The sequence below is a fragment of the Camelina sativa genome, chromosome 16 (genome assembly GCF_030686135.1).
Source record: "Camelina sativa cultivar CO46 ecotype springtype chromosome 16, ASM3068613v1".
Taxonomy (NCBI): domain Eukaryota; kingdom Viridiplantae; phylum Streptophyta; class Magnoliopsida; order Brassicales; family Brassicaceae; genus Camelina; species Camelina sativa.
The window spans coordinates 10,989,011-11,061,099 of NC_141895.1; the positions used below are offsets into that span (position 1 = coordinate 10,989,011).

Genomic DNA, 72,089 nt, shown 5'->3' on the forward strand with positions numbered 1-72,089 from the left:
GTTCGCTATCACAGTGCATGGTGATCGGCTTTGTTGACTCGATTCCAAGGTCCTTGAGGAGACCCTTGAGCCACATCAGTTCCGTCGTAAGCTTCCTCATGGCTCTATATTCGGATTCGGCACTTGAGAGTGATACAACCTTTTGCTTCTTGCTCTTCCACGTGACTAGGTTACCACCAAGGAACGTGTAGTAGCCAGTTGTCGAGCGTCGGTCTTCACGATCTCTGGCATAGTCGCATCGCAGTAGCCTACTAGTTCGGAATTCTTATTGCGTCCCATCCAAATGCCTAGTCCCGGTGAACCTTTGATGTACTTGAGGATCCGGGTCAGCATGTTCCAGTGGTACACGGTAGGATTCTTCATATGCTGGCTCACCTTATTCACAGCAAAACAAATGTCAGGCTGGGTGATGGTTAAGTAGATAAGCTTATCTACTAGGCGCCGATAGAGGCTAACATCCTTGAATGGAGCGGTGTCAAGCTCCCCCTGTCCTCCGGCCTTGTAGTTCTCTTCAAGTGGCGTTGCCACTGCCTTAGATCCTAATTTTCCTGTCTCACTCAATAAGTCAAGCGCATATTTTCTTTGAGACAAAAATAGTCCTTCACTTGATCTATAAACTTCTATCCCAAGAAAGTATTTCAACTTCCCAAGATCTTTTATGTCAAAAACTGATTTCAAGAAGGTTTTAGTGTCTTGAATACCTACTGAAACAAGATTTTTATTGTGGTGTGTGTGATGATGTATGCAGTGGTGAGATATGAATGGAATGATGGATGGGTGTTTCAATTCCCCTTATGTTATTGCAGTACAAGAGGTATCAATCCTAAATGAGTGTTTGTGAACAATTAAGATATGCATATGAATCTAAGTTAAGACAAATGTAAAGATTGTTTGTCACTAACAATCCTAGGAAGAAAATGTAAAATGCAGAAAATAAACTACAAGAGCTAACAACTAGATGCAGATGAAACTGAATGATTGAAACAGTGATAAAGCAAGAACAGAAACAGAGACTACTACTAATGAACTAATGCAAGATAATTAATGAACTGAAAACTAAATGTATGCAACTGGAATGAAACAGGAATGAAACAAGACAAACACAAATCATAGACACAGAGTTCTGGGGATGAACTCGAGCAGCACTCGACCGAGTGTAGGTCGAGTGGGTGGTCGAGCTAGACTAGATGCAGAAACAGAGCAATGCAATAAAAACAGAGTAATGCTAAATCCAATCAAACAACAAGCAAGCAACAGGATTAAGACTAAGATTTCAATAAACAAAGAAGGTCCTGAGGATGGATTCATGGGATGGACTAATCATTGTGGTTATCTAACTTGGTCAACAAATCTCAAGCAAACTTTGAGCTAACCTCTAGACATATTAATCTAAGACAAGTTTCTCCCACTCTCATGGTCAAGAAACAATCAAACCTATGCAATTCTAGACTTGTTCTCACACAGTAAAGAATCTACACAAGCAGGCATTAAGCAATACATCTCAAACCAAACAAGACCTCTAATCTCTTAGCAAGCCTAATGGTAAGCTCTAGATCTAGCCTTATCTATGCTTCCTAAACATTGGTGTGATGCTAAGAAGCTTGAAATCAGACTCTACCCTCTCAGATATAGAATCAGCATTAAGATCATCTACCCTAGAAGAGATCTACAACAATCAAGCTTGACCAAGTCACACAAACCACAAGATCAATCCATCCTAACCCATCCTCAAGATCCTAAGGAAACTACTCACAACAATACATGGTGATCAAAGTCAAAAACCCAGAAAATATTGAAACTTGCATTATTAGAAAGATTAAACAAAGATCTTCAATATTGATGAAAGGATGAAACTCAAATTCTCAATATCTTGAAAGTTATAGAACCAACAAAATATAAGAATCTAGTCTTCTTTTTTAAGGAAGTACAAGATCTTAAAAATAAAAATGCAAAAGGAATAAAACTAAAAAAAGTAAAAACTAGGTTTAGGGAATATCTAAAAAGTTGCACACCTTGGTGGCTGCAGGTACAAGGCCTTATATAGGTGAGGAGGTGGAAGCCCTAAAAATAGAAAAAGTCAAAGTAGTCAACGGCTCGGTCAACTCGACCAGTGCTCGGTCGAGTCCATGGTCGAGCTGGCTTCTCTTGTGCACACTCCACTCGGTCGAGTCCATCTACCCACTCGGTCGAGTGCTTGGTCGAGTTGGACTCTGGACCTTGGTTCTTCAACCTTAACTCTCTTGCTTTCCCTTCAAGATTGCTTCACTTCTCCTCAGGATTGTTTCCATGCTCCTTAAGCTCCAAAATCACCTGTTTATGCATGAAAAGATGCAAATGCAATGCAACTAAACTCTAATGCATGATTAGTCCTAAAGCTACACAATAATGATGAAAATGGCTAGCAAAAGATGCAAAAGATGTGAATAAACTAAGGGAAAACATGGTAAAATATATGAACATCACCTACCGAGTCACTTCTAGTGATGATGATATCATCAACATACACTAGAATGACTACTATACCTTTGGTGCTTGGTAAGGTGAATAGAGTGTGATCAGCCTCAGACTTGCGAAAACCTTTGTCAAGGAGAGTGGTGCTTAGCTTATGGTACCATGCCCTTGGAGACTGTTCCAAGCCATAGATCGCTTTGTTGAGCTTTAAGACCTTCCCTGGACCAATGGTGTCTTCTAAGCCCGGTGGTGGCCGCATATACACTTCATCTTCAAGTTCTCCTTGCAAGAAGGCGTTCTTCACATCCATTTGCCAAAGTTCCCAATCGAGGTTGGTGGCGAGTGAGAGCACAACTTGAACAGTGTGAAGTTTAGCCACCGGAGCGAACGTATCAAGATAGTCCTCCCCATACGTTTGTGTAAAATCTCGAGCAACCAAACGTGCTTTATAGCGTTCGATCTCCCCATTGCTCTTATATTTGATAGTGAAGATATACCGAGAGGTTACAGCCTTCTTGCCCTTGGGTAAGTCGGATTCGTCCCATGTGTGGTTTTGAACCATGGCCATGTTCTCAGCATCGACTGCTTCTTGCCACACCTTCTGAAGCTTAGCCTCATCATACGTCCTTGGGATCCAATTTTCATCAATATGACCAAGAAAGACCTGATGATCCGTAGGAAAGTGGGCAAGGGAGCACACAGCTTGAATGAGATGAGCCACAACCATGTTATTGTAGTAAACCCGAGTGTTCTTCCAATTAGTGGGAGGATACTTGATGCGTTGGCTGCGCCTAAGCGGAACTATAGCCCCAGCCTCAGAGTCAGCGCTGTCTTGGGTGATTGGCTCTTGGGACTGAACTTCATCGATAGGTGGCGACTCGGCATTGGTGTCTGTAGGTGCCTCCTTGAGAAGATCAGGTGCAGTCGGTGGTGAAGCATCAAGATTAGGTGCAGTCGGTGGCTCAGGGTGTGCTGAGGATGTTGACTCAGCCGTTTCGTTGGTGACCCGATCATTTTCGATACCTAGCCTCTCAAGGATCACTCGGAGGTTGCGTGTCCGATCGGATGGTGAGGTCGAGAGGTGGCGAAGCTCGTCCTAGTTCTTCTCGGCATAAAACCCCTGTGTCTCCACGAACTTGACATCACGAGATACTAGAACTCTCCTTGTCTCTGGTTCATAGCACTTGTACCCTTTTTGTGTTGTGGAGTAGCCGATAAACATGCTTTTAGTACTCCAGCATCAAATTTGTCTCGTAGTTCACCTGGTCGCAACACATAGCACACACAACCAAAGACTCGTAAGTGATCAAAGGTAGGTTTCTCATTGTTCAATACCTCAAATGGGGATAAGTCGTTGAGAATCTTTGTTGGTGTGCGGTTGATAAGATAACAAGCAGCGAGTACGGCATCTCCCCAAAAACGTTTTGGAACCCTTGTGTGAAACATCATAGACCTTGCTACCTCCATGAGATGCCTGTTCTTCCTCTCAGCCACTCCATTTTGTTGTGGTGTGTATGGACAACTAGTTTGGTGAAGAATTCCATGTTTGGCTAGATATTGTTTAAAAGCATGACTTGTGTACTCTCCACCATTTTCTGATCTCAAAATTTTAATCTTGGCATGATAATGGTTAGTAACATAATTTTGAAAATTAGTAAAAGCCTCAAGAACTCTATCCTTAGAAGGAAGCAAAGTTAACCAAGTATATTTTGATTTTTCATCAATAAAAGTCACAAAATACTTTTGATTTTCTCTAGATAAGCAAGGAGATGTCCAAACATCAGAATGAACTAAATCAAAACATTTTTCATAAATAGTAATAGACTTGGGAAAAACAGCCTTGCAATGTTTACCAAGAATACAAGCCTCACACTCATCATTTTTAAAAGAAATTTTAGGAAACATTAAAGCTAAAGCTCTAGTGTGAGGATGTCCTAGCCTAGCATGTAAAATAGAGTCATTAGGTTCAACAACAACCGAATTAAAACATAATGCAGAAGAAGAAGATAAATTCAAGTCCTCAAGCACATAGAGATCATCCTTGGAACCTCCTTGGCCAAGAACCTTACTTGTCTCAATATCCTGAAAATGAACCTTGTTAGGACCAAATATTGCATAACAATTTAAATCAGTAGTGGCTCTCTTAACTGATAGTAAGTTAGATGTAAAATTTGGCATATAAAAGGCTTTAGTTTCTTTATCAAATAATTTTAAATTCCCAATGCCTTTAACTGGTACTTTCTCGCCATTAGCTATCACAACATTACCATTAGCCGGTTTAATATCACTAATTAGCCTAGAATCACTAATCATGTGATGAGATACACCAGAATCAACAATGAGAGGTTTAATTTCTTTTGAAGCAAGAAAGGTTTTACCGGAGGCCTCCTTGAGGGCTTTGATGAGGGCGTCAAGGTCGGATCTCCTGACCAGCTCGGAGGAGGCAGCAAGAGCAATTCCGTTCCCTCCGGTAGCTTGTTGAGTTGGCTCGGAAGTTGACGGTTCCCCCACGACAGCCGCTTGATGGGCTCTTGGTGGTCCTCCACGGTTTGGTCCTCCACGGTTTATGCGAAGGTGAGGGTGAAGGATCCAGCAGCGGCTCTTGAAATGGCCAACCTTCTTGCAATGTTCACATACCGGTGGGTTCTTGTCATCCGGTTTGTAGTAGCCTCGGTTTGCGGATGCCACTTCTGCTTTGTTGGCGGTCACTAGCTCCCCCTTGCCTCCAAATAGCCCCATGGAACCATGTTCCTTTTGAATTTGGTTGCAAACGTCGTCAAGGCTAGGGAGCTTGTCGGATCGCAAGATGTGCTTGATAAGGTCATTGTAGGAGGGGTTTAATGTCAAGAGTAGGCCAAACACCTTATCTTGTTCACGCCTCTCATTCAAGATTGCCGGATCTATTGTCGCCGGTCGAAGCATCTCTAGTTCGGCCCAAAGGGACCTAAACTTCCCAAAGTGCTTGGTAAACTCCATGTCTTCCTGGTTGAGATTGTTGATAGCTCTCTAAATTTCAGAAATCCGGTTCACATTGGTAACATTCCCAAAGACATTCTTGAGAGTGTCCCACAAGTCCTTTGCGGTCTCGCAGTAGGAGTAAGCTTTAAGGATAGGAGCATCTAAGGAGTTTTGAATAATGGCTAGAACTCCTTGATCTTCTTGAAACCACTTGTTTCTTTCATCCGCGACAAGATCCTTGCCGTCTTTGGTGGTCTCGCCACTTGGAGCTTCGCTCGTTTCAACATGGGACCAAAGTCCTCGGCCACATAGAGCTGTCTTCGTGGTTCTAGCCCACAGTAGGTAGTTCTCTCCCTTGAGAGTAACTGGAATAAACAGAGTTTTGGTGGTTTCCATGGAAAGATCGTTGGTTTAAGTGATTGTCCAACGGTTAAAAGAGAAAGAGGTTTTAAGAACAAAGATTTGAGAACAAAGAGAGATGATGCGGAAGATTATGATGGAGATGGAGTCAAGAAACAAGAACAATCTGCTCTGATACCATGTAAGAATTAAAGAAGAGTAATTAAGGTAACCAAAAGAGTGAGTGAGAGTGTGAAATCGTATGGAGAGTAAGGAGAGTGAGAAGAGTAAACGATTGTGAGAGAGAGTTCGAGAAAGAGATCTTTTCTCTTCTTACTAAAACAGAAACCTAGTTACAATCTAATTATAGACAACTTTACACAAGAATATTCTCCTAAGATACTCTACACAATTACAAAGAGAGATAGCGACATCTCCTAAACTACACATGTGACTTCTCCCACTTGTGCAACTCGTCCAACGGCTCCAAGGAGGAAGGTTCTCGAAGACTTGAGGACTTGTGACTGTTGGAGGCTTCCCCTTGATGGACCGGGCTTGATATTCTCGTTGGTTGTACGGACGGCCCACTTGGTCGATGGTACGGACGTCCGTACATTCGTACGGACGGTGGTGTGCTACTTCATACATAGAATTAGTAAAATGCATTGGAGTGTCAAGCATTCTGACCCTAGAAACAGTAACAAAGCTGTTTACTGCTTCAAATGAATGTTTTCTCGGTTTTACCTTGTTTCGGGACAAAATGGGTAAACGTGGTGTCTAAACACTCCAAATTAAACCTGAACTCTTATAATTAGTCAAATGCATTTGATTGTTACATATTTTGACCCTAGAAAGAGTAACATAGCTGTTTACTGCTTCAAATCAATGTTTTCTCTCAGTTTTAGCTTGTTTTCTCGATTTAAGCCTGTTTTGGGATAAAACGTGTTTAAGTGTTGTCTAAACACTCCAAATTCATCCTGAACTCTTACAATTAGTCATATGCATTGGAATGTCAAACATTCTGACCCTAGAAACAGTAGCAACGCTGTTTACTACTTAGAATCAATGTTTTCTCGGTTTTAGCTTGTTTTAGGACAAAATGGGTAAAAGTGGTGTCTAGACACTCCAAATTCAACCGAACTTTTATAATTAGTCAAATGCATTGGATTGTTCCATATTTTGACTCTAGAAAGAGTAACATAGCTGTTTACTGCTTCGAATCAATGTTTTCTCTCAGTTTTAGCCTGTTTTCTCGGTTTAAGCCAGTTCTGGAATACAACGGGTTTATGTGTAACTAAACAATCCAAATTCATCACAAACTCTTACAATTAGTCAAATGCATTGGAATGTCACACATTCTGACCCTACAAACTGTAACAACGCTGTTCACTGCTTAGAATCAACGTTTTCTTGGTTTTAGCCTTTTTGGGGACAAAATGGGTATAAGTGGTGGCTAAACAATCCAAATTCAACCCGAACTCTTGTAGTTAGTCAAATGCATTGTATTGTTACGTATTTCGACCCTAGAAACAGTAGCATAGCTGTTTACAGCTTCGAATCAATGTATTCTCGGTTTTAGCTTGTTTTAGGACAAAATGGGTAAAAGTGGTGTCTAGACACTCCAAATTCAACCTGAACTCTTATAATTAGTCAAATACATTGGATTTTTACATATTTTGACCCTAGAAAGAGTAACGTAGCTGTTTACTTCTTCGAATCAATGTTTTCTCTCGGTTTTAGCCTGTTTTCTCGGTTTAAGCCTGTTTTGAGTTAAAACGGGTTTAAGTGTTGTCTAAACACTCCAAATTCATCCCAAACTCTTACAAATAGTCAAATGCATTGGAATGTCAAACATGCTGACCCTAGAAACAGTAGCAACGCTGTTTACTGCTTAGAATCAATATTTTCTCGGTTTTAGCCGGTTTCGGGACAAAATGGGTAAAAGTGGTATCTAAACAGTCCAAATTCAACCAAACTCTTATAATTAGCCAAATGCATTGGATTGTTCCATATTTCGACCCTAGAAAGAGTAACATAGCTGTTTACTGCTTCGGATCAATGTTTTCTCTCAGTTTTAGCCTGTTTCCTCGGTTTAAGCTTGTTTTGGGATAAAACGGGTTTAAGTGTTGTCTAAACACTCCAAATTCATCCCAAACTCTTACAATTAGTCAAATGCATTGGAATGTCACACATTCTGACCCTAGAAACTGTAACAAAGCTGTTTACTGCTTTAAATGAATGTTTTCTTGGTTTTAGCCTGTTTCGGGACAAAATGGGTAAAAGTGGTATCTAAACACTCAAAATTCAACCCGAACTCTTATAATTAGTAAAATGCATTGGATTGTTGAACTCTCATAAGTACTCGAATAAATTGGATTGTTACATATTTTGACCCTATAAAGAGTAACATAGTTTTTTACTGCTTCAAATCAATGTTTTCTTTGGGTTTTAGCCTGTTTTCTCGATTTAAGCCTGTTTTGGGATAAAACGGGTTTAAGTGTTGTCTAAACACTCCAAATTCACCCTGAACTCTTAAAATTAGTCATATGCATTGGAATTTCAAACATTCTGACCCTAGAAACAGTAGCAACGCTGTTTACTGCTTAGAATCAATGTTTTCTCGGTTTTAGCTTGTTTCAGGACAAAATGGGTAAAAGTGGTATCTAAACACTCAATATTCAACCCGATCTCTTATAATTAGTCAAATGCATTGGATTGTTACATATTTTGACCCTAGAAAGAGTAACATAGCTGTTTACTGCTTCGAATCAATGTTTTCTCTCGGTTTTAGCTTGTTTTCTCGAGTTAAGTCTGGTTTGGGATAAAACGGGTTTAAGTGTTGTCGAAACACTCCAAATTCATCCCGAAATCTTACAAATAGTCAAATGCAATGGAATGTCACACATTATGACCCTAGAAACAGTAACAACCCTGTTTACTGCTTAGAATCAATGTTTTCTCGGTTTTAGCCTGTTTCGGGACAAAATGGGTAAAAGTGGTATCTAAACACTCAATATTCAATCCGAACTCTTATAATTAGTCAAATGCATTGGATTGTTACATATTTTGACCGTAGAAAGAGTAACATAGCTGTTTACTGCTTCGAATCAATGTTTTCTCTCGGTTTTAGCTTGTTTTCTCGATTTAAGTCTGTTTTGGGATAAAACGGGTTTAAGTGTTGTCTAAACACTCCAAATTCATCCCAAACTCTTACAATTAGTAAAATGCAATGGAATGTCACACATTATGACCCTAGAAACAGTAACAACCCTGTTTACTGCTTAGAATCAATGTTTTCTCGGTTTTAGCATGTTTCGGGACAAAATGGGTAAAAGTGGTATCTAAACACTCAAAATTCAACCCGAACTCTTATAATTAGTAAAATGCATTGGATTGTTACATATTTTGACCCTAGAAAGAGTAACATAGCTGTTTACTGCTTGGAATCAAGGTTTTCTCATTTTTAGCCTGTTTTCTCGGTTTATGCCTGTTTTGGGATAAAACGGGTTTAAGTGTTGTCTAAACACTCCAAATTCATCTCAAACTCTTACAATTAGTCAAATGTATTGAAATGTCAAAAATTCTGACCCTAGAAACAGTAACAAATCTGTTTACTGCTTAGAATCAACGTTTTCTCGGTTTTAGCCTCTTTCGGGACAAAATGGGTGAAAGTGGTATCTAAACACTCAAAATTCAACCGGAACTCTTATAAGTAGTAAAATGCATTGGATTATTACATATTTTGACCCTAGAAAGAGTAACATAGCTGTTTACTGCTTGGAATCAATGTTTTCTCTCAGTTTTAGCCTGTTTTCTCGGTTTAAGCTTGTTTTGGGATAAAACAGGTTTAAATGTTGTCTAAACACTCCAACTTCATCCCAAACTCTTACAATTAGTCAAATGCATTGGATTGTCACACATTCTGACCCTAGAAACTGTAACAAAGCTGTTTACTGCTTTAAATGAATGTTTTCTTGGTTTTAGCCTGTTTCGGGACAAAATGGGTAAAAATGGTGTCTAAACACTCCAAATTCAACCTGAACTCTCATAAGTACTCAAATACATTGGATTGTTACATATTTTGACCCTATAAAGACTAACATAGTTTTTTACTGCTTCAAATCAATGTTTTCTCTCGGTTTTAGCCTGTTTTCTCGATTTAAACCTGTTTTGGGATAAAACGGGTTTAAGTGTTGTCCAAACACTCCAGATTAACCCTAAACTCTTAAAATTAGTCATATGCATTGGAATTTCAAACATTCTGACCCTAGAAACAGTAGCAACGCTGTTTACTGCTTAGAATCAATGTTTTCTCGGTTTTAGCTTGTTTCGGGACAAAATGGGCAAAAGTGGTATCTAAACACTCAATATTCAACCCGATCACTTATAATTAGTCAAATGCATTGGATTGTTACATATTTTGACCCTAGAAAGAGTAACATAGCTGTTTACTGCTTCGAATCAATGTTTTCTCTCGGTTTTAGCTTGCTTTCTCGATTTAAGTCTGGTTTGGGATAAAACGGGTTTAAGTGTTGTCGAAACACTCCAAATTCATCCCGAAATCTTACAAATAGTCAAATGCATTGGAATGTCACACATTCTGACCCTAGAAACTGTAACAAAGCTGTTTACTGCTTTAAATGAATGTTTTCTCGGTTTTAGCCTGTTTCGGGACAAAATGGGTAAAAGTGGTGTCTAAACACTCCAAATTCAAGCTGAACTCTCATAAGTACTCGAATAAATTGGATTGTTACATATTTTGACCCTATAAAGAGTAACATAGTTTTTTACTGCTTCAAATCAATGTTTTCTCTGGGTTTTAGCCTGTTTTCTCGATTTAAGCCTGTTTTGGGATAAAACGGGTTTAAGTGTTGTCTAAACACTCCAAATTCACCCTGAACTCTTAAAATTAGTCATATGCATTGGAATTTCAAACATTCTGACCCTAGAAACAGTAACAACCCTGTTTACTGCTTAGAATCAATGTTTTCTCGGTTTTAGCCTGTTTCGGGACAAAATGGGTAAAAGTGGTATCTAAACACTCAATATTCAACCCGAACTCTTATAATTAGTCAAATGCATTGGATTGTTACATATTTTGACCCTAGAAAGAGTAACATCGCTGTTTACTGCTTCGAATCAATGTTTTCTCTCGGTTTTAGCTTGTTTTCTCGATTTAAGTCTGTTTTGAGATAAAACGGGTTTAAGTGTTGTCTAAACACTCCAAATTCATCCCAAACTCTTACAATTAGTCAAATGCAATGGAATGTCACACATTATGACCCTAGAAACAGTAACAACCCTGTTTACTGCTTAGAATCAATGTTTTCTCGGTTTTAGCATGTTTCGGGACAAAATGGGTAAAAGTGGTATCTAAACACTCAATATTCAACCCGAACTCTTATAATTAGTCAAATGCATTGGATTGTTACATATTTTGACCCTAGAAAGAGTAAGATAGCTGTTTACTGCTTCGAATCAATGTTTTCTCTCGGTTTTAGCTTGTTTTCTCGATTTAAGTCTGTTTTGGGATAAAACGGGTTTAAGTGTTGTCTAAACACTCCAAATTCATCCCAAACTCTTACAATTAGTCAAATGCAATGGAATGTCACACATTATGACCCTAGAAACAGTAACAACCCTGTTTACTGCTTAGAATCAATGTTTTCTCGGTTTTAGCATGTTTCGGGACAAAATGGGTAAAAGTGGTATCTAAACACTCAGTATTCAACCCGAACTCTTATAATTAGTCAAATGCATTGGATTGTTACATATTTTGACCCTAGAAAGAGTAAGATAGCTGTTTACTGCTTCGAATCAATGTTTTCTCTCGGTTTTAGCTTGTTTTCTCGATTTAAGTCTGTTTTGAGATAAAACGGGTTTAAGTGTTGTCTAAACACTCCAAATTCATCCCAAACTCTTACAATTAGTCAAATGCAATGGAATGTCACACATTATGACCCTAGAAACAGTAACAACCCTGTTTACTGCTTAGAATCAATGTTTTCTCGGTTTTAGCATGTTTCGGGACAAAATGGGTAAAAGTGGTATCTAAACACTCAGTATTCCACCCGAACTCTTATAATTAGTCAAATGCATTGGATTGTTACATATTTTGACCCTAGAAAGAGTAACATAGCTGTTTACTGCTTCGAATCAATGTTTTCTCTCGGTTTTAGCTTGTTTTCTCGGTTTAAGTCTGTTTTGGGATAAAACGGGTTTAAGTGTTGTCTAAACACTCCAAATTCATCTCAAACTCTTACAATTAGTCAAATGTATTGAAATTTCAAAAATTCTGACCCTAGAAACAGTAACAAAGCTGTTTACTGCTTAGAATCAACGTTTTCTCAGGTTTTAGCTTGTTTCGGGACAAAATGGGCAAAAGTGGTATCTAAACACTCAAAATTCAACCGGAACTCTTATAAGTAGTAAAATGCATTGGATTATTACATATTTTGACCCTAGAAAGAGTAACATAGCTGTTTACTGCTTGAAATCAATGTTTTCTCTCAGTTTTAGCCTGTTTTCTCGGTTTAAGCTTGTTTTGGGATAAAACAGGTTTAACTGTTGTCGAAACACTCCAAATTCATCCCGAAATCTTACAAATAGTCAAATGCATTTGAATGTCACACATTCTGACCCTAGAAACTGTAACAAAGCTGTTTACTGCTTTAAATGAATGTTTTCTCGGTTTTAGCCTGTTTCGGGACAAAATGGGTAAAAGTGGTGTCTAAACACTCCAAATTCAAGCTGAACTCTCATAAGTACTCGAATAAATTGGATTGTTACATATTTTGACCCTATAAAGAGTAACATAGTTTTTTACTGCTTCAAATCAATGTTTTCTCTGGGTTTTAGCCTGTTTTCTCGATTTAAGCCTGTTTTGGGATAAAACGGGTTTAAGTGTTGTCTAAACACTCCAAATTCACCCTGAACTCTTAAAATTAGTCATATGCATTGGAATTTCAAATATTCTGACCCTAGAAACAGTAACAACCCTCTTTACTGCTTAGAATCAATGTTTTCTCGGTTTTAGCCTGTTTCGGGACAAAATGGGTAAAAGTGGTATCTAAACACTCAATATTCAACCCAAACTCTTATAATTAGTCAAATGCATTGGATTGTTACATATTTTGACCCTAGAAAGAGTAACATAGCTGTTTACTGCTTCGAATCAATGTTTTCTCTCGGTTTTAGCTTGTTTTCTCGATTTAAGTCTGTTTTGAGATAAAACGGGTTTAAGTGTTGTCTAAACACTCCAAATTCATCCCAAACTCTTACAATTAGTCAAATGCAATGGAATGTCACACATTATGACCCTAGAAACAGTAACAACCCTGTTTACTGCTTAGAATCAATGTTTTCTCGGTTTTAGCATGTTTCGGGACAAAATGGGTAAAAGTGGTATCTAAACACTCAATATTCAACCCGAATTCTTATAATTAGTCAAATGCATTGGATTGTTACATATTTTGACCCTAGAAAGAGTAACATAGCTGTTTACTGCTTCGAATCAATGTTTTCTCTCGGTTTTAGCTTGTTTTCTCGATTTAAGTCTGTTTTGAGATAAAACGGGTTTAAGTGTTGTCTAAACACTCCAAATTCATCCCAAACTCTTACAATTAGTCAAATGCAATGGAATGTCACACATTATGACCCTAGAAACAGTAACAACCCTGTTTACTGCTTAGAATCAATGTTTTCTCGGTTTTAGCATGTTTCGGGACAAAATGGGTAAAAGTGGTATCTAAACACTCAATATTCAACCCGAACTCTTATAATTAGTCAAATGCATTGGATTGTTACATATTTTGACCCTAGAAAGAGTAAGATAGCTGTTTACTGCTTCGAATCAATGTTTTCTCTCGGTTTTAGCTTGTTTTCTCGATTTAAGTCTGTTTTGGGATAAAACGGGTTTAAGTGTTGTCTAAACACTCCAAATTCATCCCAAACTCTTACAATTAGTCAAATGCAATGGAATGTCACACATTATGACCCTAGAAACAGTAACAACCCTCTTTACTGCTTAGAATCAATGTTTTCTCGGTTTTAGCATGTTTCGGGACAAAATGGGTAAAAGTGGTATCTAAACACTCAGTATTCAACCCGAACTCTTATAATTAGTCAAATGCATTGGATTGTTACATATTTTGACCCTAGAAAGAGTAAGATAGCTGTTTACTGCTTCGAATCAATGTTTTCTCTCGGTTTTAGCTTGTTTTCTCGATTTAAGTCTGTTTTGGGATAAAACGGGTTTAAGTGTTGTCTAAACACTCCAAATTCATCCCAAACTCTTACAATTAGTCAAATGCAATGGAATGTCACACATTATGACCCTAGAAACAGTAACAACCCTGTTTACTGCTTAGAATCAATGTTTTCTCGGTTTTAGCATGTTTCGGGACAAAATGGGTAAAAGTTGTATCTAAACACTCAGTATTCAACCCGAACTCTTATAATTAGTCAAATGCATTGGATTGTTACATATTTTGACCCTAGAAAGAGTAACATAGCTGTTTACTGCTTCGAATCAATGTTTTCTCTCGGTTTTAGCTTGTTTTCTCGGTTTAAGTCTGTTTTGGGATAAAACGGGTTTAAGTGTTGTCTAAACACTCCAAATTCATCTCAAACTCTTACAATTAGTCAAATGTATTGAAATGTCAAAAATTCTGACCCTAGAAACAGTAACAAAGCTGTTTACTGCTTAGAATCAACGTTTTCTCAGGTTTTAGCTTGTTTCGGGACAAAATGGGCAAAAGTGGTATCTAAACACTCAAAATTCAACCGGAACTCTTATAAGTAGTAAAATGCATTGGATTATTACATATTTTGACCCTAGAAAGAGTAACATAGCTGTTTACTGCTTGAAATCAATGTTTTCTCTCAGTTTTAGCCTGTTTTCTCGGTTTAAGCTTGTTTTGGGATAAAACAGGTTTAACTGTTGTCGAAACACTCCAAATTCATCCCGAAATCTTACAAATAGTCAAATGCATTTGAATGTCACACATTCTGACCCTAGAAACTGTAACAAAGCTGTTTACTGCTTTAAATGAATGTTTTCTCGGTTTTAGCCTGTTTCGGGACAAAATGGGTAAAAGTGGTGTCTAAACACTCCAAATTCAAGCTGAACTCTCATAAGTACTCGAATAAATTGGATTGTTACATATTTTGACCCTATAAAGAGTAACATAGTTTTTTACTGCTTCAAATCAATGTTTTCTCTGGGTTTTAGCCTGTTTTGTCGATTTAAGCCTGTTTTGGGATAAAACGGGTTTAAGTGTTGTCTAAACACTCCAAATTCACCCTGAACTCTTAAAATTAGTCATATGCATTGGAATTTCAAATATTCTGACCCTAGAAACAGTAACAACCCTCTTTACTGCTTAGAATCAATGTTTTCTCGGCTTTAGCCTCTTTCGGGACAAAATGGGTAACAGTGGTATCTAAACACTCAATATTCAACCCGAACTCTTATAATTAATCAAATGCATTGGATTGTTACATATTTTGACTCTAGAAAGAGTAACATAGCTGTTTACTGCTTTGAATCAATGTTTTCTCTCGGTTTTAGCTTGTTTTCTCGATTTAAGTCTGTTTTGAGATAAAACGGGTTTAAGTGTTGTCTAAACACTCCAAATTCATCCCAAACTCTTACAATTAGTCAAATGCAATGGAATGTCACACATTATGACCCTAGAAACAGTAACAACCCTGTTTACTGCTTAGAATCAATGTTTTCTCGGTTTTAGCATGTTTCGGGACAAAATGGGTAAAAGTGGTATCTAAACACTCAATATTCAACCCGAACTCTTATAATTAGTAAAATGCATTGGATTGTTACATATTTTGACCCTAGAAAGAGTAACATAGCTGTTTACTGCTTTGAATCAATGTTTTCTCTCGGTTTTAGCTTGTTTTCTCGATTTAAGTCTGTTTTGGGATAAAACGGGTTTAAGTGTTGTCTAAACACTCCAAATTCATCCCAAACTCTTACAATTAGTCAAATGCAATGGAATGTCACACATTATGACCCTAGAAACAGTAACAACCCTGTTTACTGCTTAGAATCAATGTTTTCTCGGTTTTAGCATGTTTCGGGACAAAATGGGTAAAAGTGGTATCTAAACACACAGTATTCAACCCGAACTCTTATAATTAGTCAAATGCATTGGATTGTTACATATTTTGACCCTAGAAAGAGTAACATAGCTGTTTACTGCTTCGAATCAATGTTTTCTCTCGGTTTTAGCTTGTTTTCTCGATTTAAGTCTGTTTTGGGATAAAACGGGTTTAAGTGTTGTCTAAACACTCCAAATTCATCTCAAACTCTTACAATTAGTCAAATGTATTGAAATGTCAAAAATTCTGACCCTAGAAACAGTAACAAAGCTGTTTACTGCTTAGAATCAACGTTTTCTCAGGTTTTAGCTTGTTTCGGGACAAAATGGGCAAAAGTGGTATCTAAACACTCAAAATTCAACTGGAACTCTTATAAGTAGTAAAATGCATTGGATTATTACATATTTTGACCCTAGAAAGAGTAACATAGCTGTTTACTGCTTGAAATCAATGTTTTCTCTCAGTTTTAGCCTGTTTTCTCGGTTTAAGCTTGTTTTGGGATAAAACAGGTTTAACTGTTGTCGAAACACTCCAAATTCATCCCGAAATCTTACAAATAGTCAAATGCATTGGAATGTCACACATTCTGACCCTAGAAACTGTAACAAAGCTGTTTACTGCTTTAAATGAATGTTTTCTCGGTTTTAGCCTGTTTCGGGACAAAATGGGTAAAAGTGGTGTCTAAACACTCCAAATTCAAGCTGAACTCTCATAAGTACTCGAATAAATTGGATTGTTACATATTTTGACCCTATAAAGAGTAACATAGTTTTTTACTGCTTCAAATCAATGTTTTCTCTGGGGTTTAGCCTGTTTTCTCGATTTAAGCCTGTTTTGGGATAAAACGGGTTTAAGTGTTGTCTAAACACTCCAAATTCACCCTGAACTCTTAAAATTAGTCATATGCATTGGAATTTCAAACATTCTGACCCTAGAAACAGTAAAAAACCCTCTTTACTGCTTAGAATCAATGTTTTCTCGGTTTTAGCCTGTTTCGGGACAAAATGGGTAAAAGTGGTATCTAAACACTCAATATTCAACCCGAACTCTTATAATTAGTCAAATGCATTGGATTGTTACATATTTTGACCCTAGAAAGAGTAACATAGCTGTTTACTGCTTCGAATCAATGTTTTCTCTCGGTTTTAGCTTGTTTTCTCGATTTAAGTCTGTTTTGAGATAAAACGGGTTTAAGTGTTGTCTAAACACTCCAAATTCATCCCAAACTCTTACAATTAGTCAAATGCAATGGAATGTCACACATTATGACCCTAGAAACAGTAACAACCCTGTTTACTGCTTAGAATCAATGTTTTCTCGGTTTTAGCATGTTTCGGGACAAAATGGGTAAAAGTGGTATCTAAACACTCAATATTCAACCCGAACTCTTATAATTAGTCAAATGCATTGGATTGTTACATATTTTGACCCTAGAAAGAGTAACATAGCTGTTTACTGCTTCGAATCAATGTTTTCTCTCGGTTTTAGCTTGTTTTCTCGATTTAAGTCTGTTTTGGGATAAAACGGGTTTAAGTGTTGTCTAAACACTCCAAATTCATCCCAAACTCTTACAATTAGTCAAATGCAATGGAATGTCACACATTATGACCCTAGAAACAGTAACAACCCTGTTTACTGCTTAGAATCAATGTTTTCTCGGTTTTAGCATGTTTCGGGACAAAATGGGTAAAAGTGGTATCTAAACACTCAATATTCAACCCGAACTCTTATAATTAGTCAAATGCATTGGATTGTTACATATTTTGACCCTAGAAAGAGTAACATAGCTGTTTACTGCTTCGAATCAATGTTTTCTCTCGGTTTTAGCTTGTTTTCTCGATTTAAGTCTGTTTTGGGATAAAACGGGTTTAAGTGTTGTCTAAACACTCCAAATTCATCCCAAACTCTTACAATTAGTCAAATGCAATGGAATGTCACACATTATGACCCTAGAAACAGTAACAACCCTGTTTACTGCTTAGAATCAATGTTTTCTCGGTTTTAGCATGTTTCGGGACAAAATGGGTAAAAGTGGTATCTAAACACTCAAAATTCAACCGGAACTCTTATAAGTAGTCAAATGCATTGGATTGTTACATATTTTGACCCTAGAAAGAGTAACACAGCTGTTTACTGCTTCGAATCAATGTTTTCTCTCGGTTTTAGCTTGTTTTCTCGATTTAAGTCTGTTTTGGGATAAAACGGGTTTAAGTGTTGTCTAAACACTCCAAATTCATCCCAAACTCTTACAATTAGTCAAATGCAATGGAATGTCACACATTATGACCCTAGAAACAGTAACAACCCTGTTTACTGCTTAGAATCAATGTTTTCTCGGTTTTAGCATGTTTCGGGACAAAATGGGTAAAAGTGGTATCTAAACACTCAATATTCAACCCGAACTCTTATAATTAGTCAAATGCATTGGATTGTTACATATTTTGACCCTAGAAAGAGTAACATAGCTGTTTACTGCTTCGAATCAATGTTTTCTCTCGGTTTTAGCTTGTTTTCTCGATTTAAGTCTGTTTTGGGATAAAACGGGTTTAAGTGTTGTCTAAACACTCCAAATTCATCCCAAACTCTTACAATTAGTCAAATGCAATGGAATGTCACACATTATGACCCTAGAAACAGTAACAACCCTGTTTACTGCTTAGAATCAATGTTTTCTCGGTTTTAGCATGTTTCGGGACAAAATGGGTAAAAGTGGTATCTAAACACTCAGTATTCAACCCGAACTCTTATAATTAGTCAAATGCATTGGATTGTTACATATTTTGACCCTAGAAAGAGTAACATAGCTGTTTACTGCTTCGAATCAATGTTTTCTCTCGGTTTTAGCTTGTTTTCTCGATTTAAGTCTGTTTTGGGATAAAACGGGTTGAAGTGTTGTCTAAACACTCCAAATTCATCTCAAACTCTTACAATTAGTCAAATGTATTGAAATGTCAAAAATTCTGACCCTAGAAACAGTAACAAAGCTGTTTACTGCTTAGAATCAACGTTTTCTCAGGTTTTAGCTTGTTTCAGGACAAAATGGGCAAAAGTGGTATCTAAACACTCAAAATTCAACTGGAACTCTTATAAGTAGTAAAATGCATTGGATTATTACATATTTTGACCCTAGAAAGAGTAACATAGCTGTTTACTGCTTGAAATCAATGTTTTCTCTCAGTTTTAGCCTGTTTTCTCGGTTTAAGCTTGTTTTGGGATAAAACAGGTTTAACTGTTGTCGAAACACTCCAAATTCATCCCGAAATCTTACAAATAGTCAAATGCATTGGAATGTCACACATTCTGACCCTAGAAACTGTAACAAAGCTGTTTACTGCTTTAAATGAATGTTTTCTCGGTTTTAGCCTGTTTCGGGACAAAATGGGTAAAAGTGGTGTCTAAACACTCCAAATTCAAGCTGAACTCTCATAAGTACTCGAATAAATTGGATTGTTACATATTTTGACCCTATAAAGAGTAACATAGTTTTTTACTGCTTCAAATCAATGTTTTCTCTGGGGTTTAGCCTGTTTTCTCGATTTAAGCCTGTTTTGGGATAAAACGGGTTTAAGTGTTGTCTAAACACTCCAAATTCACCCTGAACTCTTAAAATTAGTCATATGCATTGGAATTTCAAACATTCTGACCCTAGAAACAGTAAAAAACCCTCTTTACTGCTTAGAATCAATGTTTTCTCGGTTTTAGCCTGTTTCGGGACAAAATGGGTAAAAGTGGTATCTAAACACTCAATATTCAACCCGAACTCTTATAATTAGTCAAATGCATTGGATTGTTACATATTTTGACCCTAGAAAGAGTAACATAGCTGTTTACTGCTTCGAATCAATGTTTTCTCTCGATTTTAGCTTGTTTTCTCGATTTAAGTCTGTTTTGAGATAAAACGGGTTTAAGTGTTGTCTAAACACTCCAAATTCATCCCAAACTCTTACAATTAGTCAAATGCAATGGAATGTCACACATTATGACCCTAGAAACAGTAACAACCCTGTTTACTGCTTAGAATCAATGTTTTCTTGGTTTTAGCATGTTTCAGGACAAAATGGGTAAAAGTGGTATCTAAACACTCAATATTCAACCCGAACTCTTATAATTAGTCAAATGCATTGGATTGTTACATATTTTGACCCTAGAAAGAGTAACATAGCTGTTTACTGCTTCGAATCAATGTTTTCTCTCGGTTTTAGCTTGTTTTCTCGATTTAAGTCTGTTTTGGGATAAAACGGGTTTAAGTGTTGTCTAAACACTCCAAATTCATCCCAAACTCTTACAATTAGTCAAATGCAATGGAATGTCACACATTATGACCCTAGAAACAGTAACAACCCTGTTTACTGCTTAGAATCAATGTTTTCTCGGTTTTAGCATGTTTCGGGACAAAATGGGTAAAAGTGGTATCTAAACACTCAATATTCAACCCGAACTCTTATAATTAGTCAAATGCATTGGATTGTTACATATTTTGACCCTAGAAAGAGTAACATAGCTGTTTACTGCTTCGAATCAATGTTTTCTCTCGGTTTTAGCTTGTTTTCTCGATTTAAGTCTGTTTTGGGATAAAACGGGTTTAAGTGTTGTCTAAACACTCCAAATTCATCCCAAACTCTTACAATTAGTCAAATGCAATGGAATGTCACACATTATGACCCTAGAAACAGTAACAACCCTGTTTACTGCTTAGAATCAATGTTTTCTCGGTTTTAGCATGTTTCGGGACAAAATGGGTAAAAGTGGTATCTAAACACTCAAAATTCAACCGGAACTCTTATAAGTAGTCAAATGCATTGGATTGTTACATATTTTGACCCTAGAAAGAGTAACACAGCTGTTTACTGCTTCGAATCAATGTTTTCTCTCGGTTTTAGCTTGTTTTCTCGATTTAAGTCTGTTTTGGGATAAAACGGGTTTAAGTGTTGTCTAAACACTCCAAATTCATCCCAAACTCTTACAATTAGTCAAATGCAATGGAATGTCACACATTATGACCCTAGAAACAGTAACAACCCTGTTTACTGCTTAGAATCAATGTTTTCTCGGTTTTAGCATGTTTCGGGACAAAATGGGTAAAAGTGGTATCTAAACACTCAATATTCAACCCGAACTCTTATAATTAGTCAAATGCATTGGATTGTTACATATTTTGACCCTAGAAAGAGTAACATAGCTGTTTACTGCTTCGAATCAATGTTTTCTCTCGGTTTTAGCTTGTTTTCTCGATTTAAGTCTGTTTTGGGATAAAACGGGTTTAAGTGTTGTCTAAACACTCCAAATTCATCCCAAACTCTTACAATTAGTCAAATGCAATGGAATGTCACACATTATGACCCTAGAAACAGTAACAACACTGTTTACTGCTTAGAATCAATGTTTTCTCGGTTTTAGCATGTTTCGGGACAAAATGGGGAAAAGTGGTATCTAAACACTCAAAATTCAACCCGAACTCTTATAATTAGTAAAATGCATTGGATTGTTACATATTTTGACCCTAGAAAGAGTAACATAGCTGTTTACTGCTTGGAATCAATGTTTTCTCAGTTTTAGCCTGTTTTCTCGGTTTATGCCTGTTTTGGGATAAAACGGGTTTAAGTGTTGTCTAAACACTCCAAATTCATCTCAAACTCTTACAATTAGTCAAATGTATTGAAATGTCAAACATTATGACCCTAGAAACAGTAACAACCCTGTTTACTGCTTAGAATCAATGTTTTCTCAGGTTTTAGCTTGTTTCAGGACAAAATGGGCAAAAGTGGTATCTAAACACTCAAAATTCAACCGGAACTCTTATAAGTAGTAAAATGCATTGGATTATTACATATTTTGACCCTAGAAAGAGTAACATAGCTGTTTACTGCTTGAAATCAATGTTTTCTCTCAGTTTTAGCCTGTTTTCTCGGTTTAAGCTTGTTTTGGGATAAAACAGGTTTAACTGTTGTCGAAACACTCCAAATTCATCCCGAAATCTTACAAATAGTCAAATGCATTGGAATGTCACAGATTCTGACCCTAGAAACTGTAACAAAGCTGTTTACTGCTTTAAATGAATGTTTTCTCGGTTTTAGCCTGTTTCGGGACAAAATGGGTAAAAGTGGTGTCTAAACACTCCAAATTCAAGCTGAACTCTCATAAGTACTCGAATAAATTGGATTGTTACATATTTTGACCCTATAAAGAGTAACATAGTTTTTTACTGCTTCAAATCAATGTTTTCTCTGGGTTTTAGCCTGTTTTCTCGATTGAAGCCTGTTTTGGGATAAAACGGGTTTAAGTGTTGTCTAAACACTCCAAATTCACCCTGAACTCTTAAAATTAGTCATATGCATTGGAATTTCAAACATTCTGACCCTAGAAACAGTAACAACCCTCTTTACTGCTTAGAATCAATGTTTTCTCGGTTTTAGCCTGTTTCGGGACAAAATGGGTAAAAGTGGTATCTAAACACTCAATATTCAACCCGAACTCTTATAATTAGTCAAATGCATTGGATTGTTACATATTTTGACCCTAGAAAGAGTAACATAGCTGTTTACTGCTTCGAATCAATGTTTTCTCTCAGTTTTAGCTTGTTTTCTCGATTTAAGTCTGTTTTGAGATAAAACGGGTTTAAGTGTTGTCTAAACACTCCAAATTCATCCCAAACTCTTACAATTAGTCAAATGCAATGGAATGTCACACATTATGACCCTAGAAACAGTAACAACCCTGTTTACTGCTTAGAATCAATGTTTTCTCGGTTTTAGCATGTTTCGGGACAAAATGGGTAAAAGTGGTATCTAAACACTCAATATTCAACCCGAACTCTTATAATTAGTCAAATGCATTGGATTGTTACATATTTTGACCCTAGAAAGAGTAACATAGCTGTTTACTGCTTCGAATCAATGTTTTCTCTCGGTTTTAGCTTGTTTTCTCGATTTAAGTCTGTTTTGGGATAAAACGGGTTTAAGTGTTGTCTAAACACTCCAAATTCATCCCAAACTCTTACAATTAGTCAAATGCAATGGAATGTCACACATTATGACCCTAGAAACAGTAACAACCCTGTTTACTGCTTAGAATCAATGTTTTCTCGGTTTTAGCATGTTTCGGGACAAAATGGGTAAAAGTGGTATCTAAACACTCAATATTCAACCCGAACTCTTATAATTAGTCAAATGCATTGGATTGTTACATATTTTGACCCTAGAAAGAGTAACATAGCTGTTTACTGCTTCGAATCAATGTTTTCTCTCGGTTTTAGCTTGTTTTCTCGATTTAAGTCTGTTTTGGGATAAAACGGGTTTAAGTGTTGTCTAAACACTCCAAATTCATCCCAAACTCTTACAATTAGTCAAATGCAATGGAATGTCACACATTATGACCCTAGAAACAGTAACAACCCTGTTTACTGCTTAGAATCAATGTTTTCTCGGTTTTAGCATGTTTCGGGACAAAATGGGGAAAAGTGGTATCTAAACACTCAAAATTCAACCCGAACTCTTATAATTAGTAAAATGCATTGGATTGTTACATATTTTGACCCTAGAAAGAGTAACATAGCTGTTTACTGCTTCGAATCAATGTTTTCTCTCGGTTTTAGCTTGTTTTCTCGATTTAAGTCTGTTTTGGGATAAAACGGGTTTAAGTGTTGTCTAAACACTCCAAATTCATCCCAAACTCTTACAATTAGTCAAATGCAATGGAATGTCACACATTATGACCCTAGAAACAGTAACAACCCTGTTTACTGCTTAGAATCAATGTTTTCTCGGTTTTAGCATGTTTCGGGACAAAATGGGTAAAAGTGGTATCTAAACACTCAAAATTCAACCCGAACTCTTATAATTAGTAAAATGCATTGGATTGTTACATATTTTGACCCTAGAAAGAGTAACATAGCTGTTTACTGCTTGGAATCAATGTTTTCTCAGTTTTAGCCTGTTTTCTCGGTTTATGCCTGTTTTGGGATAAAACGGGTTTAAGTGTTGTCTAAACACTCCAAATTCATCTCAAACTCTTACAATTAGTCAAATGTATTGAAATGTCAAAAATTCTGACCCTAGAAACAGTAACAAAGCTGTTTACTGCTTAGAATCAACGTTTTCTCAGGTTTTAGCCTCTTTCGGGACAAAATGGGTAAAAGTGGTATCTAAACACTCAAAATTCAACCGGAACTCTTATAAGTAGTAAAATGCATTGGATTATTACATATTTTGACCCTAGAAAGAGTAACATAGCTGTTTACTGCTTGAAATCAATGTTTTCTCTCTGTTTTAGCCTGTTTTCTCGGTTTAAGCTTGTTTTGGGATAAAACAGGTTTAACTGTTGTCGAAACACTCCAAATTCATCCCGAAATCTTACAAATAGTCAAATGCATTGGAATGTCACACATTCTGACCCTAGAAACTGTAACAAAGCTGTTTACTGCTTTAAATGAATGTTTTCTCGGTTTTAGCCTGTTTCGGGACAAAATGGGTAAAAGTGGTGTCTAAACACTCCAAATTCAAGCTGAACTCTCATAAGTACTCGAATAAATTGGATTGTTACATATTTTGACCCTATAAAGAGTAACATAGCTGTTTACTGCTTGGAATCAATGTTTTCTCAGTTTTAGCCTGTTTTCTCGATTTAAGCCTGTTTTGGGATAAAACGGGTTTAAGTGTTGTCTAAACACTCCAAATTCATCTCAAACTCTTACAATTAGTCAAATGTATTGAAATTTCAAAAATTCTGACCCTAGAAACAGTAACAACCCTGTTTACTGCTTAGAATCAACGTTTTCTCGGTTTTAGCCTCTTTCAAGACAAAATGGGTAAAAGTGGTGTCTAAACACTCCAAATTCAACCGGAACTCTTATAAGTAGTAATATGCATTGGACTATTACATATTTTGACCCTAGAAAGAGTAACATAGCTGTTTACTGCTTGGAATCAATGTTTTCTCTCGGTTTTAGCTTGTTTTCTCGATTTAAGTCTGTTTTGAGATAAAACGGGTTTAAGTGTTGTCTAAACACTCCAAATTCATCCCAAACTCTTACAATTAGTCAAATGCAATGGAATGTCACACATTATGACCCTAGAAACAGTAACAACCCTGTTTACTGCTTAGAATCAATGTTTTCTCGGTTTTAGCATGTTTCGGGACAAAATGGGTAAAAGTGGTATCTAAACACTCAATATTCAACCCGAACTCTTATAATTAGTCAAATGCATTGGATTGTTACATATTTTGACCCTAGAAAGAGTAACATAGCTGTTTACTGCTTCGAATCAATGTTTTCTCTCGGTTTTAGCTTGTTTTCTCGATTTAAGTCTGTTTTGGGATAAAACGGGTTTAAGTGTTGTCTAAACACTCCAAATTCATCCCAAACTCTTACAATTAGTCAAATGCAATGGAATGTCACACATTATGACCCTAGAAACAGTAACAACCCTGTTTACTGCTTAGAATCAATGTTTTCTCGGTTTTAGCATGTTTCGGGACAAAATGGGTAAAAGTGGTATCTAAACACTCAATATTCAACCCGAACTCTTATAATTAGTCAAATGCATTGGATTGTTACATATTTTGACCCTAGAAAGAGTAACATAGCTGTTTACTGCTTCGAATCAATGTTTTCTCTCGGTTTTAGCTTGTTTTCTCGATTTAAGTCTGTTTTGGGATAAAACGGGTTTAAGTGTTGTCTAAACACTCCAAATTCATCCCAAACTCTTACAATTAGTCAAATGCAATGGAATGTCACACATTATGACCCTAGAAACAGTAACAACCCTGTTTACTGCTTAGAATCAATGTTTTCTCGGTTTTAGCATGTTTCGGGACAAAATGGGTAAAAGTGGTATCTAAACACTCAGTATTCAACCCGAACTCTTATAATTAGTAAAATGCATTGGATTGTTACATATTTTGACCCTAGAAAGAGTAACATAGCTGTTTACTGCTTGGAATCAATGTTTTCTCAGTTTTAGCCTGTTTTCTCGGTTTATGCCTGTTTTGGGATAAAACGGGTTTAAGTGTTGTCTAAACACTCCAAATTCATCTCAAACTCTTACAATTAGTCAAATGTATTGAAATGTCAAAAATTCTGACCCTAGAAACAGTAACAAAGCTGTTTACTGCTTAGAATCAACGTTTTCTCAGGTTTTAGCCTCTTTCGGGACAAAATGGGTAAAAGTGGTATCTAAACACTCAAAATTCAACCGGAACTCTTATAAGTAGTAAAATGCATTGGATTATTACATATTTTGACCCTAGAAAGAGTAACATAGCTGTTTACTGCTTGAAATCAATGTTTTCTCTCTGTTTTAGCCTGTTTTCTCGGTTTAAGCTTGTTTTGGGATAAAACAGGTTTAACTGTTGTCGAAACACTCCAAATTCATCCCGAAATCTTACAAATAGTCAAATGCATTGGAATGTCACACATTCTGACCCTAGAAACTGTAACAAAGCTGTTTACTGCTTTAAATGAATGTTTTCTCGGTTTTAGCCTGTTTCGGGACAAAATGGGTAAAAGTGGTGTCTAAACACTCCAAATTCAAGCTGAACTCTCATAAGTACTCGAATAAATTGGATTGTTACATATTTTGACCCTATAAAGAGTAACATAGCTGTTTACTGCTTGGAATCAATGTTTTCTCAGTTTTAGCCTGTTTTCTCGATTTAAGCCTGTTTTGGGATAAAACGGGTTTAAGTGTTGTCTAAACACTCCAAATTCATCTCAAACTCTTACAATTAGTCAAATGTATTGAAATTTCAAAAATTCTGACCCTAGAAACAGTAACAACCCTGTTTACTGCTTAGAATCAACGTTTTCTCGGTTTTAGCCTCTTTCAAGACAAAATGGGTAAAAGTGGTGTCTAAACACTCCAAATTCAACCGGAACTCTTATAAGTAGTAATATGCATTGGACTATTACATATTTTGACCCTAGAAAGAGTAACATAGCTGTTTACTGCTTGGAATCAATGTTTTCTCTCGGTTTTAGCTTGTTTTCTCGATTTAAGTCTGTTTTGAGATAAAACGGGTTTAAGTGTTGTCTAAACACTCCAAATTCATCCCAAACTCTTACAATTAGTCAAATGCAATGGAATGTCACACATTATGACCCTAGAAACAGTAACAACCCTGTTTACTGCTTAGAATCAATGTTTTCTCGGTTTTAGCATGTTTCGGGACAAAATGGGTAAAAGTGGTATCTAAACACTCAATATTCAACCCGAACTCTTATAATTAGTCAAATGCATTGGATTGTTACATATTTTGACCCTAGAAAGAGTAACATAGCTGTTTACTGCTTCGAATCAATGTTTTCTCTCGGTTTTAGCTTGTTTTCTCGATTTAAGTCTGTTTTGGGATAAAACGGGTTTAAGTGTTGTCTAAACACTCCAAATTCATCCCAAACTCTTACAATTAGTCAAATGCAATGGAATGTCACACATTATGACCCTAGAAACAGTAACAACCCTGTTTACTGCTTAGAATCAATGTTTTCTCGGTTTTAGCATGTTTCGGGACAAAATGGGTAAAAGTGGTATCTAAACACTCAATATTCAACCCGAACTCTTATAATTAGTCAAATGCATTGGATTGTTACATATTTTGACCCTAGAAAGAGTAACATAGCTGTTTACTGCTTCGAATCAATGTTTTCTCTCGGTTTTAGCTTGTTTTCTCGATTTAAGTCTGTTTTGGGATAAAACGGGTTTAAGTGTTGTCTAAACACTCCAAATTCATCCCAAACTCTTACAATTAGTCAAATGCAATGGAATGTCACACATTATGACCCTAGAAACAGTAACAACCCTGTTTACTGCTTAGAATCAATGTTTTCTCGGTTTTAGCATGTTTCGGGACAAAATGGGTAAAAGTGGTATCTAAACACTCAGTATTCAACCCGAACTCTTATAATTAGTAAAATGCATTGGATTGTTACATATTTTGACCCTAGAAAGAGTAACATAGCTGTTTACTGCTTGGAATCAATGTTTTCTCAGTTTTAGCCTGTTTTCTCGGTTTATGCCTGTTTTGGGATAAAACGGGTTTAAGTGTTGTCTAAACACTCCAAATTCATCTCAAACTCTTACAATTAGTCAAATGTATTGAAATGTCAAAAATTATGACCCTAGAAACAGTAACAACCCTGTGTACTGCTTAGAATCAATGTTTTCTCAGGTTTTAGCTTGTTTCGGGACAAAATGGGCAAAAGTGGTATCTAAACACTCAAAATTCAACCGGAACTCTTATAAGTAGTAAAATGCATTGGATTATTACATATTTTGACCCTAGAAAGAGTAACATAGCTGTTTACTGCTTGAAATCAATTTTTTCTCTCAGTTTTAGCCTGTTTTCTCGGTTTAAGCTTGTTTTGGGATAAAACAGGTTTAACTGTTGTCGAAACACTCCAAATTCATCCCGAAATCTTACAAATAGTCAAATGCATTGGAATGTCACACATTCTGACCCTAGAAACTGTAACAAAGCTGTTTACTGCTTTAAATGAATGTTTTCTCGGTTTTAGCCTGTTTCGGGACAAAATGGGTAAAAGTGGTGTCTAAACACTCCAAATTCAAGCTGAACTCTCATAAGTACTCGAATAAATTGGATTGTTACATATTTTGACCCTATAAAGAGTAACATAGTTTTTTACTGCTTCAAATCAATGTTTTCTCTGGGTTTTAGCCTGTTTTCTCGATTTAAGCCTGTTTTGGGATAAAACGGGTCTAAGTGTTGTCTAAACACTCCAAATTCACCCTGAACTCTTAAAATTAGTCATATGCATTGGAATTTCAAACATTCTGACCCTAGAAACAGTAACAACCCTCTTTACTGCTTAGAATCAATGTTTTCTCGGTTTTAGCCTGTTTCGGGACAAAATGGGTAAAAGTGGTATCTAAACACTCAATATTCAACCCGAACTCTTATAATTAGTCAAATGCATTGGATTGTTACATATTTTGACCCTAGAAAGAGTAACATAGCTGTTTACTGCTTCGAATCAATGTTTTCTCTCGGTTTTAGCTTGTTTTCTCGATTTAAGTCTGTTTTGAGATAAAACGGGTTTAAGTGTTGTCTAAACACTCCAAATTCATCCCAAACTCTTACAATTAGTCAAATGCAATGGAATGTCACACATTATGACCCTAGAAACAGTAACAACCCTGTTTACTGCTTAGAATCAATGTTTTCTCGGTTTTAGCATGTTTCGGGACAAAATGGGTAAAAGTGGTATCTAAACACTCAATATTCAACCCGAACTCTTATAATTAGTCAAATGCATTGGATTGTTACATATTTTGACCCTAGAAAGAGTAACATAGCTGTTTACTGCTTCGAATCAATGTTTTCTCTCGGTTTTAGCTTGTTTTCTCGATTTAAGTCTGTTTTGGGATAAAACGGGTTTAAGTGTTGTCTAAACACTCCAAATTCATCCCAAACTCTTACAATTAGTCAAATGCAATGGAATGTCACACATTATGACCCTAGAAACAGTAACAACCCTGTTTACTGCTTAGAATCAATGTTTTCTCGGTTTTAGCATGTTTCGGGACAAAATGGGTAAAAGTGGTATCTAAACACTCAATATTCAACCCGAACTCTTATAATTAGTCAAATGCATTGGATTGTTACATATTTTGACCCTAGAAAGAGTAACATAGCTGTTTACTGCTTCGAATCAATGTTTTCTCTCGGTTTTAGCTTGTTTTCTCGATTTAAGTCTGTTTTGGGATAAAACGGGTTTAAGTGTTGTCTAAACACTCCAAATTCATCCCAAACTCTTACAATTAGTCAAATGCAATGGAATGTCACACATTATGACCCTAGAAACAGTAACAACCCTGTTTACTGCTTAGAATCAATGTTTTCTCGGTTTTAGCATGTTTCGGGACAAAATGGGGAAAAGTGGTATCTAAACACTCAAAATTCAACCCGAACTCTTATAATTAGTAAAATGCATTGGATTGTTACATATTTTGACCCTAGAAAGAGTAACATAGCTGTTTACTGCTTCGAATCAATGTTTTCTCTCGGTTTTAGCTTGTTTTCTCGATTTAAGTCTGTTTTGGGATAAAACGGGTTTAAGTGTTGTCTAAACACTCCAAATTCATCCCAAACTCTTACAATTAGTCAAATGCAATGGAATGTCACACATTATGACCCTAGAAACAGTAACAACCCTGTTTACTGCTTAGAATCAATGTTTTCTCGGTTTTAGCATGTTTCGGGACAAAATGGGTAAAAGTGGTATCTAAACACTCAAAATTCAACCCGAACTCTTATAATTAGTAAAATGCATTGGATTGTTACATATTTTGACCCTAGAAAGAGTAACATAGCTGTTTACTGCTTGGAATCAATGTTTTCTCAGTTTTAGCCTGTTTTCTCGGTTTATGCCTGTTTTGGGATAAAACGGGTTTAAGTGTTGTCTAAACACTCCAAATTCATCTCAAACTCTTACAATTAGTCAAATGTATTGAAATGTCAAAAATTCTGACCCTAGAAACAGTAACAAAGCTGTTTACTGCTTAGAATCAACGTTTTCTCAGGTTTTCGCCTCTTTCGGGACAAAATGGGTAAAAGTGGTATCTAAACACTCAAAATTCAACCGGAACTCTTATAAGTAGTAAAATGCATTGGATTATTACATATTTTGACCCTAGAAAGAGTAACATAGCTGTTTACTGCTTGAAATCAATGTTTTCTCTCAGTTTTAGCCTGTTTTCTCGGTTTAATCTTGTTTTGGGATAAAACAGGTTTAACTGTTGTCGAAACACTCCAAATTCATCCCGAAATCTTACAAATAGTCAAATGCATTGGAATGTCACACATTCTGACCCTAGAAACTGTAACAAAGCTGTTTACTGCTTTAAATGAATGTTTTCTCGGTTTTAGCCTGTTTCGGGACAAAATGGGTAAAAGTGGTGTCTAAACACTCCAAATTCAAGCTGAACTCTCATAAGTACTCGAATAAATTGGATTGTTACATATTTTGACCCTATAAAGAGTAACATAGCTGTTTACTGCTTGGAATCAATGTTTTCTCAGTTTTAGCCTGTTTTCTCGATTTAAGCCTGTTTTGGGATAAAACGGGTTTAAGTGTTGTCTAAACACTCCAAATTCATCTCAAACTCTTACAATTAGTCAAATGTATTGAAATTTCAAAAATTCTGACCCTAGAAACAGTAACAACCCTGTTTACTGCTTAGAATCAACGTTTTCTCGGTTTTAGCCTCTTTCAAGACAAAATGGGTAAAAGTGGTGTCTAAACACTCCAAATTCAACCGGAACTCTTATAAGTAGTAATATGCATTGGACTATTACATATTTTGACCCTAGAAAGAGTAACATAGCTGTTTACTGCTTGGAATCAATGTTTTCTCTCAGTTTTAGCCTGTTTTCTCGGTTTAAGCTTGTTTTGGGATAAAACAGGTTTAACTGTTGTCTAAACACTCCAAATTCATCCCAAACTCTTAAAATTAGTCAAATGCATTGGATTGTCACACATTCTGACCCTAGAAACTGTAACAAAGCTGTTTACTGCTTTAAATGAATGTTTTCTCGGTTTTAGCCTGTTTCGGGACAAAATGGGTAAAAGTGGTGTCTAAACACTCCAAATTCAACCTGAACTCTCATAAGTACTCAAATACATTGGATTGTTACAAATTTTGACCCTAGAAAGAGTAACATAGCTGTTTACTGCTTCGAATCAATGTTTTCTCCCGGTTTTAGACTGTTTTCTCGATTTAAGCCTGTTTTGGGATAAAACGGGTTTAAGTGTTGTCGAAACACTCCAAATTCATCCCGAAATCTTAAAATTAGTCATATGCATTGGAATTTCAAACATTCTGACCCTAGAAACAGTAGCAACGCTTTTTACTGCTTAGAATCAATGTTTTCTCGGTTTTAGCTTGTTTCGGGACAAAATGGGTAAAAGTGGTATCTAAACACTCAATATTCAACCCGATCTCTTATAATTAGTCAAATGCATTGGATTGTTACATATTTTGACCCTAGAATGAGTAACATAGCTGTTTACTGCTTGGAATCAATGTTTTCTCAGTTTTAGCCTGTTTTCTCGGTGTATGCCTGTTTTGGGATAAAACGGGTTTAAGTGTTGTCTAAACACTCCAAATTCATCTGAAACTCTTACAATTAGTCAAATGTATTGAAATGTCAAAAATTCTGACCCTAGAAACAGTAACAAAGCTGTTTACTGCTTAGAATCAACGTTTTCTCGGTTTTAGCCTCTTTCGGGACAAAATGGGTAAAAGTGGTATCTAAACACTCAAAATTCAACCGGAACTCTTATAAGTAGTAAAATGCATTGGATTATTACATATTTTGACCCTAGAATGAGTAAGATAGCTGTTTACTGCTTGGAATCAATGTTTTCTCAGTTTTAGCCTGTTTTCTCGGTTTATGCCTGTTTTGGGATAAAACGGGTTTAAGTGTTGTCTAAACACTCCAAATTCATCTCAAACTCTTACAATTAGTAAAATGTATTGAAATGTCAAAAATTCTGACCCTAGAAACAGTAACAAAGCTGTTTACTGCTTAGAATCAACGTTTTCTCGGTTTTAGCCTCTTTCGGGACAAAATGGGTAAAAGTGGTATCTAAACACTCAAAATTCAACCGGAACTCTTATAAGTAGTAAAATGCATTGGATTATTACATATTTTGACCCTAGAAAGAGTAACAGAGCTGTTTACTGCTTGGAATCAATGTTTTCTCTCAGTTTTAGCCTGTTTTCTCGGTTTAAGCTTGTTTTGGGATAAAACAGGTTTAACTGTTGTCTAAACACTCCAAATTCATCCCAAACTCTTACAATTAGTCAAATGCATTGGATTGTCACACATTCTGACCCTAGAAACTGTAACAAAGCTGTTTACTGCTTTAAATGAATGTTTTCTCGGTTTTAGTCTGTTTCGGGACAAAATGGGTAAAAGTGGTGTCTAAACACTCCAAATTCAACCTGAACTCTCATAAGTACTCAAATACATTGGATTGTTACATATTTTGACCCTATAAAGAGTAACATAGTTTTTTACTGCTTCAAATCAATGTTTTCTCTTTGGTGACCGCCTTCTTCCCTTTGGGTAGCTCGGCTTCATCCCATGTGTGGTTTTTCTCCATAGCTACTCTCTCCGCATGAACCGCATCACACCATACCTTGTGCTCCTTAACCTCATCATATGTTTGTGGGATCCAATGCTTATCAATTTGGCCAAGGAAGGCTTGGTGTTCCACCGGTATGTGAGCCAACGTGCACAACGCGTGAATCGGATGTGCTACGGCGGCATTGTTGTAGTACACACGCGTGTTTTGCCAGTTAGATGGGGGAAACTTGAGTCTTTGGCTGCGTATCAAGGGAATGACTTCCTCAATATCATCACCCTCGTATTCATTGATATGATGTTCATTTGTCTCGTCCGGATGAACCGCATCCTCAAGATTCTCCGAGTGAGTCGCTTCATGATGTAATGGAGCCATTGGCGTTGGGTGATTGTTAGACTTGCTGGAGCTGCTTTCTATAGTTGGCTCAGGCTCTCTTGGTGGGTTTAGCTCGGGTGAGATAGGGGCGTCCCGATCGTTCCTATCGTTTGTGACGCCTAGCCGTTCGAGTATGATCCGGAGGTTTGTTGCCCGATCGGATGGAGGGTTTGACAAGTCTCGTAGGTCGTCCCAGTTTTTCTTGTTGTAGTATCCTTGATACTCCAAGAACTTCACATCCCGAGATACTAAGACCCTTTTGGCTTCATGATCATAGCACTTATACCTTTTTGTGTTGTCGAATAGCCAATGAACATTGCCTTGGTGCTCTTGGCCTCAAGTTTGTCGCGTAATTCACCTGGTCTCAACACAAAGCAAGTACAACCAAATACTCTTAAGTGGTCAAACGTAGGTTTTTCTTTGTTTAATACCTCAAATGGAGAGATGTCTTGTAAAATCCTTGTGGGTATGCGATTGATGAGATAACACGCCGCAAGGACAGCATCACTCCAAAAACGTTTTGGGACATTAGTGTGAAACATCATGGACCGAGCCACTTCCATTAGGTGCCTGTTCTTCCTTTCCGCAACACCATTTTGTTGTGGAGTGTAAGGGCAACTGGTTTGATGAATTATGCCAAATTTGGTGAGATGTTGTTTAAAGGCATGACTTGTGTATTCTCCCCCATTATCTGATCTCAACATTTTAATCTTTGCATTATAATGGTTAGTCACATAATTTTGGAAACTAATAAATGCTTCAAGAACTCTATCCTTAGAAGGGAGCAAGGTTAGCCAAGTATACTTAGACTTTTCATCAATAAAAGTAACAAAATACTTTTGATTTTCTCTAGATAAGCATGGAGATGTCCATACATCAGAATGAACAAGATCAAAGCAATTTTCATAGATAGTCAAAGACTTAGAAAAAACCGATTTGCAATGTTTACCAAGGATACATGCTTCACATTCAGCATTTTTGAAAGAAATATTTGGAAACATAAGTTCTAGAGCTCGAAAGTGAGGGTGTCCTAGTCTAGCATGCCAAATAGGATCATTAGGTTTAACAATAACCGAATTAAAACAAGATGAAGAAGAAGAAGATAGGTTCAAATCCTCAAGCACATAGAGATCATCCTTAGAACCTCCTTGGCCAAGAACTTTACTTGTCTCAATATCCTGAAAATAAACCTTATTAGGACCAAATATTGCATAGCAATTTAAATCAGTGGTAGCTCTCTTAACTGATAGCAAGTTAGATGTGAAACTACGCATGTAAAAGGCCTTAGATACTTTATCAAACAATTTTAAGTTTCCTATTCCCTTAACCGGTACTTTTTCACCATTTGCAATAATCACATTCCCCAAGGCAGGTTCAATGTCACTAATCAGCTTAGGATCACTAATCATGTGATGAGATGCACCTGAATCTACTATAAGGGGTTTATCCGGTTTTAAGGCAAGAAATGAGTTACCGGAGGCCTCCTTGATGGCTTTGATGAAGGCGTCCAGCTCTGACCTCTTCACCAGCTCCGAGGATGAGGCTAGTGCAGTACCATTCCCTTCAATAACTCGGTGGTTTGTGTCAGTTGTTGCCACTTCCCCCACTATAGCCGCTTGGTGAGCCTTTGGACCTCCACGATTGGTCATGCCTCAGTTGACTCTAAGGTGGGGATGAAGGATCCAGCAGCGGCTCTTGAAGTGGCCGGGCTTCTTACAATGGTCACATACTAGAGGATTCTTGTCATCATGTCGGTAGTATCCTTTGTTTGCAGCCGCTGCCTCCACCTTATTTGCGGTTACAAGTTCACCTTTATTTCCAAATAGCCCCATGGAGCCATGCTCCTTTTGAATCTGGCTGCATACCTCATCTAGGCTAGGAAGCTTGTCTGACCTCAAGATATGTTTTATGAGATCATTGTAAGATGGATTCAGTGTGAGAAGGAGGCCGAACACCTTGTCTTGCTCGCGCCTCTCGTTCAAGATGGCCGGATCAAGCGTCGCCGGCCTAAGCATTTCAAGCTCAGCCCAAAGAGACCGAAACTTTCCAAAGTGTTTTGTGAACTCCATGTCTTCTTGGCTAAGATTGTTAATGGCCCTCTTGATCTCAAAGACTCGGTTCAAATTGGTGGTGTTACCGAACACATTTTGCAATGTGTCCCATAGATCCTTGGCCGTCTCACAATATGAATAGGCTTCGAGTATTGGAGCATCAAGAGAGTTTTGGATGATGGCAAGCACACTTTGGTCTTCTTGAAACCATTTGTCTTCACCACTTGTGACCGCTTCTTTGCCGTCTTTGGTAGGCTCTTCCTTGGGAGCCTCACTTGTGGTAATATGGGTCCAAAGCCCTCGGCCGCATAGTGCCGTCTTTGTGGTTCTTGCCCACAACAAGTAGTTCTCCCCTTTGAGAGTAACTGGAACAATCAAGGTCTTGGTGCCTTCCATGGAGTTTTGTCCACCGGTTTATAGTATTACCCAACGGTTAAAGAGAAGAGAGTTTTAGCGTTTGAAACCAACACAAGAGGAACAATAAAGCGGAAGTTTGTGATGAGTGTGTAACTAGGAACAATGAGGCTCTGATACCATGTAAGTTTAGACACAAAAGAGAATGAGGAGATCGAGTGTGTAGAACAAGTGAGTTTGTGTTTAGTTAAGTGAGTAAACGAGAGGGAGAGAGAGAGAGAGTGTAAGCGAGAAAGTGTAGAAGAAGAAAAGACCTTCTTACTTGATTTAGTTCATGGTTACAATCTAAATATAGTCATATACAAAGAGAATATTCTACTAAGATGCTATGCACAAATACACACACTGAAAGTGACATCTCCTTAATAGCACATGTGATTCTTCCTTTGACTTCCCACTTGCACATCCACTTGCGCAATGCCGCCAACGGCTAAATGGGAAGGTTCTCGAAGTCTTGTGACCGTTGGAGGCTGTCTTCAATGGGTTGGACTTGCAAGGCCCCTAAATGGTACGGACGACCCAATGGGTTAGTTGTACGGACGTACGGATGTACGGTTGTACGGACAGTGGTGTGTGTGTTCATAATTTTGACCCTAGAAAGAGTAACATAGCTGTTTACTGCTTCGAATCAATGTTTTCTCTCGGTTTTAGCTTGTTTTCTCGATTTAAGTCTGTTTTGGGATAAAACGGGTTTAAGTGTTGTCTAAACACTCCAAATTCATCCCGAAATCTTACAATTAGTCAAATGCAATGGAATGTCACACATTCTGACCCTAGAAACAGTTTCAACCCTGTTTACTGCTTAGAATCAATGTTTTCTCGGTTTTAGCCTGTTTCGGGACAAAATGGGTAAAAGTGGTATCTAAACACTCAACATTCAACCCGAACTCTTATAATTAGTAAAATGCATTGGATTGTTACATATTTTGACCCTAGAAAGAGTAACATAGCTCTTTACTACTTGGAATCAATGTTTTCTCTCAGTTTTAGCCTGTTTTCTCGGTTTAAGCCTGTTTTGGGAAAAAACGGGTTTATGTGTTGTCTAAACACTCCAAATTCATCCCAAACTCTTACAATTAGTCAAATGTATTGGAATGTCAAAAATTCTGACCCTAGAAACAGTAACAAAGCTGTTTACTGCTTAGAATCAACGTTTTCTCGGTTTTAGCCTCTTTCGGGACAAAATGGGTAAAAGTGGTATCTAAACACTCAAAATTCAACCGGAACTCTTATAATTAGTAAAATGAATTGGATTGTTACATATTTTGACCCTAGAAAGAGTAACATAGCTTTTTACTTCTTGGAATCAATGTTTTCTCTCAGTTTTAGCCTGTTTTCTCGGTTTAATCTTTTTTGGGATAAAACGGGTTTAAGTGTTGGATAAACACTCCAAATTCATCTCAAACTCTTACAATTAGTCAAATGCATTGGAATGTCACACATTCTGACCCTAAAAACTGTAACAAAGCTGTTTACTGCTTTAAATGAATGTTTTCTCGGTTTTAGCCTGTTTCGGGACAAAATGGGTAAAAGTGGTGTCTAAACACTCCAAATTCAACCTGATCTCTTATAAGTAGTCAAATACATTGGATTGTTACATATTTTGACCCTAGAAAGAGTAACATAGTTGTTTACTGCTTGGAATCAATGTCTAAACACTCCAAATTATTCCAAACTCTTACAATTAGTCAAATGCATTGGAATGTCACACATTCTGACCATAGAAACTGTAACAACGCTATTCACTGCTTACAATCAATTTTCTCGGTTTTAGCCTTTTTGGGGACAAAATGGGTATAAGTGGTGGCTAAGCAATCCAAATGTTAGAATTAGCGAAAGACTTGAGAGTTTAGAAGAATAGAGTCGAGAGAGAGAGATTAGAGATTAGGTGAACAAAGAGAATAAGAAGAAGAAGAATAGGTTCCACTAGAATAGAATAGTACAAATGCTGTCTTACAACCTTTAAATAGACAATAGAAGTAGGGCAACCTTCCTAAGACAAGAATAGAAACAAGTGATAGTGACATTAGGAGAGAGGTGTATGCGACCAAGGTGATAGTGACCCATCCGTTGGCTTAAGAGAACATGTGACTTCTTCCTCTTCTCACTCCAACGGCTAGAATAGATGATTCTAGACCTCTTGTATGGGCCGAGCACACACACACTACTCTTGTCTCATCATTCGGCCCATGTGACATTGAGTTCAGTCCGGTGTCTGTACGGTACGGTCCGGTGTCCGTACGGTCACTTTGATCTATACTCCCCCTCAAGCTTAGCCAAATGCACCGGCTAAGCTTGGAACCCGTGAAGCAGCACCTCAATAAAAAAACCTTGACTTAGAAAACCTCATGGGACAAAACTAAGTCAAGGGAAAAAGAGTGTGCTGTCCACGGATTAGAGAAGGTGATCAAGGTCTTGTGATGTCTACAAGCCCAAGTTTGTTATGGATATGGTCACAAACCTTAGGACTTGCAGACTTGGTGAATATATCAGCCAGTTGATCTTGACTCCGAGTATGACACGGTAATACCACACCTTCCTCAATCTTCTCCCGAACCTTGTGGCAATCGCTTTCACTGTGTTTAGTTCTCTCATGGAAAACAGAATTGGTGGCTATGTGGATTGCAGCCTCATTATCACAATGCATAGTGATCGGTTGCTTTGAGTCAATACCAAGATCTTTGAGCAGCCCCTTTAACCAAGTCAACTCGTTTGTTAGCTTCCGCATTACTCAGCCTCCGCGCTTGAACAAGATACCACCTTTTGCTTCTTAGACTTCCATGTAACTAGATTTCCACCAACGAAAGTACAATATCCAGTGGTTGACCTCCTATCCAAGGTATCTCCATTGTAGTCCGCATCACAGTAGCCCACTATCTCAGTGTTATCATTCTTGTCCATTGAAACAAGATTTATATTGTGGTGTGTGTGATGATGTATGCAGTGGTGAGATATGAATGGAATGATGGATGGGTGTTTCAATTCCCCTTATGCTATTGCAGTACAAGAGGTATCAATCCTAAATGAGTGTTTGTGAACAATTAAGATATGCATATGAATTTAAGACAAATGTAAAGATTGTTTGTCACTAACAATCCTAGGAAGAAAATGTAAAATGCAGAAAATAAACTACAAGAGCTAACAACTAGATGCAGATGAAACTGAATGATTGAAACAGTGATAAAGCAAGAACAGAAACAGAGACTACTACTAATGAACTAATGCAAGATAATTAATGAACTGAAAACTAAATGTATGCAACTGGAATGAAACAGGAATGAAACAAGACAAACACAAATCATAGACACAGAGTTCTGGGGATGAACTCGAGCAGCACTCGACCGAGTGTAGGTCGAGTGGGTGGTCGAGCTAGACTAGATGCAGAAACAGAGCAATGCAATAAAAACAGAGTAATGCTAAATCTAATCAAACAACAAGCAAGCAACAGGATTAAGACTAAGATTTCAATAAACAAAGAAGGTCCTGAGGATGGATTCATGGGATGGACTAATCATTGTGGTTATCTAACTTGGTCAACAAATCTCAAGCAAACTTTGAGCTAACCTCTAGACATATTAATCTAAGACAAGTTTCTCCCACTCTCATGGTCAAGAAACAATCAAACCTATGCAATTCTAGACTTGTTCTCACACAGTAAAGAATCTACACAAGCAGGCATTAAGCAATACATCTCAAACCAAACAAGACCTGTAATCTCTTAGCAAGCCTAATGGTAAGCTCTAGATCTAGCTTTATCTATGCTTCCTAAACATTGGTGTGATGCTAAGAAGCTTGAAATCAGACTCTACCCTCTCAGATATAGAATCAGCATTAAGATCATCTACCCTAGAAGAGATCTACAACAATCAAGCTTGACCAAGTCACACAAACCACAAGATCAATCCATCCTAACCCATCCTCAAGATCCTAAGGAAACTACTCACAACAATACATGGTGATCAAAGTCAAAAACCCAGAAAATATTGAAACTTGCATTATTAGAAAGATTAAACAAAGATCTTCAATATTGATGAAAGGATGAAACTCAAATTCTCAATATCTTGAAAGTTATAGAACCAACAAAATATAAGAATCTAGTCTTTTTTTTTAAGGAAGTACAAAATCTTAAAAATAAAAATGCAAAAGGAATAAAACTAAAAAAGGTAAAAACTAGGTTTAGGGAATATCTAAAAAGTTGCACACTTTGGTGGCTGCAGGTACAAGGCCTTAAATAGGTGAGGAGGTGGAAGCCCTAAAAATAGAAAAAGTCAAAGTAGTCAACGGCTCGGTCAACTCGACCAGTGCTCGTTCGAGTCCATGGTCGAGCTGGCTTCTCTCGTGCACACTCCACTCGGTCGAGTCCATCTACCCACTCGGTCGAGTGCTTGGTCGAGTTGGACTCTGGACCTTGGTTCTTCAGCCTTAACTCTCTTGCTTTCCCTTCAAGATTGCTTCACTTCTCCTCAGGATTGTTTCCATGCTCCTTAAGCTCCAAAATCACCTGTTTATGCATGAAAAGATGCAAATGCAATGCAACTAAACTCTAATGCATGATTAGTCCTAAAGCTACACAATAATGATGAAAATGGCTAGCAAAAGATGCAAAAGATGTGAATAAACTAAGGGAAAACATGGTTAAATATATGAACATCAACACCCCCAAACTTAGTCTTTGCTTGCCCTCAAGCAAATAAACAAGACATAAGAAGGTAGATGAGGTTTGAAAGTGGGATCTCAGCTCCTAAAGCTTGCAAATAGACTATCTAGAGTCAATGTCCAAGTTACTAGTACTATGATGCAAGTTGAATGAGCTATACTTAAAGACTTTAGACAAGCATATCACAACCTTCACTGATTTGAGCCTTAGACATCCACATGCATTCAAATCAACCATTTCCTTTAACATTCATTAATCAAGAACATGAATCAATTCTATGCAATGCTTAAACTCATTTGGCTTGGCAGTAAAAGGTTTAGAGACAATGATGGTCTCTTTTTAGAGTAGGGCTTATCAATATCAAGGTTCTCTCATAAAAAATGGATTGAGCTTTAGAAGAATGCTAAAGGTAAGAACACTTAGACACATACAAGAATAAAGCCTTGTCTACCCAAAGGTACCCAAAGTGTTTATCCTATCAATCTAAACCCAAATGATCCTAGTGCTACCCTTTAACTTCTTCTTTTCTCTTTCACCCTTTTCTCTTTTGGTTTTAAAGTCTTAGGAGAGGTTTCTTAATTGATCTTTCTAGTGGAATGGGAATTTTTTTCTTATTGCTATGGTTCTCTTTTCTTCTTATTCTTAAGACATATAAGCTTTTTGCTAAACTTTACTTTGCTTTCTTTTCTTTTCTTTAACTAGAACCATCTTAGATAACCTTATTCTTCCCATTCTTTCACTAGACTTTAAATTTACTTAAACACATTTCCCTCCTAAAGACTCTAACCTTTTCTTTCTCTTTTTCCTCTTTTCTTCTCATGACAGCCAAGTCCCAAACCCAACAAGTGAACCACCTAGTCCTATCTAGTTTGAAAAATGCAAACTAGAACTACACAAGGTTTTACTCTTGTCAGTTCAAACCTAACACTTTCTACCAAGCTCAATCCCAAAAATAGGCCTCACACACACAAGAATAAACATGGCTTGAAAGAAGGTTTGGTTAGGGGTAGGGAAACTGATTTAAAAGTGAAATCAGCTACTTGGATCAACAAGAGTGGCAAAAGGAGTAAGATGATCCAAATAAGTATATGGTATTCATGAGTTTAAAGCAATGCATACATTGATAATTAACAGTCAATATTAGGTTCTTGTAGATAGGAAATGGCATCAAATCACAACATGCTTCAATTTAGACCAAATGCAATTCAGGAATTCAAGGCTTGGTTCAATCTTATGCTTCTAACCACTCAACTAGCATCAAAGTACTATTAACTTGGGCATTGATCCTAGTCTAGTGAATAAACAAGTTAACAAGGGAATACTCATCATAGATCCCTAATGCAAATACTATACAATCCTACATGAAACATGCTAAACAAGATCCTAATGTGCAGTGCAAACTACATGAACACTCTTTTTTTTATAAAGATTTTTGCAAAAATTTTCAAATTTTTAGGGTTTTTCTATGCCTTAGATGCTATGCAAGTATTAACATGATTATGCTAAAAATTTGAAATAAGAAAACAAAACACAATATCAAATGCTATCTCAAACCCTCCCCCAAACTTAAATCACACAGTCCCTTGTGTGAAAGAAATTTGCTTGAGGATTCAAGACTTAAAACAAAACACAACATATGAAATGCTATGGTATATACAATGGTAAGGTGATAATGTTACCTCAAGGATTGGAGAAGAAGCTGTCCACATCCTCCAGCATACTATCAAAGGTGTAGCTGGGATCCTGCTGGTGACTGGAGGAAGGTGATTGGGGCAGCTCGACAATGCCAATCGACCGTGACTCGGTCGAGTGCATGTCCGAGTGGGGGGGTCGAGCTGGACCGCGAGTCTCCATATCTTGAGTCTGGTACTGCTGGTACTGATGGTATTGTGCTGGATCCATAAAGTATTGGGGTGGTATGGGGGGGGGGGTAACCTGGATAGCCTGGATAAGCAGCTGGAGGTGGGAAGCCAAATGGTGGTCTAGGCTGGAACTCGGTCGAGTGGCTCCAAGGTGCTCGGTCGAGTGGGTGCTCGAGTGACCCGGTCGAGTTCCTCGAAAACTGTTGTTCTCGGGTACTTGAGCTCCTCTTCCTCTGATTTGGCTTATACATTGAAGCCCTAGCTGGTTCCACAGGGTTTGCAACTCTTGAAAGTGCTCTAGTTGAGCCACTTCTCCTCAAAGGGCTTGATGGAGTTGGTGAAGAGTTTCCACTCTTCAAGTCAGCAACTTCCTTCTTCAGGCCTCTAATGGACTTAGCCATGTTGGTCACCTTCTTCTTGAGCTTGTCAAACCTCTTCCCATGCCATTTGTTCCACTTTTGCAGCAATGTCAACCTCTTGCTATGCTCTCTCACTCCTCTACTATCCCTTGGATTGGGCTCATAGTTCTCAAAGTAGAACTGCTCCTCTCCATCACCCATCTCTACATCTCCAACTGAATCAACTCTAGGCTGTACTACTCCATCAAATAAGTACTCATCAGCTGGCCAAAAATCAATGTTGGCTCCTTCTTGAATGGTAGTGAGCTCTTTGTTTGGTAGGATCACTTGTTTCTTCCCAACTGTTGGCAGCTCAAAGTTAAAGATATGGTTTCCTTGATGCATCTCCTTGGCTAGGATGAGTGTAGAGGTTAGGTAGCTGGAATCAATCCATCTTGGTGAGACCCCTTCTCCTCTAAGTGGAATGTTAGCAGCTTGAAGAATTGGAGTAATGATGCCTCCAATGGTAAGTGCTCCTCTTGAACCCTTGTTCTCAAGCTTGCCTACCCAACTTCTCAAATATATCATATGGTCTATCAGCACCATTGCAAGATCAGTCTCCACAGTGCTACCAAGGATGATGGTTCCATTCCTTGCTTGAAAAAGAACTCCATTGAGAGCCAAGTCAATCATCTTTAGCTCTCCCTCATTGATGTTTCCAGTTTCCTTCCTAGCAAAGAAGGTGTTGGCAAGAGCTTTGTGGTAGTACCTCAAGACTGGGCTCCTAATCCTTGAGCTCTTGGAGTTGGAGGATGAGTAGAGCTTGTTATCCCCAATGGTTTCCCACACAGCATACAGTTCTTCTCTTGGCACAATCAAGCTCCTATTGCTTCCAACCTCAAAACCAAACACATCAGCCAGCTTCTTCATTGAGAGCTCATGCTTCTTCCCTTTGATTGTGAAAGAAATGTGACCAGCTCCTACTACAGCATCCTTCCTCACATATGTGTGCAGCTTGACAGTGGCTAGAAACTCACAGCTTTCCTCTCTATACCCCTCCATACAAAGCCCCATGAACTTGGTAAGGCTGCTCTTCTCAAAGAGACACTCCACATCTTCATCAATGGCAAGCTTCTCCATGGTATCCTTATGTGGATATATGGTTCCCAAGAACTCCATCCTCATGAAAGCATCATAAAGCTGCTTCTTTGACAATCCACAAGACTCAGCTTCTCCATCATCCATTAGTTCTTCTTCCTCACTTTCTTCTTCCTCACTCTCACTTTCACTCCCTTCTTGTTCAACCTCAACAGCTGGCCTCTTTCCTTTGGCCCTTGCTCTCCTCATAAACTCATTGAGTGTTGGCTCCCTTTCCTCCTCTGATTCAGTTCTCTCAGGATCTTCCTCAACAGCTGGGTTTCTGGAACTCGCACGCTGGCTTGGTCGATCACTCGGACGGCCACTCGGTCGAGTAGATGCTCGAGTGGGACGTCGAGTGGACCTTCCAGCATCTTCTCTTGATTCTAAATCAACATCATGACAACCCTTAGAGATTGCAGCTGCTTGCTTGGACTTCTTAGTGATCTTGGAAGACATTTTTGAACAAAAACTGAGAGGAATAAACTCAAAGCTTAAAGTTAATAGGTTAGTGACCCAAAAACTAGAAAGAACTAAGCTTTGAGCAAAAGATGAACTTGAGAGAGACTTTTAAAGCTTGAATTTAGATATTTTGAGCAAATGAGAGAGTGTGAGAGGTGTGATCTCGTGCTAGGAGTATATAAAGAAGCTAAGGGGACAAGGAGACAAGGGTGGAGCGTCCATACCATTCAAATTTGAAATGGGAATCTTTGACCTGCTTTTTGGCTACCACTCGACCCCACACTCGACCAGCACGTGGTCGAGCTCCTTGACCAATTTGAAGTTTCAAAAATTTTCTTCCTTTTCTCCCTCCACTCGATCGTTCTAGAAGCTTTGGAAACCAAATGGGCCTTAATCCTTACCCAGCTCGATCGAGTACTTCTCGTGGCCTGGTCGAGTGGGCTTGCGAACCTCTTGCCCAAGTCCAAATCTCTTCTTACCCAACTACATTCTTAATAAAAAGCCTGTCCAACAAAAACATAAAAGAAAACACATCAAAACTACTAACAAATTAAACCATATATACAAAGGATACCTTAGGGACTTCCTCCCTAGTGAGCTTGTTTAAAGTCACTAAGCTCGACTTTGATTTCCTTCTTAGACTTGATCTAGATACCAAGGAGGTGATGAAATCCTCCCTGGAACTTCTTGGTCACTGTGAAGTTGATCCTTGATCACCTCACCCTTAGCACACAAACCATGTTTCTTCTTGATTTTGAGCCTTGGTCTTGCTTTCCTCAAAGACCTCTTGTTCAGCTTTACTTGAAGATCCTCAACCATACTAGTCAACTCTTGAACTGACCTCTTAAGCTTTTCCACAGAATCCTCTTGAAGTGGGAGCTCAGCTTTTGGAGTTGCCTTATCACTTAACCCTTCTTGACCACCTTTGTCCTTGATAGTAAAAGGCTGGTCATCAATGGTGGGAAGGTTGGTTGGATTGTAGATATTGAACTTCATAACTACATCTTCAGCAATGTTCAAGGTCACAAGACCTTCCTTGACATCAATAACTGCTCCAACAGTAGCTAAGAATGGCCTCCCTAGTAAGATTGGATCTTCAGGCTCCTTGTCCATCTCTATCACCACAAAGTCAGTGTGGATCCTTGCTCTTCCTATCTTGATTGGGACATTCTCTAACCTCCCAACTACCTCTCTATTTGTCCCATCAGCTAGGCACACATGGAGTTTAGTAGATTTGAAGTCAGTTCTCCCAAGCTTTTGAGCTATGGAATATGGCATGACACTTGTTGAAGCTCCCAAATCACAAAGGCATTGATTGTAGTGGAGGTAACTGATTGTGCAAGGCAAGTAGAATGGCCCTGGATCCTTAAGCTTTATTGGAATGATCACTCCTCCAAGGTTCTCAAGATCCTTCTCATCTTGAGCTTCAGCCTTCTTCTTTGACAAATCAAGCAAAAAATCTTTGTAGAGAGGATATGGATCATACTGTTCCAAGGCAGGTCCTCTCTCCTCTTCTTGGTAAGCAATGGTGATCTCTTGTATGGCCAACACTTCCTCAACAACAGATTCTTCAATCACAACCACTTCCTTCAAATCCTTCTCTTCCTCTTGTTGCTTAGCCATAATCTCCTTTCTCTCAATGATTTCCCTAAGCTCCTTAATCTTTTGTGCTTTGAAACGTCCTGGGAATGGAAGAGGAGGCTTGTAGGCAGGAGGAATGTACTTGGCAGGTTTGTCAGCCTCGGACTGTCCAGCTCGATCGACCACTCGAGCACGCACTCGATCGAGTGGCTGCTCGAGTCCATGGTCGAGCTCAGGTGCGAGCTCCAATTGCTTGTTACAAACATCACTTGGGGCTTCAGTAACTAATGAATTCCCCCAAACTTGAACTGCACTGTCCTCAGTGGCTTCTGCCTCATGAACTTGAATGGCTTTGGCTGTGAACTCCCTTGGATTTTGGACAGCTTTTCCAGGGAGTTGGTTGGGTTTTGGAGCTGAAGAAGAGGCTATGTTACTCTCCATGTACTTAACTCTGGAATTCGGACCCTCAAACTTCATATTCAGATCATTGTATTGAGATGTGAGCCTTTGGTTTAGCTCAGCAAACTGTTTGGCGTCCTCTATCTTCCCTTGTGTTTGACCAATCAACAGCTGTTGTACCATGGCTCTAAGGTCTTGTTCCTGGTCTTGGTTAGTCTGAAACCCTGGTGGGGGACACAACTGGGGCTGGAACACCTGTTGCTATTGTTTGGGGACATAGTTTTGGTGTTGTTGAGGCTGTTGAGGAGGGTAGACTTGATCATGTGGGTTGGCCACATTTGTGCTCCTATAGGACAGATTATTGTTCCTAAACCCTCCTTAGTTATAACCCTTGAAACCTCCTTGGTTTTGCATATAGCATAACTCAGCAAACTCATTCTCTCCCTCTTGAACTGGAGGCTCCTCTTCACTAACAAAGTGAATAGACTTTTGCTGACTGAGCAAGATCCTATCAAGCTTTTCATTCACCATTTTCAGATCCTTCTTGTACTTGTCTTCTTGATCAGTTGATGATGACCTTATGGTTCTGTCATAGTCCTCATTGTAGTTCCCATCAGACTGTGCAAGGTTCTCTACTTACTCCCAGCCTTCTTCCACATTCTTATTGAGGAAGTTTCCATTGGAGGCTGTATCAAGAAGCATTCTGAACTTGGGAAGCACTCCTCTATACAATGTGATCAACAAAGACTCCACACTGAAACCATGATGAGGACACTGAGTTTGGTACCCTTTGAACCTCTCCCAAGCTTCACAAAAGCTTTCATTACTCCTTTGAGCAAATCCAGAGATCTCATTCCTTAGTCTTGCTGTCCTAGCATTGGAGAAAAACTTGGCCAAGAAAGCCTTCTTGCATGCATCCCAAGTAGTGATTGCACCAGTAGGGAGAGTCCTTTCCCATAAATGAGCCTTGTCCCCAAGTGAGAAAGGGAACAACCTCAGCTTGAAACCATCTTCACTTACTCCATTGATCTTGGTAAGACCACAGATTCTGTCAAACTCATCAAGATGATCTAGTGGATCCTCCATAGGCAATCCATGAAATTTATTGGCCTGAATCATTGAGATCAATCCACTCTTGATCTCAAAGTTGTTGTTGGCAACAGTTGGTGGCACAATGCCAGCTCTTTGGTTGTGAGTGTTGGGTGCATCTCCAGCACCAATGTTCCTTGGTCTCTGAACCTGATCCTGTTGATCCATAGCTACTATAACCTCTTGTTGTTGCTGAACAACTCTCCTTTGCTTAGCTCCTAAACTCTTGGTCTTGTTGTTGATGTTGTCAATAGGCCTAAGAAGATTGTCCTTTCCTTTAGACCTTGTGTGCATTAACAGACACAAACGATTTTTGCTAGGCAAGCGACTGAGCACAGGCTCAAGTAGGAGGTCAAGTCGACTGGAAAATGATGGTTATAGAGATCCGGCTTCTGGCTCGAGCAGGTGCTCGATCACGACTCGGTCGAGTGGTGGTCGAGTGACTGGTCGAGTGGTACCTGAAATGGAACTTCAACCCAGAAACAGAAGATTCGAGTACAGCAACCTCACAAGCGTATAAAAGAACTTAATCTTAGACTAATATGGATCCTAAATGTCGCAAAAACACACTCAAATGGGCAACGGCGCCAAATTGAAACAAGATTTATATTGTGGTGTGTGTGATGATGTATGCAGTGGTGAGATATGAATGGAATGATGGATGGGTGTTTCAATTCCCCTTATGCTATTGCAGTACAAGAGGTATCAATCCTAAATGAGTGTTTGTGAACAATTAAGATATGCATATGAATCTAAGTTAAGACAAATGTAAAGATTGTTTGTCACTAACAATCCTAGGAAGAAAATGTAAAATGCAGAAAATAAACTACAAGAGCTAACAACTAGATGCAGATGAAACTGAATGATTGAAACAGTGATAAAGCAAGAACAGAAACAGAGACTACTACTAATGAACTAATGCAAGATAATTAATGAACTGAAAACTAAATGTATGCAACTGGAATGAAACAGGAATGAAACAAGACAAACACAAATCATAGACACAGAGTTCTGGGGATGAACTCGAGCAGCACTCGACCGAGTGTAGGTCGAGTGGGTGGTCGAGCTAGACTAGATGCAGAAACAGAGCAATGCAATAAAAACAGAGTAATGCTAAATCCAATCAAACAACAAGCAAGCAACAGGATTAAGACTAAGATTTCAATAAACAAAGAAGGTCCTGAGGATGGATTCATGGGATGGACTAATCATTGTGGTTATCTAACTTGGTCAACAAATCTCAAGCAAACTTTGAGCTAACCTCTAGACATATTAATCTAAGACAAGTTTCTCCCACTCTCATGGTCAAGAAACAATCAAACCTATGCAATTCTAGACTTGTTCTCACATAGTAAAGAATCTACACAAGCAGGCATTAAGCAATACATCTCAAACCAAACAAGACCTCTAATCTCTTAGCAAGCCTAATGGTAAGCTCTAGATCTAGCCTTATATATGCTTCCTAAACATTGGTGTGATGCTAAGAAGCTTGAAATCAGACTCTACCCTCTCAGATATAGAATCAGCATTAAGATCATCTACCCTAGAAGAGATCTACAACAATCAAGCTTGACCAAGTCACACAAACCACAAGATCAATCCATCCTAACCCATCCTCAAGATCCTAAGGAAACTACTCACAACAATACATGGTGATCAAAGTCAAAAACCCAGAAAATATTGAAACTTGCATTATTAGAAAGATTAAACAAAGATCTTCAATATTGATGAAAGGATGAAACTCAAATTCTCAATATCTTGAAAGTTATAGAACCAACAAAATATAAGAATCTAGTCTTCTTTTTTAAGGAAGTACAAAATCTTAAAAATAAAAATGCAAAAGGAATAAAACTAAAAAAGGTAAAAACTAGGTTTAGGGAATATCTAAAAAGTTTCACACTTTGGTGGCTGCAGGTACAAGGCCTTATATAGGTGAGGAGGTGGAAGCCCTAAAAATAGAAAAAGTCAAAGTAGTCAACGGCTCGGTCAACTCGACCAGTGCTCGGTCGAGTCCATGGTCGAGCTGGCTTCTCTCGTGCACACTCCACTCGGTCGAGTCCATCTACCCACTCGGTCGAGTGCTTGGTCGAGTTGGACTCTGGACCTTGGTTCTTCAGCCTTAACTCTCTTGCTTTCCCTTCAAGATTGCTTCACTTCTCCTCAGGATTGTTTCCATGCTCCTTAAGCTCCAAAATCACCTGTTTATGCATGAAAAGATGCAAATGCAATGCAACTAAACTCTAATGCATGATTAGTCCTAAAGCTACACAATAATGATGAAAATGGCTAGCAAAAGATGCAAAAGATGTGAATAAACTAAGGGAAAACATGGTAAAATATATGAACATCACCCATCCAGATGCCTTGACCCGGACTACCCTTGAGATAGCTGAGAATCCGCTCGACCATGCTCCATTGATACTTGGTTGGAGCCTTCATGTGTTGACTGACCTGATTCACAGCATAACATATGTCAGGGCGTGTGATGGTAAGATATATCAACTTACCTACAAGCCGGCGGTAGCGTGTGACGTCCGGGAACGGCTCATCCATGGGTGCCCGTGGTTGGCCTTCTTGTGCCCGAATGCTCTCCCCCTTTCGCTTGAGCTGGTAGTCCTCATCAAGTGGTGTAGGAGCCGGAGACACACCAAGCTTGCCCGTTTCAGCCAACAAATCAAGGGTATATTTGCGTTGAGAGAGGAAGAGCCCTTCCGGAGATCGACAGATTTCAATGCCAAGGAAGTATTTGAGTTCCCCTAAGTCCTTAATATCAAAGGCAGATTTGAGGGACTGTTTCGTGTCTTCAATACCAGCCTTATCATCGCCAGTCACAATGATGTCGTCGACATAAATAAGCACCACCACAAGGCCAAGAGATGTTTGAAGTGTAAAAAGAGTGTGATCGGCCTCCGATCGGTGAAAACCCTGAGTCTTGAGGGTGGAGCTCAGTTTGTGATACCAGGCACGCGGGGACTGTTTGAGTCCATAGATGGCCTTACGAAGCCGCAAGACTTTCCCGGGAGCGACCAAGTCTTCAAGGCCCGGAGGAGGCGTCATATAAACTTCTTCGTCTAATTCGCCTTGAAGAAACGCGTTCTTGACATCCATCTGCCATAAATCCCATGAGAGGTTGACGGCAAGGGAAAGCACAACCCGAACCGTGTGGAGTTTGGCTACCGGTGCAAACGTCTCCGTGTAGTCGGCACCATACATTTAGGTGAAGCCGCGTACGACCAGCCGAGCTTTGTGTCGTTCAATGGCGTCGGTGCTTAGGAACTTGATGGTGAAAAACCATTTGGAGCTCACGGCCTTTTTGCCTTTGGGAAGGTCGGCTTCGTCCCACGTGTGGTTCCGGATCATGGCACCAGTTTCGTTGTTGACAGCCTCTAACCATTCCTTGTGGTTCTTAGCCTCGTCATAGCTTTGAGGGACCCAGTGAGCATCAACTTGGCCAAAGAAAGCTTGGTGATCAGTTGGGAGCAGCTCAAGTGAACAGACAACCTGGATAGGGTGGGCAACGGCTTGGCTGTTGTAGTAGACGCGCTTATCTCTCCAAGTGGACGGATGAGATTTAACACGGTCACTCCTTCATAGGGCCGGCTGCATAGGTAGTACGACACCAGAGGGCTCAATACTGCCTCCGTCCGTAGTGGCCCCATCCGAGTGACCCTCGGTACCGGCCAAGGGTTCTGCGGTAGGCGGCATGGGGGCAGGGGCACCATGGCCGCTGGCTATGGGTGGGCTTGGCTCAGGGATAATGTGGTCTGAGAGGGAGTCATCCTCAGGGACAACATCATGATCCTGCCTTCCTTCGGTAGGTGGCGGACGGGGCGCGGACCGGATAGGACCTGTTGGTGGAGACGGTTGACCAAGATGATTGAGAAGAAACTTTAAGCTGGAGGCCCGGTCATTTGGTGAATGTGAGAGATCCTTAAGGCTGTCCCAGTCCTTAGTATCAAAGTAGCCAATATTCTCCATGAACCGAACATCTCGAGAAACATATAACCGGCTTGTGGCTGGATCATAGCACTTGTACCCCTTTTGAGTCGTTGAATAACCGATGAACATACACTTTGTGCTTTTCGCATCCAGTTTACTTCGTTGCTCCCCAGGTACTAACACAAAACACACACAACCAAAAATGCGTAAGTGATCGAGAGATGGTTTAAATTTGTATAATACCTCGAACGGTGACAGATCATTTAGAACTTTCGTTGGTATCCGGTTGATCAAGTAACATGCAGTCATCACAGCATCCCCCCAATATCTCTTTGTAACATGTGAGTGGAACATCATTGATCGAGCAACTTCCATGAGGTGTCGGTTCTTCCTTTCGGCCACACCGTTTTGTTGAGGTGTATAGGGACAACTAGTTTGTTGGAGAATACCATGCCTAGATAGATGTTCTTTGAACTTGTGACTTGTGTATTCCCCACCATTATCCGACCTTAGCATCTTAATTTTAGCATTGAAGTGATTAGTAACATAATTTTGAAAATTAACAAAGGCATCAAACACCCTATCTTTAGATGGTAATAATGTGACCCAAGTGTATTTCGATTTTTGATCAATAAATGTCACAAAATACTTGTTATTATCCCCAGATAGGCATGGTGATGTCCATACATCCGAATGAACTAAATCAAAGCAATGCTCATAAATAGTAGTTGACTTTGGAAAAATAGACTTGCAATGTTTTCCAAGGATACAAGACTCACAACTTGAGTTATCAAAAGAAACACTAGGAAACATTAAACCAAGTGCACGAGAATGTGGATGACCTAGCCTAGCATGCCACATACTATCCGAATTAACAACAAAACAAGACTTATTAGAGGTAGATAAGATCGGTGAGGTTTTCTCTAGGACATAGAGATCTCCACTCCCTTGTCCTTCTCCAAGAACTTTCCCAGTCTCAATATCCTGAAAATGAACACTATTAGGACCGAAGATAGCATAGCAATTCAAATCATTAGTGGCCCTCTTAACCGATAAAAGATTAGAAGTGAAGGTAGGCATAAAGAAAGCTTTTGAGTATTTATCAAACAATTTCAAATCCCCTATTACTTTCACAGGTATTTGTTCACCATTAGTGATAATAACACTTCCTAAAGCCGGTTTTATGTTGTTAATTAGACTAGGGTTACTAATCATGTGGTGAGAAGCACCCGAGTCAACAACAAGAGACCTACTTGGTTTAGAAGCAAGAAACGAGTTACCGGATTCTTTGAGTGAGGCAATGGAACGAATAAGGGCCTCTATATCAGACTTCCTCACCACCTCCCCATAGGACGCAGTCATGGCTGTCTCTTCTCCTTGCCTTGATGGCCCGGCCCCTTTTTCACCTACCGCTTCCTTGGAGAGATTTGCTTTGAACTTTGCTGGTTTAAGATGGGGGTGAAGTATCCAGCATTTGTCCTTCATGTGACCCTTCTTCTTGCAGTGGTCACACACCCAGACCTTCCTATCTTCCTGCTTGTACACGCCCTTATTTGCTGAAACATGGTTTATATTGTGGTGTGTGTGATGATGTATGCAGTGGTGAGATATGAATGGAATGATGGATGGGTGTTTCAATTCCCCTTATGCTATTGCAGTACAAGAGGTATCAATCCTAAATGAGTGTTTGTGAACAATTAAGATATGCATATGAATCTAAGTTAAGACAAATGTAAAGATTGTTTGTCACTAACAATCCTAGGAAGAAAATGTAAAATGCAGAAAATAAACTACAAGAGCTAATAACTAGATGCAGATGAAACTGAATGATTGAAACAGTGATAAAGCAAGAACAGAAACAAAGACTACTACTAATGAACTAATGCAAGATAATTAATGAACTGAAAACTAAATGTATGCAACTGGAATGAAACAGGAATGAAACAAGACAAACACAAATCATAGACACAGAGTTCTGGGGATGAACTCGAGCAGCAATCACGGACGTACGGACGTACGGTTGTACGGACAGTGGTGTGTGTGTTCTTACTCCCCCCCAAGCTTGATCATGAGCATTGATCAAGCTTGGACTCATGCACACCCACCTCATTAAAAACCTTAGTATAGAAAACCACTTGGGAAAAACTATACTCAAGGGAAAAAGAGTGTAGGTGTCATGTGTAGATACTCATGGCCGAGTGAGATCTTTGAGGCCAAGTTTGGAGTGAATGTACTCACATACTTGTGGGCTGGCTGCCTTGGTAAGGATATCAGCTAGTTGTTCTTTGCTGTTGGTGTGACATGGGAGAGTGACACCAAGCTGAATCTGTTCTCGCACCTTGTGACAATCGACCTCAATGTGTTTTGTCCTCTCGTGAAACACTGAGTTTGTGGCTATGTGAATAGCAGCTTCATTGTCACAGTGCATTGTGATAGGTTTTGATGACTCAACTCCAAGATCCTTCAATAATGCTTTCAGCCACATCAATTCGGTAGTTAGCTTCCTCATGGCCCTATACTCTGTTTCAGCACTTGACAGGGATACCACCTTTTGTTTCTTGCTTTTCCATGTGACAAGATTGCCTCCTAGGAATGTGCAATATCCGGTGGTTGATCTACGGTCTTCGCGGTCGCCGGCGTAATCAGCATCACAATATCCTACTTGTTCCGTGTTCTCATTGTGTCCCATCCAGATTCCTTGTCCAGGCGCACCTTTGATGTATTTGAGGATCCGGTTCACCATGTTCCAATGATGGACAGTTGGGTTTTGCATATGCTGGCTAGCCTGGTTCACAGCAAAACAAATGTCAGGTCGAGTAATAGTAAGGTATATAAGCTTACCTACTAGCCGTCGATATCGTGTGACATCTTCAAATGGAGCCGCCTCAAGCTCCCCCTTTCCTCCTGCTTTATAGTTTTCTTCAAGTGGTGTTGTCACAGCCTTTGAACCAAGTTTTCCTGCTTCAGCTAAGAGATCAAGTGCATATTTTCTTTGTGATAAGAATAATCCCTCATTAGTCCTACATACCTCTATCCCAAGGAAATACTTAAGTTCTCCAAGGTCTTTAATATCAAATACTGATTTCAGGAAATCTTTGGTGTCTTGAATCCCTACCTTGTCACTTCCAGATATGATGATATCATCAACATATACTAGAATGACTATAATACCTTTATCACTTGGTAGTGTGAAGAGGGTGTGATCAGCTTCTGATTTGCGGAAGCCTCTCCCAAGCAATGTAGTGCTTAGTTTGTGGTACTATGCTCTTGGAGATTGTTTTAAACCATATATGGCCTTGTTGAGCTTAAAGACTTTCCCAGGTCCAATGGTGTCTTCTAGGCCGGGTGGTGGCCTCATGTACACCTCATCCTCTAGTTCACCTTGTAAGAACGCATTCTTAACGTCCATTTGCCAAAGCTCCCAATCCAAGTTGGTGGCCAAGGATAGAACTACTCGAATTGTGTGTAGTTTGGCCACCGGAGCAAACGTATCAAGATAGTCCTCCCCATACGTTTGTGTAAACCCACGTGCGACGAGGCGGGCCTTATGGCGTTCAATCTCCCCATCACTCCTGTATTTAATGGTGAAGATCCATCGTGAGGTGACCGCCTTCTTCCCTTTGGGTAGCTCGGCTTCATCCCATGTGTGGTTTTTCTCCATAGCTACTCTCTCCGCATGAACCGCATCACACCATACCTTGTGCTCCTTAGCCTCATCATATGTTTGTGGGATCCAATGCTTATCAATTTGGCCAAGGAAGGCTTGGTGTACCACCGGTAAGTGAGCCAACGTGTACACAGCTTGAATCGGATGTGCTACGGCGGCATTGTTGTAGTACACACGCGTGTTTTGCCAGTTAGATGGGGGAAACTTGAGTCTTTGGCTGCGTCTCAAGGGAATGACTTCCTCAATATCATCACCCTCCTATTCATTGACATGGTGTTCATTCGTCTCGTCCGGATGAACCGCATCCTCAAGATTCTCCGAGTGAGTCGCTTCATGATGTAATGGAGCCATTGGCGTTGGGTGATTGTTAGACTTGCTGGAGCTGCTTTCTATAGTTGGCTCAAGCTCTCTTGGTGGGTTTGGCTTGGGTGAGATAGGGGCGTCCCGATCGTTCCTATCGTTTGTGACGCCTAGCCGTTCGAGTATGATCCGGAGGTTTGTTGCCCGATCGGATAGAGGGTTTGACAAGTCCCGTAGGTCGTCCCAGTTTTTCTTGTTGTAGTATCCTTGATACTCCAAGAACTTTACATCCCGAGATACTAAGACCCTTTTGGCTTCATGATCATAGCACTTATACCCTTTTTGTGTTGTCGAATAGCCAATGAACATTGCCTTGGTGCTCTTGGCCTCAAGTTTGTCGCGTAATTCACCTGGTCTCAACACAAAGCAAGTACAACCAAATACTCTTAAATGGTCAAACGTAGGTTTTTCTTTGTTTAATACCTCAAATGGAGAGACGTCTTGTAAAATCCTTGTGGGTATGCGATTGATGAGATAACACGCCGCAAGGACATCATCACTCCAAAAATGTTTTGGGACATTAGTGTGAAACATCATGGACCGAGCCACTTCCATTAGGTGCCTGTTCTTCCTTTCCGCAACACCATTTTGTTGTGGAGTGTAAGGGCAACAGGTTTGATGAATTATGCCAAATTTGGTGAGATGTTGTTTAAAGGCATGGCTTGTGTATTCTCCCCCATTATCTGATCTCAACATTTTAATCTTTGCATTATAATGGTTAGTCACATAATTTTGGAAACTAATAAATGCTTCAAGAACTCTATCCTTATAAGGGAGCAAGGTTAGCCAAGTATACTTAGACTTTTCATCAATAAAAGTAACAAAATACTTTTGATTTTCTCTAGATAAGCATGGAGATGTCCATACATCAGAATGAACAAGATCAAAGCAAATTTCATAGATAGTCAAAGACTTAGAAAAAACCGATTTGCAATGTTTACCAAGGATACATGCTTCACATTCAGCATTTTTGAAAGAAATATTTGGAAACATAAGTTCTAGAGCTCGAAAGTGAGGGTGTCCTAGTCTAGCATGCCAAATAGGATCATTAGGTTTAACAATAACCGAATTAAAACAAGATGAAGAAGAAGAAGATAGGTTCAAATCCTCAAGCACATAGAGATCATCCTTAGAACCTCCTTGGCCAAGAACTTTACTTGTCTCAATATCCTGAAAATAAACCTTATTAGGACCAAATATTGCATAGCAATTTAAATCAGTGGTAGCTCTCTTAACTGATAGCAAGTTAGATGTGAAACTAGGCATGTAAAAGGCCTTAGATACTTTATCAAACAATTTTAAGTTTCCTATTCCCTTAACCGGTACTTTTTCACCATTTGCAATAATCACATTCCCCAAGGCAGGTTCAATGTCACTAATCAGCTTAGGATCACTAATCATGTGATGAGATGCACCTGAATCTACTATAAGGGGTTTATCCGGTTTTAAGGCAAGAAATGAGTTACCGGAGGCCTCCTTGATGGCTTTGATGAGGGCGTCCAGGTCTGACCTCTTCACCAGCTCCGAGGATGAGGCTAGTGCAGTACCATTCCCTTCAATAACTCGGTGGTTTGTGTCAGTTGTTGCCACTTCCCCCACTATAGCCGCTTGGTGAGCCTTTGGACCTCCACGATTGGTCATGCCTCGGTTGACTCTAAGGTGGGGATGAAGGATCCAGCAGCGGCTCTTGAAGTGGCCGGGCTTCTTACAATGGTCACATACTGGAGGATTCTTGTCATCATGTCGGTAGTATCCTTTGTTTGCAGCCGCTGCCTCCACCTTATTTGCGGTTACAAGTTCACCTTTATTTCCAAATAGCCCCATGGAGCCATGCTCCTTTTGAATCTGGCTGCATACCTCATCTAGGCTAGGAAGCTTGTCTGACCTCAAGATATGTTTTATGAGATCATTGTAAGATGGATTCAGTGTGAGAAGGAGGCCGAACACCTTGTCTTGCTCGCGCCTCTCGTTCAAGATGGCCGGATCAAGCGTCGCCGGCCTAAGCATTTCAAGCTCAGCCCAAAGAGACGAAACTTTCCAAAGTGTTTTGTGAACTCCATGTCTTCTTGGCTAAGATTGTTAATGGCCCTCTTGATCTCAAAGACTCGGTTCAAATTGGTGGTGTTACCGAACACATTTTGCAATGTGTCCCATAGATCCTTGGCCGTCTCACAATATGAATAGGCTTCGAGTATTGGAGCATCAAGAGACTTTTGGATGATGGCAAGCACACGTTGGTCTTCTTGAAACCATTTGTCTTCACCACTTGTGACCGCTTCTTTGCCGTCTTTGGTAGGCTCTTCCTTGGGAGCCTCACTTGTGGTAATATGGGTCCAAAGCCCTCGGCCGCATAGTGCCGTCTTTGTAGTTCTTGCCCACAACAAGTAGTTCTCCCCTTTGAGAGTAACTGGAACAATCAAGGTCTTGGTGCCTTCCATGGAGTTTTGTCCACCGGTTTATAGTATTACCCAACGGTTAAAGAGAAGAGAGTTTTAGCGTTTGAAACCAACACAAGAGGAACAATAAAGCGGAAGTTTGTGATGAGTGTGTAACTAGGAACAATGAGGCTCTGATACCATGTAAGTTTAGACACAAAAGAGAATGAGGAGATCGAGTGTGTAGAACAAGTGAGTTTGTGTTTAGTTAAGTGAGTAAACGAAAGGGAGAGAGAGAGAGTGTAAGCGAGAAAGTGTAGAAGAAGAAAAGACCTACTTACTTGATTTAGTTCATGGTTACAATCTAAATATAGTCATATACAAAGAGAATATTCTACTAAGATGCTATGCACAAATACACACACTGAAAGTGACATCTCCTTAATAGCACATGTGATTCTTCCTTTGACTTCCCACTTGCACATCCACTTGCACAATGCCGCCAACGGCTAAATGGGAAGGTTCTCGAAGTCTTGTGACCGTTGGAGGCTGTCTTCAATGGGTTGGACTTGCAAGGCCCCTAAATGGTACGGACGGCCCAATGGGTTAGTTGTACGGACGTACGGACGTACGGACGTACGGTTGTACGGACAGTAGTGTGTGTGTTCATAATTTTGACCCTAGAAAGAGTAACATAGTTGTTAACTTCTTCAAATCAATGTTTTCTCTCAGTTTTAGCCTGTTTTCTCGATTTAAGTGTTTAAGTGTTGTCTAAACACTCCAAATTCATCCCAAACTCTTACAATTAGTCAAATGCATTGGAATGTCAAACATTCTGACCCTAGAAACAGTAGCAATGCTGTTTACTGCTTAGAATCAATGTTTTCTTGGTTTTAGCCGGTTTCGGGACAAAATGGGTGAAAGTGGTATCTAAACAGTCCAAATTCAACCAAACTCTTATAATTAGTCAAATACATTGGATTGTTCCATATTTTGACCCTAGAAAGAGTAACATATCTGTTTACTGCTTGGAATCAATGTTTTCTATCAGTTTTAGCCTGTTTTCTTGGTTTAAGCCTGTTTTGTGATAAAACAAATTTAAGTGTTGTCTAAACACTCCAAATTCATCCCGAACTCTTACAATTAGTCAAACGTATTGGAATGTCAAACATTATGACCCTAGAAACAGTAACAACCCTGTTTACTGCTTAGAATCAATGTTTTCTCGGTTTTAGCATGTTTCGGGACAAAATGGGTAAAAGTGGTATCTAAACACTCAAAATTCAACCCGAACTCTTATAATTAGTAAAATGCATTGGATTATTACATATTTTGACCCTAGAAAGAGTAACATAGCTGTTTACTGCTTGGAATCAAAGTTTTTTCTCGGTTTTAGCCTGTTTTCTTGGTTCTAGCCTGTTTCGGGACAAAATGGGTAAAAGTGTTGTCTAAACACTCCAAATTTATCCCAAACTCTTACAATTAGTCAAATGCATTGGATTGTCACACATTCTGACCCTAGAAAAAGTAACAAAGCTGTTTACTGCTTCAAATGATTGTTTTCTCGGTTTTATCTTGTTTCGGGACAAAATGGGTAAACGTGGTGTCTAAACACACTAAATTAAACCTGAACTCTTATAATTAGTCAAATACATTGGGTTGTTACATATTTTGACCCTAGAAAGAGTAACATAGCTGTTTACTGCTTCAAATAAATGTTTTCTCTCGGTTTTAGCCTGTTTTCTCGGTTTAAGCCTGTTTTGGGATAAAACGGGTTTAAGTGTTGTCTAAACACTCCAAATTCATCCCAAACTCTTACAATTAGTCATATGTATTGGAATGTCAAACATTCTGACCCTAGAAACAGTAGCAATGCTGTTTACTGCTTAGAATCAATGTTTTCTCGGTTTTAGCCGGTTTCGGGACAAAATGGGTAAAAGTGGTATCTAAACAGTCCAAATTCAACCGAACTCTTATAATTAGTCAAATGCATTGGATTGTTCTATATTTTGACACTAGAAAGAGTAACATAACTGTTTACTTCTTCAACTCAATGTTTTCTCTCAGTTTTAGCCTGTTTTCTCGATTTAAGCCTGTTTTGGGATAAAACGGGTTTAAGTGTTGTCTAAACACTCCAAATTCATCCTGAACTCTTACAATTAGTCATATGCATTGGAATGTCAAACATTCTGACCCTAGAAACAGTAGCAACGCTGGTTACTGCTTAGAATAAATGTTTTCTTGGTTTTAGCCGGTTTCGGGACAAAATGGGTAAAAGTGGTATCTAAACAGTCCAAATTCAACCGAACTCTTATAATTAGTCAAATGCATTGGATTGTTCTATATTTTGACCCTAGAAAGAGTAACATAACTGTTTACTGCTTCGAATCAATGTTTTCTCTCAGTTTTAGCTTGTTTTCTCGGTTTAAGCCAGTTCTGGGATACAACGGGTTTCTGTGTAACTAAACAATCCAAATTCATCACAAACTCTTACAATTAGTCAAATGCATTGGCATGTCACACATTCTGACCTACAAACTGTAACAACGCTGTTCACTGCTTAGAATCAACGTTTTCTTGGTTTTAGCCTTTTTGGGGACAAAATGGGTATAAGTGGTGGCTAAACAATCCAAATTCAACCCGAACTCTTGTAGTTAGTCAAATGCGTTGTATTGTTACTTATTTCGACCCTAGAAACAGTAGCATAGCTGTTTACAGCTTCAAATCAATGTTTTCTCGGTTTTAGCTTGTTTTAGGACAAAATGGGTAAAAGTGGTGTCTAGAAACTCCAAATTCAACCTGAACTCTTATAATTAGTCAAATACATTGGATTTTTACATATTTTGACCCTAGAAAGAGTAAAGTAGCTGTTTACTGCTTCGAATCAATGTTTTCTCTCGGTGTTAGCCTGTTTTCTCGGTTTAAGCCTGTTTTGAGATAAAACGGGTTTAAGTGTTGTCTAAACAATCCAAATTCATCCCAAACTCTTATAATTAGTCAAATGCATTGGAATGTCACACATTCTGACCCTAGAAACAGTAACAATGCTGTTTACAGCTTCGAATCAATGTTTTCTCGGTTTTAGCTTGTTTTAGGACAAAATGGGTAAAATTGTTGTCTAAACACTTCTAATTCAATCCGAACTCTTATAATTAGTCAAATGCATTGGGTTGTTACATATTTTGACCCTAGAAAGAGTAACATAGCTGTTTACTGCTTCGAATCAATGTTTTCTCTCAGTTTTAGCCTGTTTCCTAGGTTTAAGCTTGTTTTGGGATAAAACGGGTTTAAGTGTTGTCTAAACACTCCAAATTCATCCCAAACTCTTACAATTAGTCAAATGCAATGGAATGTCACACATTATGACCCTAGAAACAGTAACAACCCTGTTTACTGCTTAGAATCAATGTTTTCTCGGTTTTAGCATGTTTCGGGACAAAATGGGTAAAAGTGGTATCTAAACACTCAAAATTCAACCCGAACTCTTATAATTAGTAAAATGCATTGGATTATTACATATTTTGACCCTAGAAAGAGTAACATAGCTGTTTACTGCTTGGAATCAAAGTTTTCTCTCAGTTTTAGCCTGTTTCCTAGGTTTAAGCTTGTTTTGGGATAAAACAGGTTTAACTGTTGTCTAAACACTCCAAATTCATCCCAAACTCTTACAATTAGTCAAATGCATTGGATTGTCACACATTCTGACCCTAGAAACTGTAACAAAGCTGTTTACTGCTCTAAATGAATCTTTTCTCGGTTATAGCCTTTTTCGGGACAAAATGGGTAAAAGTGGTGTCTAAACACTCCAAATTCAACCTGAACTCTTATAAGTACTAAAATGCATTGGATTGTTACATATTTTGACCCTTGAAAGAGTAACATAGCTGTTTCTGCTTGGAATCAATGTTTTCTCTCGGTTTTAGCTTGTTTTCTCGATTTAAGTCTGTTTTGGGATAAAACGGGTTTAAGTGTTGTCTAAACACTCCAAATTCATCCCAAAATCTTACAATTAGTCAAATGCAATGGAATGTCACACATTATGACCCTAGAAACAGTAACAATGTTGTTTACAGCTTCGAATCAATGTTTTCTCGGTTTTAGCTTGTTTTAGGACAAAATGGGTAAAATTGTTGTCTAAACACTTCTAATTCAATCCGAACTCTTATAATTAGTCAAATGCATTGGTTTGTTGCATATTTTGACCCTAGAAAGAGTAACATAGTTGTTTAATGCTTGGAATCAATGTTTTCTCTCAGTTTTAGCCTGTTTTCTTGGTTTAAGCCTGTTTTGTGATAAAACAGGTTTAAGTGTTGTCTAAACACTCCAAATTCATCCCGAACTCTTACAATTAGTCAAATGTATTGGAATGTCAAATATTCTGATCCTAGAAACAGTAACATAGCTGTTTACTGCTTCAAATGAATGTTTTCTCGGTTTTAGCCTGTTTCGGGACAAAATGGGTAAAAGTGGTGTCTAAACACTCCAAATTCAGCCTGAACTCTTATAAGTAGTCAAATACATTGGATTGTTACATATTTTGACCCTAGAAAGAGTAACATAGTTGTTTACTTCTTCAAATCAATGTTTTCTCTCAGTTTTAGCCTGTTTTCTCGATTTAAGCCTGTTTTGGGATAAAACGGGTTTAAGTGTTGTCTAAACACTCCAAATTCATCCTGAACTCTTACAATTAGTCATATGCATTGGAATGTCAAACATTCTGACCCTAGAAACAGTAGCAACGCTGGTTACTGCTTAGAATCAATGTTTTCTTGGTTTTAGCCGGTTTCGGGACAAAATGGGTAAAAGTGGTATCTAAACAGTCCAAATTCAACCGAACTCTTATAATTAGTCAAATGCATTGGATAGTTCCATATTTTGACCCTAGAAAGAGTAACATAGCTGTTTACTGCTTCGAATCAATGTTTTCTCTCAGTTTTAGCCTGTTTCCTAGGTTTAAGCTTGTTTTGGGATAAAACAGGTTTAACTGTTGTCTAAACACTCCAAATTCATTCCAAACTCTTACAATTAGTCAAATGCATTGGATTGTCACACATTCTGACCCTAGAAACTGTAACAAAGCTGTTTACTGCTCTAAATGAATCTTTTCTCGGTTATAGCCTTTTTCGGGACAAAATGGGTAAAAGTGGTGTCTAAACACTCCAAATTCAACCTGAACTCTTATAAGTACTAAAATGCATTGGATTGTTACATATTTTGACCCTTGAAAGAGTAACATAGCTGTTTCTGCTTGGAATCAATGTTTTCTCTCGGTTTTAGCTTGTTTTCTCGATTTAAGTCTGTTTTGGGATAAAACGGGTTTAAGTGTTGTCTAAACACTCCAAATTCATCCCAAACTCTTACAATTAGTCATATGCATTGGAATGTCAAACATTCTGACCCTAGAAACAGTAACAATGTTGTTTACAGCTTCGAATCAATGTTTTCTCGGTTTTAGCTTGTTTTAGGACAAAATGGGTAAAAGTGGTGTCTAGAAACTCCAAATTCAACCTAAACTCTTATAATTAGTCAAATACATTGGATTTTTACATATTTTGACCCTAGAAAGAGTAACGTATCAGTTTACTGCTTCGAATCAATGTTTTCTCTCGGTGTTAGCCTGTTTTCTCGGTTTAAGCCTGTTTTGAGATAAAACGGGTTTAAGTGTTGTCTAAACACTCCAAATTCATCCCAAACTCTTACAATTAGTCATATGCATTGGAATGTCAAACATGCTGACCCTAGAAACAGTAGCAACGCTGTTTACTGCTTAGAATCAATGTTTTCTCGGTTTTAGCCGGTTTCGGGACAAAATGGGTAAAAGTGGTGTCTAAACACTCCAAATTCAACCTGAACTCTTATAAGTACTAAAATGCATTGGATTGTTACATATTTTGACCCTTGAAAGAGTAACATAGCTGTTTCTGCTTGGAATCAATGTTTTCTCTCGGTTTTAGCTTGTTTTCTCGATTTAAGTCTGTTTTGGGATAAAACGGGTTTAAGTGTTGTCTAAACACTCCAAATTCATCCCAAAATCTTACAATTAGTCAAATGCAATGGAATGTCACACATTATGACCCTAGAAACAGTAACAATGTTGTTTACAGCTTCGAATCAATGTTTTCTCGGTTTTAGCTTGTTTTAGGACAAAATGGGTAAAATTGTTGTCTAAATACTTCTAATTCAATCCGAACTCTTATAATTAGTCAAATGCATTGGTTTGTTGCATATTTTGACCCTAGAAAGAGTAACATAGTTGTTTACTGCTTGGAATCAATGTTTTCTCTCAGTTTTAGCCTGTTTTCTTGGTTTAAGCCTCTTTTGTGATAAAACAAGTTTAAGTGTTGTCTAAACACTCCAAATTCATCCCGAACTCTTACAATTAGTCAAACGTATTGGAATGTCAAACATTATGACCCTAGAAACAGTAACAACCCTGTTTACTGCTTAGAATCAATGTTTTCTCGGTTTTAGCATGTTTCGGGACAAAATGGGTAAAAGTGGTATCTAAACACTCAAAATTCAACCCGAACTCTTATAATTAGTAAAATGCATTGGATTATTACATATTTTGACCCTAGAAAGAGTAACATAGCTGTTTACTGCTTGGAATCAAAGTTTTCTCTCAGTGTTAGCCTGTTTTCTCGGTTTAAGCCTGTTTTGAGATAAAACGGGTTTAAGTGTTGTCTAAACACTCCAAATTCATCCCAAACTCTTACAATTAGTCATATGCATTGGAATGTCAAACATTCTGACCCTAGAAACAGTAGCAACGCTGGTTACTGCTTAGAATCAATGTTTTCTTGGTTTTAGCCGGTTTCGGGACAAAATGGGTAAAAGTGGTATCTAAACAGTCCAAATTCAACCGAACTCTTATAATTAGTCAAATGCATTGGATTGTTCCATATTTTGACCCTAGAAAGAGTAACATAGCTGTTTACTGCTTCGAATCAATGTTTTCTCTCAGTTTTAGCCTGTTTTCTCGGTTTAAGCCTGTTTTGGGATAAAACGGGTTTAAGCGTTGTCTAAACACTCCAAATTCATCCCAAACTCTTACAATTAGTCATATGCATTGGAATGTCAAACATGCTGACCCTAGAAACAGTAGCAAAGCTGTTTACTGCTTAGAATCAACGTTTTCTTGGTTTTAGCCTTTTTGGGGACAAAATGGGTATAAGTGGTGGCTAAACAATCCAAATTCAACCCGAACTCTTGTAGTTAGTCAAATGCGTTGTATTGTTACTTATTTCGACCCTAGAAACAGTAGCATAGCTGTTTACAGCTTCGAATCAATGTTTTCTCGGTTTTAGCTTGTTTTAGGACAAAATGGGTAAAAGTGGTGTCTAGACACTCCAAATTCAACCTGAACTCTTATAATTAGTCAAATACATTGGATTTTTACATATTTTGACCCTAGAAAGAGTAACGTAGCTGTTTACTGCTTCGAATCAATGTTTTCTCTCGGTTTTAGCCTGTTTTCTTGGTTTAAGCCTGTTTTGAGATAAAACGGGTTTAAGTGTTGTCTAAACAATCCAAATTCATCCCAAACTCTTATAATTAGTCAAATGCATTGGAATGTCACACATTCTGACCCTAGAAACAGTAACAATGCTGTTTACAGCTTCGAATCAATGTTTTCTCGGTTTTAGCTTGTTTTAGGACAAAATGGGTAAAATTGTTGTCTAAACACTTCTAATTCAATCCGAACTCTTATAATTAGTCAAATGCATTGGGTTGTTACATATTTTGACCCTAGATAGAGTAACATAGCTGTTTACTGCTTCGAATCAATGTTTTCTCTCAGTTTTAGCCTGTTTCCTAGGTTTAAGCTTGTTTTGGGATAAAACGGGTTTAAGTGTTGTCTAAACACTCCAAATTCATCCCAAAGTCTTACAATTAGTCAAATGCATTGGAATGTCACACATTCTGACCCTAGAAACTGTAACAAAGCTGTTTACTGCTTTAAATGAATGTTTTCTCGGTTTTAGCCTGTTTCGGGACAAAATGGGTAAAAGTGGTGTCTAAACACTCCAAATTCAGCCTGAACTCTTAGAAATACTCAAATACATTGGATTTTTACATATTTTGACCCTAGAAAGAGTAACATAGTTGTTAACTTCTTCAAATCAATGTTTTCTCTCAGTTTTAGCCTGTTTTCTCGATTTAAGCCTGTTTTGGGATAAAACGGGTTTAAGTGTTGTCTAAACACTCCAAATTCATCCCAAACTCTTACAATTAGTCAAATGCATTGGAATGTCAAACATTCTGACCCTAGAAACAGTAGCAATGCTGTTTACTGCTTAGAATCAATGTTTTCTCGGTTTTAGCCGGTTTCAGGACAAAATGGGTAAAAGTGGTATCTAAACAGTCCAAATTCAACCAAACTCTTATAATTAGTCAAATGCATTGGATTGTTCCATATTTTGACCCTAGAAAGAGTGCTGTTTACTGCTTCGAATCAATGTTTTCTCTCAGTTTTAGCTTGTTTTCTCGGTTTAAGCCTGTTTTGGGATAAAACGGGTTTAAGTGTTGTCTAAACACTCCAAATTCATCCCAAACTCTTACAATTAGTCATATGCATTGGAATGTCAAACATGCTGACCCTAGAAACAGTAGCAACGCTGTTTACTGCTTAGAATCAATGTTTTCTCGGTTTTAGCCGGTTTTGGGACAAAATGGGTAAAAGTGGTATCTAAACAGTCCAAATTCAACCGAACTCTTATAATTAGTCAAATGCATTGGATAGTTCCATATTTTGACCCTAGAAAGAGTAACATAGCTGTTTACTGCTTCGAATCAATGTTTTCTCTCAGTTTTAGCCTGTTTCCTAGGTTTAAGCTTGTTTTGGGATAAAACGGGTTTAAGTGTTGTCTAAACACTCCAAATTCATCCCAAAGTCTTACAATTAGTCAAATGCATTGGAATGTCACACATTCTGACCCTAGAAACTGTAACAAATCTGTTTACTGCTTTAAATGAATGTTTTCTCGGTTTTAGCCTGTTTCGGGACAAAATGGGTAAAAGTGGTGTCTAAACACTCCAAATTCAGCCTGAACTCTTAGAAGTACTCAAATACATTGGATTGTTACATATTTTGACCCTAGAAAGAGTAACATAGTTGTTAACTTCTTCAAATCAATGTTTTCTCTCAGTTTTAGCCTGTTTTCTCGATTTAAGCCTGTTTTGGGATAAAACGGGTGTAAGTGTTGTCTAAACACACCAAATTCATCCCAAACTCTTACAATTAGTCAAATGCATTGGAATGTCAAACATTCTGACCCTAGAAACAGTAGCAATGCTGTTGACTGCTTAGAATCAATGTTTTCTCGGTTTTAGCCGGTTTCGGGACAAAATGGGTAAAAGTGGTATCTAAACAGTCCAAATTCAACCGAACTCTTATAATTAGTCAAATGCATTGGATAGTTCCATATTTTGACCCTAGAAAGAGTAACATAGCTGTTTACTGCTTCGAATCAATGTTTTCTCTCAGTTTTAGCCTGTTTCCTAGGTTTAAGCTTGTTTTGGGATAAAACGGGTTTAAGTGTTGTCTAAACACTCCAAATTCATCCCAAACTCTTACAATTAGTCAAATGCAATGGAATGTCAAACATGCTGACCCTAGAAACAGTAGCAACGCTGTTTACTGCTTAGAATCAATGTTTTCTCGGTTTTAGCCGGTTTCGGGACAAAATGGGTAAAAGTGGTATCTAAACACTCAAAATTCAACCCGAACTCTTATAATTAGTAAAATGCATTGGATTATTACATATTTTGACCCTAGAAAGAGTAACATAGCTGTTTACTGCTTGGAATCAAAGTTTTCTCTCAGTTTTAGCCTGTTTTCACGGTTTAAGCTTGTTTTGGGATAAAACAGGTTTAACTGTTGTCTAAACACTCCAAATTCATCCCAAACTCTTACAATTAGTCAAATGCATTGGATTGTCACACATTCTGACCCTAGAAACTGTAACAAAGCTGTTTACTGCTCTAAATGAATCTTTTCTCGGTTATAGCCTTTTTCGGGACAAAATGGGTAAAAGTGGTGTCTAAACACTCCAAATTCAACCTGAACTCTTATAAGTACTAAAATGCATTGGATTGTTACATATTTTGACCCTTGAAAGAGTAACATAGCTGTTTCTGCTTGGAATCAATGTTTTCTCTCGGTTTTAGCTTGTTTTCTCGATTTAAGTCTGTTTTGGGATAAAACGGGTTTAAGTGTTGTCTAAACACTCCAAATTCATCCCAAACTCTTACAATTAGTCATATGCATTGGAATGTCAAACATTCTGACCCTAGAAACAGTAACAATGTTGTTTACAGCTTCGAATCAATGTTTTCTCGGTTTTAGCTTGTTTTAGGACAAAATGGGTAAAAGTGGTGTCTAGAAACTCCAAATTCAACCTAAACTCTTATAATTAGTCAAATACATTGGATTTTTACATATTTTGACCCTAGAAAGAGTAACGTATCAGTTTACTGCTTCGAATCAATGTTTTCTCTCGGTGTTAGCCTGTTTTCTCGGTTTAAGCCTGTTTTGAGATAAAACGGGTTTAAGTGTTGTCTAAACACTCCAAATTCATCCCAAACTCTTACAATTAGTCATATGCATTGGAATGTCAAACATGCTGACCCTAGAAACAGTAGCAACGCTGTTTACTGCTTAGAATCAATGTTTTCTCGGTTTTAGCCGGTTTCGGGACAAAATGGGTAAAAGTGGTGTCTAAACACTCCAAATTCAACCTGAACTCTTATAAGTACTAAAATGCATTGGATTGTTACATATTTTGACCCTTGAAAGAGTAACATAGCTGTTTCTGCTTGGAATCAATGTTTTCTCTCGGTTTTAGCTTGTTTTCTCGATTTAAGTCTGTTTTGGGATAAAACGGGTTTAAGTGTTGTCTAAACACTCCAAATTCATCCCAAAATCTTACAATTAGTCAAATGCAATGGAATGTCACACATTATGACCCTAGAAACAGTAACAATGTTGTTTACAGCTTCGAATCAATGTTTTCTCGGTTTTAGCTTGTTTTAGGACAAAATGGGTAAAATTGTTGTCTAAATACTTCTAATTCAATCCGAACTCTTATAATTAGTCAAATGCATTGGTTTGTTGCATATTTTGACCCTAGAAAGAGTAACATAGTTGTTTACTGCTTGGAATCAATGTTTTCTCTCAGTTTTAGCCTGTTTTCTTGGTTTAAGCCTCTTTTGTGATAAAACAAGTTTAAGTGTTGTCTAAACACTCCAAATTCATCCCGAACTCTTACAATTAGTCAAACGTATTGGAATGTCAAACATTATGACCCTAGAAACAGTAACAACCCTGTTTACTGCTTAGAATCAATGTTTTCTTGGTTTTAGCATGTTTCGGGACAAAATGGGTAAAAGTGGTATCTAAACACTCAAAATTCAACCCGAACTCTTATAATTAGTAAAATGCATTGGATTATTACATATTTTGACCCTAGAAAGAGTAACATAGCTGTTTACTGCTTGGAATCAAAGTTTTCTCTCAGTGTTAGCCTGTTTTCTCGGTTTAAGCCTGTTTTGAGATAAAACGGGTTTAAGTGTTGTCTAAACACTCCAAATTCATCCCAAACTCTTACAATTAGTCATATGCATTGGAATGTCAAACATTCTGACCCTAGAAACAGTAGCAACGCTGGTTACTGCTTAGAATCAATGTTTTCTTGGTTTTAGCCGGTTTCGGGACAAAATGGGTAAAAGTGGTATCTAAACAGTCCAAATTCAACCGAACTCTTATAATTAGTCAAATGCATTGGATTGTTCCATATTTTGACCCTAGAAAGAGTAACATAGCTGTTTACTGCTTCGAATCAATGTTTTCTCTCAGTTTTAGCCTGTTTTCTCGGTTTAAGCCTGTTTTGGGATAAAACGGGTTTAAGCGTTGTCTAAACACTCCAAATTCATCCCAAACTCTTACAATTAGTCATATGCATTGGAATGTCAAACATGCTGACCCTAGAAACAGTAGCAAAGCTGTTTACTGCTTAGAATCAACGTTTTCTTGGTTTTAGCCTTTTTGGGGACAAAATGGGTATAAGTGGTGGCTAAACAATCCAAATTCAACCCGAACTCTTGTAGTTAGTCAAATGCGTTGTATTGTTACTTATTTCGACCCTAGAAACAGTAGCATAGCTGTTTACAGCTTCGAATCAATGTTTTCTCGGTTTTAGCTTGTTTTAGGACAAAATGGGTAAAAGTGGTGTCTAGACACTCCAAATTCAACCTGAACTCTTATAATTAGTCAAATACATTGGATTTTTACATATTTTGACCCTAGAAAGAGTAACGTAGCTGTTTACTGCTTCGAATCAATGTTTTCTCTCGGTTTTAGCCTGTTTTCTTGGTTTAAGCCTGTTTTGAGATAAAACGGGTTTAAGTGTTGTCTAAACAATCCAAATTCATCCCAAACTCTTATAATTAGTCAAATGCATTGGAATGTCACACATTCTGACCCTAGAAACAGTAACAATGCTGTTTACAGCTTCGAATCAATGTTTTCTCGGTTTTAGCTTGTTTTAGGACAAAATGGGTAAAATTGTTGTCTAAACACTTCTAATTCAATCCGAACTCTTATAATTAGTCAAATGCATTGGGTTGTTACATATTTTGACCCTAGATAGAGTAACATAGCTGTTTACTGCTTCGAATCAATGTTTTCTCTCAGTTTTAGCCTGTTTCCTAGGTTTAAGCTTGTTTTGGGATAAAACGGGTTTAAGTGTTGTCTAAACACTCCAAATTCATCCCAAAGTCTTACAATTAGTCAAATGCATTGGAATGTCACACATTCTGACCCTAGAAACTGTAACAAAGCTGTTTACTGCTTTAAATGAATGTTTTCTCGGTTTTAGCCTGTTTCGGGACAAAATGGGTAAAAGTGGTGTCTAAACACTCCAAATTCAGCCTGAACTCTTAGAAATACTCAAATACATTGGATTTTTACATATTTTGACCCTAGAAAGAGTAACATAGTTGTTAACTTCTTCAAATCAATGTTTTCTCTCAGTTTTAGCCTGTTTTCTCGATTTAAGCCTGTTTTGGGATAAAACGGGTTTAAGTGTTGTCTAAACACTCCAAATTCATCCCAAACTCTTACAATTAGTCAAATGCATTGGAATGTCAAACATTCTGACCCTAGAAACAGTAGCAATGCTGTTTACTGCTTAGAATCAATGTTTTCTCGGTTTTAGCCGGTTTCAGGACAAAATGGGTAAAAGTGGTATCTAAACAGTCCAAATTCAACCAAACTCTTATAATTAGTCAAATGCATTGGATTGTTCCATATTTTGACCCTAGAAAGAGTGCTGTTTACTGCTTCGAATCAATGTTTTCTCTCAGTTTTAGCTTGTTTTCTCGGTTTAAGCCTGTTTTGGGATAAAACGGGTTTAAGTGTTGTCTAAACACTCCAAATTCATCCCAAACTCTTACAATTAGTCATATGCATTGGAATGTCAAACATGCTGACCCTAGAAACAGTAGCAACGCTGTTTACTGCTTAGAATCAATGTTTTCTCGGTTTTAGCCGGTTTTGGGACAAAATGGGTAAAAGTGGTATCTAAACAGTCCAAATTCAACCGAACTCTTATAATTAGTCAAATGCATTGGATAGTTCCATATTTTGACCCTAGAAAGAGTAACATAGCTGTTTACTGCTTCGAATCAATGTTTTCTCTCAGTTTTAGCCTGTTTCCTAGGTTTAAGCTTGTTTTGGGATAAAACGGGTTTAAGTGTTGTCTAAACACTCCAAATTCATCCCAAAGTCTTACAATTAGTCAAATGCATTGGAATGTCACACATTCTGACCCTAGAAACTGTAACAAATCTGTTTACTGCTTTAAATGAATGTTTTCTCGGTTTTAGCCTGTTTCGGGACAAAATGGGTAAAAGTGGTGTCTAAACACTCCAAATTCAGCCTGAACTCTTAGAAGTACTCAAATACATTGGATTGTTACATATTTTGACCCTAGAAAGAGTAACATAGTTGTTAACTTCTTCAAATCAATGTTTTCTCTCAGTTTTAGCCTGTTTTCTCGATTTAAGCCTGTTTTGGGATAAAACGGGTGTAAGTGTTGTCTAAACACACCAAATTCATCCCAAACTCTTACAATTAGTCAAATGCATTGGAATGTCAAACATTCTGACCCTAGAAACAGTAGCAATGCTGTTGACTGCTTAGAATCAATGTTTTCTCGGTTTTAGCCGGTTTCGGGACAAAATGGGTAAAAGTGGTATCTAAACAGTCCAAATTCAACCGAACTCTTATAATTAGTCAAATGCATTGGATAGTTCCATATTTTGACCCTAGAAAGAGTAACATAGCTGTTTACTGCTTCGAATCAATGTTTTCTCTCAGTTTTAGCCTGTTTCCTAGGTTTAAGCTTGTTT

At 38.3% G+C, this 72,089-nt stretch overlaps 1 non-coding gene and 1 pseudogene across 1 annotated transcript; one reads left to right on the forward strand and one right to left on the reverse strand.

Moving 5' to 3' along the window:
* Positions 1 to 5,917: 5,917 nt before the first annotated feature.
* Positions 5,918 to 35,793, reverse strand: LOC147925432 (uncharacterized; annotated as a pseudogene).
* Positions 35,794 to 47,004: 11,211 nt separating this feature from the next.
* On the forward strand, positions 47,005 to 47,111 carry LOC147925433 (small nucleolar RNA R71). Its single transcript, XR_015585607.1, has one exon. It is a non-coding gene; the product is annotated as a small nucleolar RNA R71 (small nucleolar RNA).
* The last annotated feature ends 24,978 nt before the right edge of the window (positions 47,112 to 72,089 follow it).